Consider the following 60,948-nt stretch of genomic DNA (forward strand, 5'->3'; position numbering starts at 1 on the left):
CAACCTTACAGCCGCACCCATGCATTTGGATGTACAAAACCTCTGGAAACAAGATATCATTTCATCGTATTTCGAATAGGTACTAAAACGTGTGGTATTTGACAATGTGTTTCAGCATCTGGTTGTGCTTCCAAACAGTTATGAATCATAATTAATCATTTGTGTTTGGCAAAACTTGCAGATGGTACCTCCTGCCTCTCAGAGCACCTGCGCAAGCCCACTAATGTAGCATTCAGGAATGTCCCGGTTTATATATCTATGTCCCCCCTTTCATCTCCCCCTCTGACTACGCCAAAACGATTCTGTCATTTTGTCTAAATTACCAAATCATTTTTTGCCATTAAATTGAACCGGTGTACTTGTTCGAGGAAAACCTGCAATTAAACTTGTTGAGCTAGGTAAGGACATGAGCTTGTTGAAGAGACGTTGGAAAGGGAGACGCACGAAGTGAGGATGCCCTAGAGCCTAGACCGCTGACGCAGACCTCGCCCCAGATATTTTTTAATCAGGATGAAGTTGCAGTTTGGTGTGTTGTTGTCCAATATCTATTTTTGTTTTTTCGTGTTCAAATATAATTAAATTCATACAACTCCAGTTTGGAACTTAAATGCCTGGTAATAGGTACAGCGCATTAGAAGGACAAGTGAGACAGACAGCGTACAAGTACAAAGACTGTAAACTAGTGTGTGTTAAAAGTGTCCCAGACAGTCTGATCAAAAATGTTTCATGACTTAAAGAGTGTTAGCTGAAGGCATTGATGCAGAGGCAAATATTAGCAGTGGATTTTAAGGCTGCGGTGGAGTCAGCCTTCCTCATGTGACCGATCTGTCCCCCCATGAAGCCAACCTCAAGCTGGTGCGACGATTGGCCAGAAGAGTGCCCGCATCGCCAGACCGAGTGTGGAGATGGAGGAACACAGCGAGGTCGCATGGTGGAAGAGTCACAAAGTGCCTCGTAGGTGGGGAGTAGAATCTTGTAGTGGATCGGAGTGTATTTGACTGGTGGCCAATTCAGTGATATGTCTGGAGCATATTCAGGCGAGGAGCCGCTCTGCAGAGCCATAGACCTGAGGATATTGCCAGCGACATCCATGAAGAGGCTATTGCAGTAATACATCCTTGAGGTGATGAAAGCGAGGATGAGGGTTTCGATCATGAGCGAGGGAGGGCGGGTCTGAGACGGGCAACGAGGCAGAGGTGTCGGAGCATGGTCTTGGTTCAGATAAGATAAGATAAGATAAGATATACTTTATTCATCTCAGCAGAGAAATGTAGGTGTTCCAGCAGCCGGCATACATACACAACACAACACAACACAACACAACACAACACAACACAACACATGTATACATACATATCCCATCTAACCAAAACCGTGCACCCACAAAACCCCAAAAATTGAATATTAAATGAATATTCCTCTGTCCTTACTAAAAAGGGGAGTTATTATAAAGTGCAATTGCAGTAGGTAAAAAAATATTCTTAAATCTGTCCTTTCTGCAGCTTAGCTGTCGTAGCCTCCCACTAAAATCATTCTTGTTCACTCACTAGATTGTGCAAGGGATACGTGTTATCGTCCATAATACTCAACAATTTCTGTACCATCCTTCTCTCCATCACCACCTCCATGGACACTACAGCGGTCCCCAGCACATAGCCAGCCCTCCTAATCAGCTTGTTAAGCTCTTTAGAGTCACAAGCCCTGATGCCGCTGCCCCAACTGATGGCTGCAAAGAAAATGGCACTTGCCACAACAGACTGATAAAACATACATGACATTTTGTTCACCACAATTTCCTTGGTCGTTGTTACATTTAAAACAAGGTGGTTTTCCCCACTCCAACGAACAAAGTTATCCACCAGCTGCCAGTATTCTGTCTCATCTCCACCATTGGTATATTATGTCGTAGCATAGAACCACAAGCTCGCACACAACTCGGGATGAATTTGTCAACTGGACCCTATGGCTGTATTAAATACAATCAAGAATAGTATGACTGGCAAATATTTCAGGAAGAAATATATAATGTAGGCTATGTCCATATGATCATGTTTTTATAATGATCAGGCTTGAAGCAGATAAACGTTTTTCGTTTTTTTGCTGTTTCCCCAGGTGACTCATTTTAAAATGGGGTACACCTCCCCATGTGTTTGTGTCCACGTTTAATTTGGATGGGCTGCAGGTAGGGGGGGGGGGGGGATGTGGGCGGGGCGGGGGCGGGGGGGGGGGGGGTGGAGTAGCAAATGAAAGATGATTCAGCTTAAACCCTGCATCCCCCTGATTCAGGAATATCGTTTTTCATCAATCCCAAAAAAATTAAATAAAAATGAAAAGAGACTGACAACGGACTGAATGATCACAAACCCACACTTTGTCTCTCGCAGACTGAGGAACACGAGTCTGTCCGTTCCTGCTCGATATAGCTTCACACACACGGTGATGAGTCATGTGACACGCTGATGTTAATTGCTACGGAGCCCCTTGGTACCAGGTCAATCTTCGGGGGGGGTAGTGTGGGGTGAAGAGGGGTTGTTAATTAGAAAGCTGAGAGCTGATAGCATCTCTGCATCTAGTGCTCACCTCTCATCCAGCCCTGCATTTTCACCTCTTATTTTGTTAAGAAAATAAAAAAATACATTTACATTCTGTTCCGGTGTGTGTTTTCCACCCCTCGTTCTGTGAGCTGTCGTTAGCCAAACGCGCAAGAGGGGAGAAACAATCTTAAACAATGTTTTACCATTTACGTGTATGATGATGTGGAACTAGGAGCCGGGGAACGTGACTTAGGTGGGAGCAGTGAAATACGGACCTAATCTAGACTTCCTGCTGGGGAATAATTTAAGTCAAGGTTGTAAATGTCTCTGAGCATTCAGCCACCAGCATTTCGATGTTGTTGATGTTGATGATGGGTGTGTTTGTCGAGCTGTGGGATATTTGAACTGTTGGCAGGCAAAACGGTGAGGCTGTCTCACATATCACATGGAAAAATACATGTCAGGGTTTGTTTGTGAACGGCTAGTAACGTTGAAAAGACATTGATACACAGAATATGATTATTATGGATTTCACTATAGCTGCCCAAATAGCAGATGAGTTTCTTAACATGCACACGCCATTCCATCCTGATAGTCATCATGACTGTGTGACTGTGTGTGAAAGTACATTAGCCCTGAGTATGGGCCATGTCACAATGCGGATTCTGCTATCTAAAGGTGACACCCGAGATAAAAAGGTCTGGTGTAATGGTGTGTTCGAGTCTTTGAGATGCCTCGTACACCACCCGCACGAGTTGCAAAATTGGAAATCACCCAGGTTTCTTGCAGCATATTCATCGAGACACACCCTCTTGGTAGTAGTATCTCAGGATTCTAAGAGTCAATCAAGTTCAGTGAGGCTGACCATACGACTTGACAATAAAAATTGCTGTGCCCGTAAAGAGATTTATTTTCTTTGTATTTGTACCATGTTGGATATTTTAATGTCGATTCCAAATGCTCTTACACACTTGATAACATTGCTGCTTTAATCTGGTCACCAATTTATGCATTGCACGGTCTTGCTGTGCGTGCAATACAATGTAAAGTTTTGTGGTTTGTTTTTCAAACTGGTTTGCTAAATAGGCTAATGTAGGTAACAATAAAAATGACTAGCCAATGACTGTTCTTCCCCAACTCGTCGTGTAGCGATGCCCTCGAAGATAAACGGGAACGCTGTAAGTGCTACAAGCCAGGAAATTATGTCACAAGAGCAACTCGTGCTGACGATGCATCTCGAACGCACTATAAGCAGCACGAAATAGGTGAGGACAGAGCTGACATTTGAGGACGTCCCCAGGAATAGCTAGATGCAGAAGATTTAGTGTACTTCCTAGGAGACTATAGGCCTGAAAATGGAAAAGAAAACATGTATAATGACCGTCAAGCTCTCTGCTTGACATCTCAGCCTTTTACCTTTCATATGGCAACCTCTGGGCATGGCCAACTTTGGGAACAACAAATGGAAGGGAAACTCTGCGGCAGTTTGGTCGTTACCGGGTTTATTTATTCATATTCTCATCCACACACCGTGAAGCGTGATTGCAGGGTGTATCGGTGGTCCTCATTAGAGGTTCCCTCATAAGTCCTACCAGAGGGAAGATTTTTAGAGAGAGAGAGAGAGAGAGAGAGAGAGAGAGAGAGAGAGAGAGAGAGAGAGAGAGAGAGAGAGAGAGAGAGAAGAGAGACAGAGAGACAGAGAGAGAGTAGTTTAATTTTGTTTGAGAGTATTCAAACAAAATTAAAAATGTGTTGATGATTTGACTTCATGGTAGAGTCTATTTCCTTGTACTATGGGGAGGGAAAACATAATAGACTTTATATTGTGTTTCTTATAGTAATTAGATATAATAAATACATATAATAAAAATAATTAGATATAATATGAAAATTTGTAATTCCTTCCTTTTTATATTTTTTACATCACTTATGTTGGATCCTCCGTCCTTTTTGTTAATCTTTTACCACTACCTTTTTCTGCATTAATTTAGCTAAAATAAAAACATTTTTGTGTCATTTCTGCCTGCAATCCACATTTCTGTTGTGCAGTCCCTCACAGACATACAAACAGACAGACAGACAGACAGACAGACAGACAGACAGACAGACAGACAGACAGACTGACAGATAGAAAGAGAAGTCAAAGGGATTTGAGAAGGAAGCTGTTTCAGACATTGAAGCAGAATAGCATTTGCGAGAAATCAATTCCAGGTCGCACTTCAAACTCAGACCTAAACATCTGCCAGAAGCTGTGCTACTACGAGGGAGAGGATTAAACCTGATTAGAATACAGCAGGTAAGCAGGCCCCACAAGCCGTGTCTAATCACGCTTGACGACGTGCAGCGCTAATTAACTGCTAAGACATGACCTGTCGTACAAAGTAGAGCAATCAGCCATACAGGGCAAGTCAGGAACATAACAAGTAAACACGATGATATTGAACCAGAAGGGCTTTGTCTATTTGATACGGCTGCACCTTATTGACAGCATGAAGAACCTCCACACCACGTTTAACATCCCTCACATAGCCTTTCAATGGTATTCCAAGGCCTCTATGCCATGATGGAATTACATATATTGGTTTATTATAAAATGTTCATATTTAAAACATTGATGAATGATTCATGTGTACAACAGCCTCCCTGCTCCTTCTGAGATTATCCACTCAGGGCTGTATTGTTAGACTGTACATTTTGTAACAGTGCCATTATTTTATAACATCAATTTAGCGCAGATTCGTCTCAATTTCTAGCCAGGGAGCGTCCTGTTTTTCTTCCACGTGTGCTTTGATATTGTCCATTTCATAAATGCAATGCCATTTGAGAACTGTTAAAAGGAGAAACTGACACTGAGTGGATGTGGTCATCAATTTCCGGATAATTTCCTGTCACTTAACATTTAACACGGCAAGGCTCCCGGCTTCGAATAGGATGGCGGGTATGGATTTAGATAAGTGAATGAGGTTGATTAAATGTCATTAAAAACATCGAGAGTCAACCACTGTAAAGCGGTTCAGTAAAATGGATCTTTCCAAGATCGAACGCGCTCCGCATCAATCGTACCACGCGCAGGGGGCAACCCTTTGCAACGCCAACAATCACGCGACCAGCCGGTGTGGGTCATAATAAGCAACAGGGCGGTTGCTGTTCTTTCTTTTGAATCGATTAACAATCTTTAATGGCATTAGCGCCCGTGTTTAACTTTCCTCGATTGGTATTGACTGAGTGGTTGGAGCGGCAGGGGCAATGACTCGGACCCACTTCTTATCTCTATCAGATGACTTTTAAGCACACGTGTGCCCACACACATCAGGGCCCGCGGTGGTGTTTGCCTGTGTGGGCCATTTGCCGTCTGTGTGTGTATAAGAAGAACGCAGGGTCGTTAAAACAGAGCGGGATGAAACAAGAGGGGGACAGACGGGGAGAGAGAGAGAGAGAGAGAGAGAGAGAGAGAGAGAAAGTAAAGAAACTGCCTGTGTTGAAACTAGCATCAATTCACTCGGTGTGGAAATGTCATCATTAGGAAGGAGAGAGGAGAGGTAAAACACTTTAAAGTGGAGAGATGAGAGACACACACACAGGGGGATAGAGAGCCACGGGAGAGGAGGATGCAGGGGAAAGGAACATTCACAGTGATACAGTTTAATTTATGTACATTAGTCCTGACTTCTCCCCCATCAGAGTACGAATCCATTTGTAACTGTCAACGTCATCTGTTTATCCCATTTACTTTTTCTAAATCTTTAAGCAATCTCAACCAAAATGGTGTTTCTTCGATAGGACTAGCTTTTCCCTATTGGTCCCCTCTGGTTTAAATATATACTGAGAGTGAAACTGTTCTTTAGCAATACTGTAGTGTTTGTATGAATGATCAGGGTTTTTAGAAAACAAACAAGAAAGATGGATGGAAAGGAGAGGTGTGTGTGTGTGTGTGTGTGTGTGTGTGTGTGTGTGTGTGTGTGTGTGTGTGTGTGGTGTGTGTGTGTGTGTGTGTGTGTGTGTGTGTGTGTGTGTGTGTGTGTGTTTGTTTGTTTGTGTGTTTACCCACATTAGCATAATGCCCGGTTGACTTCTGGCTGATAAACATTACAGGATGTGCCGGGCAGGGGAAAGAGTCAAGTTAACTAGGTAAAAACACAAACACTTGCAAGTATCCAGGGAGACGGGATTTTGAAGCAGTCTCTGAAAAACAACAAAGAAATTAAATGGGAAGTATTAATATTTATAGGCTACTTGATGGAAAATATACGGCAGAACTACAGAACCAAGTTGACGTGGTGAATAATGTTTGGTCTGGATTGATTGCATCTGTGTTGCGATATGTCTTGAGTGTAAATGAGAATAGATTTTTTTCTTCTTGTGTCTTTTGAAGGATTCCTCAAGAGACATCACAACGCAGCAAACTTTAAAGACGTTTTTTTTCTTTCTCTATTGAACTCAATATTACGTTATCTCTATTTTTTTCCTGCAAAAAAAACCTTCCAACATACAAGGTTCAAAGCACCCTTGCAGATGAAGGGGTAATAACCACGGACACAATGCACAAGTAGGGACGTTTGTTTGGAGTAGTCCAAGGACTCGTGGACGCTAATTTGCGCTCGCCCAACAGAGCACCCCGAATCACAGCAGGGGTCACGTGCTCCGTGCACGGCCATCTTGGACCTGTCTCTTTGGTTGCTCTACGGTCCGTCGGCCGTTATAGCGGTTTTCACGAGAGCAGTGACCCTTGACCTGTGGGTGTGTTTCTTCTGAACCCCCCTGACGCATGGAGACCACTGGGCGTACTGAACCCGTGAACTACTCAATGTATAAAAGCTTTATCATGCAATTGTATACCCTGAGGGGCTAACGAGGGGTTAATTAAACCGTATGTAGCAAATCTGAGGTCACACATAATGAGAGGCATTACTCCAGAATGAAATATTAAATGTATATTCTGTTTTACGGCATGTTTTATACCTTCCTAAGGATGACGGTTGGTTCCATTTTTTCAGTGGTGCTAGGGAGAAATGGGCGCTAGCTAAAGGGAAGGCCTGTTCTGGGGGTCTCACTGAGGAGGTGTGGAGGTGTGGAGCTCCCCCCCCCCCCACACACACACAGCGTGGTCTCACCTCTCCGGGTGTTAGCGAGGGTCCATCCACCGCTCCTCACATGCGGCACGGAAAACTGTCACGACTCGGTCCTGACCCCACGGAGGAGCTGATGAGGTGAGTGGTGGGCCCTCCACCTCGCGCAGAATCACCTCTCTCTCCCACACACGCACACGCACACACACACACACACACACACACACACACACACGCACACACACACACACACACAAACACACACACATAGCGTCTCTGTGATGATACACTATCACCATTTCATGCAGAGAGAGGAAAAGAGGGCTTGGAAAAACAGGATAATGTTGTTACAAATGGCCGACATGGACAACAACATGGCCTGTATTGTCACAGAGACAGAGACAGAGAGAGAGAGAGAGAGAGAGAGAGAGACAGACAGACAGACAGACAGACAGACAGACAGACAGACAGACAGACAGACAGACAGACAGACAGACAGACAGACAGAGAGATACAGAGAGAGAGAGAGAGACAGAGAGAGAGAGAGAGACAGAGATACAGAAACAGGCTGATGTGCTCAGATGCAGAAAACCAAGGCCATGACAGAGATTTGAGACACCCCGATGAGATCCTAACTACCATTGGTGTGTGTGTGTAGCAGAGGCGGCTAGGACTCATTCAGTGGTGAGAAGAAATACATTAGCTGCGCTCTCTCTCCCGACCTCTCTCTCCCGACCTCTCTCTCCCGACCAAGCAATGGGCCTCTGTGGTGGGCGGCAGGGGGGAGGTAAATAGGGGTACATTACATTCTGTGAGCCAGCCTTTACAGAGTGGTCTCTCTCTCTCTCTCTCTCTCTCTCTCTCTCTCTCTCTCTCTCTCTCTCTCTCTCTCTCTCTCTCTCTCTCTCTCTCTCTCTCTCTCTCTCTCTCTCTCTCTCTCTCTCTCTCTCTCTCTGCCCACCCAAGTCTCAATAGCAATACTTTATTCAACTCTGATCCTGATGCTGCTCCCTGCTGCCGTTGGATTGGGGGTGGAGGGGCAGCCTAGGGCAGCAGTCTAGAGGAGGAGGAGGAAGGGGTCCAATGCCGTCACATGTACGTCACACTAGCCTCCGCGTCAAACCAATACGTCAAGCCCGCTGCCCGCCCCTTCCTCTCAGCCTGCATCTGCTTGAGGTAGACCTCATGAAGGAAGACGGGGGGGGGGGGGGGGGGGGGGGGCTCAGCTGCTTTCCCATGCACTCTGAGAGCTGGGATTATTCTGCCCTCCTTTCAGAGAGAGAGAGAGAGAGAGAGAGACAGAGGCGATGGGGAAAGAGGAAAAGGGCGGGTGAAAGCGACAGAAGGAGAGAGTAGGAGAGTCTATGTACAAGAACCATGAAATAAACCAATATCCAGGCAGATGGCTTACACACACACACACACACACACACACACACACACACACACACACACACACACTAGATGAAGCCATCAGTGGAGGCTGTTCGTCTAATGCGATGCTGAGAGCTCCTCCATCTTCAAAGCTCCCTCGCTCGCCCCCCCCGCCCCCATCTCAGCAGAGACCGGAGAGGAGGGTCCGTAGAGAGAGACCGGAGAGGAGGGTCCGTAGAGAGAGACCGGAGAGGAGGGTCCGTAGAGAGAGACCGGAGAGGAGGGTCCGTAGAGAGACCGAACCTTCTGTTAGAGGAGGGTCCGGCTAGAGAGAGACCGGAGAGAAGAGGGCCCGTAGAGAGAGACCCGGAGAGGATGGGTCCGGGAGGAGACCGGAGAGGAGGGTCGTAGAGAGAGACCCGGAGAGGAGGGGTCCGTAGAGAGACACCGGAGAGAGGGTCCGTAGAGGAGAGACCGGAGGGTAGGTCCCCCCGTAGAGAGAGACCGGAGACGGAGGTTCCGTAGAGAGACCGGAGAGGACGGGTCCCTAGAGAGAAGACCGGAGAGCGAGGGTCCTTGGATAACCGGAGAGCAGGGTCCGATAAGAGAGACGGGAGAGGAGGGTCCGTAGAGAGAGACCACACGTAGAGGAGGTTCCGTGGAGAGAGACCGGGGAGGAGGTCAGTATAGGTAGAGACCGAGAGGAGGGTCCGTGGAGAGACCGGAGAGGTCCGTAAGAGAGACCGTAGAGGAGGGTCCTTAGAGAGAAACCGGACGAGGAGGGTCCTAGAGAAGAGAGTGGAAGAGGAGGTCCATAGAGAGAAGGACCGAGAGGAGGTCCCGGGGAGACCGGAGAAGGGTCCGTAGAGAAGCCGTATAGGAGGGTCCGTAGAGAGAGACCGGAGCACAAGCATCAGACGAAGCAGCATCATCATCAAGTACCCTGGTACTGTGGCGTGGTGTGTGTGTTGGTTGTGGTGTGTGTGTGTGTGTGTGTGTGTGTGTGTTGTGTGTGGTGTGTGTGTGTGTGTGTGTGTGTGTGTGTGTGTGTGCTCTAAGAGGGGCCAATTACCGGTAGCTCAATCAGCCCGAGTAGGTGTAACAAAGCATACACACGTGCACACGCGCACACACACACACACAACGGAGGACCAAGCCAAGACATCTGCTATGGCATCCACATATCCAGACAGGCCCCCGGCGTACTACTCGCTGCTCCTCTGTCATTTTCAGGATCATCCCATCACCTCTCCCTTATTCTCATCGAGCACTGTCCACAGAACGTCAATGAACCCAATTCAATTATGTGGCACAATGTACATCACATCACATGTTTTAAAGTGTATTTTGAAATGGTTTTAAAGGCTTGTCAATTTAACAAAGTGTGTTAATTAATGGTTCCGGGAACTCGAACTTGGGAGTGGGTCGGCCAGACTTTCACTTTACGTTGTTCTCAGGCCTATTATGAGATGTGTAGATGGCGACACCCAGCGGTATAGTTGTGAAACTACAAGTCAGATTGTTTCGGATTCGGTGTCATTTTTTATTAGTATGATAGTCTGAGATGATACATCATGGTCAAGTTGCAATGCAAACTGCACCTATATTAATTAATTGGCTTTCCTCGTTCAGGGCGTAGTAACTAACAACGATAAATCAACGATGTGTAAGTGTTATATTCGCTCGCAGTATCATAGGGTGCCTACAGCCGCTGGTAAAGTTCAGTTTATTAAATGAAGCGAACATACAGGGAATCCGGTTAGATTCGTGAAAAGTTCATTAATTCAGGTGATAAAATCTATTCCCATAGAAAATAATTATGAATCAATTGCATTGACCTCGTGGATCCAGAACACGAGGGCGCAAAGGCGAATCGTAAATGTATTTATTTTTGTATTTATCTAACCCTAACCCTCAAATCGTATGTGTGTGTGTGTGTGTGTGTGTGTGTGTGTGTGTGTGTGTGTGTGTGTGTGTGTGTGGAGGGGCCTTTGAGGAGTTGAGGGGCCCCTGAATTTGGAATTTGCCAGGGTTCGACAGCATCGAGCCACTTCATTGAAAACACAAGCCTCAGCCTCTTTAAATGCATCGGACAAGGCAGGATTTGTTTTGACGTCCTGGATGAATATCACCAGTTCTCGGAGGGTCTTACGATACGCACATGGACCATCACTTTTTCATTGCAGCATTGGCAGCCATTTTGTTTCTTCCAGTTTCAGTTTTTATCTTTTCTCCAGACCAAATTACAGAAAGAGAAAATAAAACCTGGTGTGGTTGGATTGATCTCCAAGAATCAAATCCACTGACTTTACCTTATTAAGGCTCTCGTGGCTTCCTTGTGCCCATTTGTTGGAACAACAACATACATAAATTAGTGATCGCTCCTTTCCTGAAGGCTTGTTGCACCACCAAGGTCCCTGGAAGACCATCAGAGCTATTCCAGGCTCCAAGCGTTTATCAGTAGGCTTAAGACTGAGAGTATTGGGTCGGGAGGGAACCCTGGAAGATATACCCGGTACACAGGCGCTTACACATTCCTAATTGTATGGAATTCTATTAGGCCTAAGGAATGTTACTTATGCAACTTTTATTACAGGCAGGGCAGGCGTGTGTGGGTGAGCGTGTGTGTGTGCACGTGCATGCATGGACTAAGCCTTTAATCATGGCTGATACCTCAAAAGCCAACACACACACACACACACACACACACACACACACACACACACACACACACACACACACACACACTTCAAGACTTAGGACTTAAGTCTTTTACCACGGCCATTACCTCAAAGATAAAAACGTACATTTCAAAAAACAAAGAAAGAAAGACAGAATCCCAAAGTCAAAGAAATACAAGTTTATTTTAAGTGTAAACAAAGAAAAACTGCATAGGAAATGTTTAAAGTCCATAGAGGACAGCCAACGCCACGAGTGACCGATATATTATAGTCTCCTTCACCTTATTTAGACTGAAGACCTGACATCTGCCCTTCCACCCAGTCACAATGTGTGTGTGTGTGTGTGTGTGTGTGTGTGTGTGTGTGTGTGTGTGTGTGTGTGTGTGGTGTGTGTGTGTGTGTGTGTGTGTGTGTGTGTGTGTGTGTGTGTGTGTGTGTGTGTGTGTGTGTGTGTGTCCAACATGTGTTGCGGACTAAGGAATCTCCGCCTGCCCAACCAACCACCAAATCACAGACACAGACACATTGTGTAACTGGACATGGAAGTGCCAGCAGCAACATCTAAACTCAGCAGGCCACTCGGAGCCTCGCTGCCTCTTTGACTGCGTAGAGGATACATTCAGTGGAATTCTGCGCAACAACACAGATGCAGCGCGTAAAACACAAACACTCCAACACAACTTACTGCCCAACACACAACCGGAGGCAGAGCACGGCAGAACGTTTTGGTTTACTTTTTTGTATTTTTACCACCGAGAACCTTCTGGAGAATCCTGAATTTGGCTAAAAATGTTAAAGCTGCCAATGGAAGGTTCTGGATGTTTCCACGTTAACCAGCACGGCCTAGCCGTGTTTGTGTGTGTTTTCCTCATGGGGTTTGCGTTGTTTCTCTGCCGTGGGTTCAAGCTCTGCCTGCCGGGGTCTAAAGCAGTGCATTGTGGAGAGTGAGACTCCGCCAGCCCTTTCTTTAAAAAAACAAAACGGTACATTCTAAAAGGGCTGAGGAGCATCTTGTTGCATGGAGTATTTTGTACTATTTTGTTTAGGAAATGAAAAAGTAAAAACAAAAGACAAAACAGTAATGAGGGGAAAATTATTAAATTATTCAAATCATTTTTTTTTGTCGTTAATATACATGGGGACATTGAGAAGAGAATCAGACTAGTACTGCGATCAGGGTAGGGGGAGAAAAGAAAAACTACATCATCTTCATCATCACTACAGGACACGTTTCAATGAGATACCTGCGGAGCGTGCCCGCCAAAAATCTACCTGAGATACTTATTTTTTTTCCTTTCTAAAATTTTCCAACTTTTTAGTTTGTTTTTATTTTTTTCTTCCATAGGATACAATCAATAAAATAGGTCTATGACCTTGCACCTGTCAGATGGTGCAGCTCTGCTATTTTCCTCTTAAAGCCACGAGGGGCCAGAAATAAAAAAAACAAAGGAGAAAAACCACAGGGGCCCGATAAGAAAAATAGGGGGGGGGGGAAGGGTAAACTGTAGCAAGGGTGTGGGCGGGTGGGGGAGAGGGTCGGTACAAAGATCATAGGCTCAGCAGCCAGCACTACACTTCCCAGGTCTTTTGAGACATAAGGAGGAAAATGCTAGGCTGACTTGATACGTTTGTGCGGGACCAATCCCGTGTCACATGACACAGTCCGAGAGGTTTCCATAACTAGGTCAAAACACAAAATGGACGCCTAGTGAATTTGTACTCATTTGAATCCTCTATGCCGAGTGATTGCAATTAACAGGCCGGGCTCGTACAGGTTATATATACCTGATATCTATATATGGGAAAGAGGTTATACGTTGATGTGCCTGTCCATGGTATGGCTATCAGAGGGCCAACCAGGGAATAAAGACTGCTGGTTAAGATGGGCGAGGCAGCATCTTTAGTCTGTATTGTACGCACGGTAAAACCCTGCCTCGTTCCCATCTCTAAAATCAAGGCATGGTTGGCGGGAATAAAGGAAACTGCTCTGCAACGCTTTGAGAGAACAGGAAATACAATCGCAAAGGTCAAAAGGTCAGTTCCATCCAATGCAATCCTAGCCAGACACACACATCTTTGGGTATACATTTTAACCGAAAAAAACAACCAATCCCAGGACTTGTATTAGCGGCACCCCCATCTGAGTTTAACACCTAATCAAGAAAAGAGTTCAGTATAATACAAGGACTTTTTAAAGCATGCAACATATGAGGAACTAACGCCTGCCCCGGTATTCTTTTATCTCTTTCAGAGTCAAGACCTAAGGATCTCAAAGATAGCATTCTGCAAACTTAACTTAGAAGAGAAACAAGAAAAACAAATGACGCAGACATGACTGAACTTTTTCATAAAGTAATACTGCAACACAAGAAAGGAAAAATAAACGGATACTATCAATGGTATTTATTGTGTGTGCCCAAAGCAGCCGTGTCCAGCCCAACACTAGCGAGTGTCTAATGTGCTTGCTGTTGTATCGCGCCGACCAGTCCTTCGCTCTGAGAGAACTCAAACGGAGCTCGGGACCAACCTTCGCTTTACTTTTATATCACAGATTTAGGCCAGCGTCCAACTGCCGTGGAATTATAGGGTAAATTGTGCTGCAGTACGAGAGGATATTCAAAATATTCTTTTTTTTTTCGACAAGGCTCTTTAAAAGAGGCCACTGTTGCTTCCCCTCACCACGACGCACCAGACAGTAACAGTACACGTGGGAAAGCGGTGGTCAATATGAGGTAAGGTGAGGATGACAGAATTGGGACGCAGCCGCGTCTTAAGTGCATCCAATCCAAGTTAATAATAAAAAACATAAGGAGGTTTTCTGGGATACACTGCGTCTGCTAACACGTGTGTTATGCTTTTTTTGCATGGTCCGGGTCGTCCATTACAGCGTGGCTCAAGTGCCCCTCCTGTTTGGCACGGAATCACTCTCTCTCAGGGGATCCATTTGGCACTGCTTGCTCCTCCTGACATTTGGTTTCTGAGTGTTGGGTTTTGGTCGGGGGTAGAAAGGCGTACGTTTGCAGGCCGTTTCACCGTGGATTAAACATACGTTATGCTAAATAAAGGGGTACGGGTTAACCCTTTTGGAGGACGCAAGTTTTGAGTGGTGACGACCACGCCGTGATGGGTTTTCGGTTAAGAAATACAGAAGAACTTTTAGAGATCTTTGGTCCGAGGAGTAACGGGGAGACGTAAGTCGCCATAACACCCCCGACGGAATCAAAGACTGAGGTATGTCGTTTCTTGTGTTATTCTTGCACGTTGTTAGTCATAAATATCGGATGAGGTATATGTTCCAACCAGAGTCGAAGTAACAATAAAACAAGGTCATAATGAATGAGGTATATGAGGTGCGTGTACAGCTTGAGGTATTTCAATGTGACCGAATGTACAGTGGATATACATGAACATTGGGGCAGGAATTCAAGAGTTGAGGTATCTGTGTAGAACAAAAAAAAAAAAAAACAGGGTCCCCAGGACATGTCCCCTTGTGGCCCTCTCTGGACACAACAGACCTGTCCAGCTCTAGAGCGTCTGGAGGGGGACAGAGGGTTGATTTGCTCTTCCTTTTAAATCATGGAAGAAAAGAGGGTAGGCTGAGATTGGCATTGGGCGTGTTGCCAGATTGGTATTGGTAGTTGTTATGCAGGGATGAAAATGCTCCTTTTGGGAGGTGCTATTTTTGAGCCTATAGGGCTGTTTTATATTAACGATCAAAAGAGGGGGGGGGGGGGGGGGGGGGGGGGGGGGGGGGGGGGGGGGGGGGGGGGGGGGGGGGGGGGGGGGGGGGGGGGGGGGGGGGGGGGGGGGGGGGGGGGGGGGGGGGGGGGGGGGGGGGGGGGGGGGGGGGGGGGGGGGGGGGGGGGGGGGGGGGTGGGGGGGGGGGGGGGGGGGGGGGGGGGGGGGGGGGGGGGGGGGGGGGGGGGGGGGGGGGGGGGGGGGGGGGGGGGGGGGGGGGGGGGGGGGGGGGGGGGGGGGGGGGGGGGGGGGGGGGGGGGGGGGGGGGGGGGGGGGGGGGGGGGGGGGGGGGGGGGGGGGGGGGGGGGTGGGGGGGGGGGGGGGGAAATCAAGGGTGGGGGATTCTTTGGTGTCAAGAGACAGGGCTCTCTTTTCAGGCGTCTCCTGTCGACCCAGGAGAGAGAACAACAAGAGGTGGGTTGGGACTCCTGTTCCTCAGGCAATCTGTGTCTTAGACGATGGGATGCTGGTGGAACGACTATGTGCATCCGTCCGAACCCCAGACCCAGATCCCAGGGGTTCAGTCCCCGGGGTCGACCACGCCGTACTGTTGGGCCCCCCTAACGGGCCGCAGGTATCCTGCTTAAAAAAGACCACGACGATTTCCAACCTTTTTTGTTTGGAAGATGCCAAAACTTTTTTTGGGGGGACTTCTACCTTTGGTCGGATTTCGAATTGCTGTTCTGCAGACCTCCATCTTTAGGTGGTCTATCTTTCGGTGGACTGCAGTTAGACAATAATTGGGAGGGCTGTGGTCCCGCCACTCTCCAACGATTTGATTAAAAACAATTTGAGCGGCGACCAATCCCGCGATCTAAATTCATAGGAATTGTTTCGAATGGCCGTTCTTTCTTCTCAATATCAGGAATTGTCCTCATGGTGGCCAATGAGACCTTCTTTCCGATATCGTGTTGATAGCGCTCACCTCTACGGCTGAGGGGGCTGCTTATTCATGATTAGACCATTCACTTGAGCTCACACTGCGCTCTGGAAGCATCTTCTTTTAGAAATCCTTTGGTGGGTCCTCGGTTACCGAGAGAGGACAAAGCTCTCTTTGCATAAGGACCTCTGTGTCTCCCTGGGGGCATTAGGTTCACTGATGGCCGATTGGTATTTGTTTTACATTAAACAATTGTGATATAAAACTATTGGCTTATGTCAAGGGGAGGGTTTTAAAAATGTTTTCATACTTATATATATATAAGTATATTCATTATTTATTTTACAATATAATCCTTAATGGGCCTTATCTGAATCCGGTATGATCGATGAGCCAACAAGGCCAGCAGGAGAGTCTGACGGATAAATGATAATCAAACAACAATGACCTGAGCTCCATTTTGATTCCCACAGAGATTGGCATTTTGCTCCAAACGCATTTACCTGGGGCGGCTATGACACAACACATCTTCCACAGAGTCAAAATAAGTCGCTCCTGGAAGATTTTGGAGAAGATCGCCTCCCAAAAAACCAAACAAAACAAACGAGGACTTGTGAAATGACACCAGTGAACCCCAAGGTTCTTGGGCCGCTCAATTTTCTCACTGTGCGGCCTGTACAGTGGTCCGAGAACGGTCTCGGGGGGGGAACTTTCAATAGGTCCTACTCGACCCACTCTGTTCCTAACTGCACAGCAATAAATCCATGAATCCTGTGCAAATACCAACCGAAGAGTCAATTCTTTGTGTCTCTCTTAAATAAAAAGTATTGAGGTAGACATTTTTTTTGTGTTTTTTTTTTTTCTTCTTCTTTTCTTTCTTTCTTCTTAGTAAACCTTCACGGACTACACCTCTGCTCAGTGACTGTGGGTACATTCATAACGAGCAACATGAGGTAGGTGTGGAGCAGAGGGTAAAAAAAAAAAAAACGAAACAAAAAAAGGTTTTAAGAAAAGAATCATAACAATTTGAGGTTCCCTGAGATGGCTACTTGAGCGGAGCTTAAAAAGTGAACAGAGCCGAACGCCGAGATGAGCATAGAAGGAGGAAATAAAAACCTTTCTTTGCCAAACGGTCATTGATTTTCGCGGAGGTCCCCCGTTTTCATCACACATACCACAGATTATTTTCGATTTTTTGACAATATTGGCAAACTACAGCGGGGACACAAAAACATTTTGATTTCCCTTCAACTCTCTCTGCTTCTGCTGCTTCTTCCCTGCTCTGATCTCTCTCTTTAAGCTCTCCTCCGGATTGCGTTGGTTGATATGTCTTCCTCCTCCGTGTCCTGCACCCACTGCTCTGCTCACAGAACCAACAGACAGCGAGACCGTGATCAGACAGAGAGGGGGACAGACGGACAGAGAGAGAGCGATAGAGAAAGAGAGAGAGAGAGAGAGAGAGAGAGAGACAAATCTGTCCTAGAACTTGAGGATGCGGTTGTTCCCAAAGTCCACCACCACGATGACGCCGTCGGGCGTCACGGCGATGCCAGACGGCCGGTCCATCTGCCCGAAGCTGTTCCCCTGCGTGCCGAACTTGCACAGGAAGTTCCCGTTGGGCTCGAACACCTGCACGCGGTGGTTGCGCGAGTCCGCCACGATGATGCGGTTCTCCTGGTCCACCGCCACGCCCTGCGGCCGCAGGAACTGCCCGTTGCCCGTGCCCTCCGACCCCAGGAAGCGGGCCGACTGGCAGTCGGGCCGGATGACCAGCAGCCGGTGGTTGTTGAAGTCGGTCACCACCAGGTGGTCCTCGTGGTTGAAGGCCACGCCGCGCGGAGAGTCAAAGTGCTTCCAGAGCGCGCCCTCGAAGCCGTACTTGTTGAGGAAGGAGCCGTCGGCGGCGAACAGCTGCACGCGGTGGTTGCGTGTGTCCGACACCAGGATCTTGCCCTCCGAGTTGACGGCCACGTCCCAGGGGTAGTTGAACTGCCCGTTTTTGGTACCCTTCTCGCCGAACTTCAGCACGAACTGGCCCTCGAAAGTAAACACCTGCACACACAGACACACACACACACACACACACATACACAGTCAGTGGTCCAGAATGCCAGTGTAGCAGTAGCTATGCGGCCATACTGCTGGTCGGCCATACATTTCTGCAGAGTGGTCCTAGCTGTTGAAGCCTTGATGTCAGAGCCTCTTAGGGGAAGGAGAAGACAATACCATTCACCAAAAGTCTTGTAGTAGAATGGGCTTTGGTCCATTCTTATCTATAGAGTGCATATTTACATACAGCACACACACACACACACACACACACACACACACACACACACACACACACACACACACACACACACACACACACACACACACACACACACACACACACACACTAAGGATTCTGTTTGTTGAAGGTGGAGGATGAACCAAAATGAAAAGCAGTGTCAACACACACTAGACTGTCCGTTTAACCAGTTGCTAACGAGGGAAGCGTTGGCTTAAATCAACACAAATACAGGTCATGGTGGCGTTGTTGAATGTGTACTTTGGTGAGGTGTTTTGTTCAAGTCATCTTTATTGATGACGCAAACAAACCAAACAGTATTTGGACCAAATATGTACCTATCATTTTACATTTTTATCTTAATATTTGATTCAAGGTTAAAATACGGTCTCACGCCCTGTGTCTAACCCTGGAAGGGACCTCAAATAGGCAAGAAGCCCACACCCTTTAACATATGACCCCAGAAAAAGTCTTTGCACTTCCCGACTAATCCATTCATGGTCCTTCCGGACCAAACCTCCTCTAAGAGCTCCAGTTAGGTCTGACCGAGGCCGGCACTGTCCGCCCACCTGCACGCGGTGGTTGTCCTTGTCAGCCACGATGATGCGTCGCTGGCTGTCACACGCGACCCCGGCCGGCCGGTCGAACTGCCCGGGCCGGGAGCCCAGGGTGCCGAACTTGTGGTGGAAGGCCCCGCAGGGCTTGAATATCTGGAGAAAGGGACAGGAAGCAACGATGTTGTGGAACACGCAAAATTGCTGCAGAGAAACAGTGGCACAGAAGTGCAAGTTACGACTTACGACTTACTACTTAAACGTGGAACTTTAAAACTATTGGATTGGTGCTTAATGAAATACACATATAAAAAATATTTTACAGATAATACCTTTTACAAATATATTTTACAAATAAATTAAAAACAAGATATCTGCAAGATGTATACAAATGACCAATAGCGAAGAAATCAGAAAAAAAATCGAGGAGAGCTAGGCATTAGCGACTAGCGACCCGAGCGCCAACGTTCCCACCCCCCCGTCGCCGAAGGGCCCCCCGGGGCCGTACCTGCACGCGGTTGTTGCTGCGGTCCGCCACCACCACGTAGCCCTCCTTGTCCACGCTGATGCCCCACGGCCGGCACAGCTCCCCGTCGCTCTCCCCCTCGCAGCCGAACGCCGCCACCTGGGAGCCCAGCGCGCCGTAGCTCCGGCCCGACTTCACCGCCACCTTGAAGGGGCTGCCCAGGATGTGCTGGTTGCACACCAGCACCGACACCAGGTGCTCCCCCTCGCTCTTGGGCAGGTAGCTGACCGTGTACGAGCCGCTCTGGTGGTCCGTGATCTCCACCGCCGAAAGGTTGCCCTCGGCGACCGACACCACCACGGCCGAGACCGCGTCGCCGCCCGACAGCCGAGGCTCACCGTCGTGGTCGTAGCCCACCACGGTGAAGGAGGCCGGCTTGCCGCGCAGGGCCGTCTTCAGGCCCTCGCCGTGGGCCTTGGTGACGGGGGCGAAGGCCGCGCTGCTGATCAGCCCCAGGGACTGGATGGCCAGGTACAGGGCCTGGGGGCGGGGAGGGGAGCGTTAAGCACACAGGCCGCTGCGGCTCGGCGGCGTCGCTAGGATAGCCTAGCTGCTGATCGCCGCCTTGTACATGCTGAACTCCATGTTGTACACACAGGAAGACACGGAAGACTTGTTGCCTCTTAGATTCATACAGCCTGAAGAAAATTATAGGATAAAGGTCGTATGCATTTCTTAGGCTTAGGGGATATCATGGCTACCATGCATCGTCACTATGGCCCCATGAACTATGAACCGTACTTCTGCCTAGTACGGCGACATTTAATTAACTAGGTGAAGACTCAGTGAGATTTTAACCTGCTTTCAAGAAGGACCTCGCTAATAGGCAGCAAAGTACAACATACGACAAAGTTAACAACAAATAACAGACAGGAACCATGTACACCCCCATAACCTCTTACAGTCCTCTGAATAAGTGGGTTCATTAAACACTCGATCTCCATATCCTTCAGGGCTTGCGCAGCTCCAGCCGTGTGGGCCCTCTGGCTCAATACCAGAGGACCCAGCACATGGGACCGACCACCATCCCCCAGCTCATCGCAGTGACTACAGGGGCTGCATCACGGTCCACCCCCCCGCTCCACGGCCCAGTCGTAACGCGGACCACAGGGGGGCCTCACCTGGTCGGGCGGGGTGAACATGAAGCGGTCGTCCTCCTGGGGCTGCAGCATGCCGCGCAGGGCCTTGAGCTCGTGGATCTGGGTGAGCATGCGGTCGCGGGCCAGCAGCACGTCCAGGTGGCGGCCGTCCTCCAGCACCTGGCTGACGGCGGCGATGGTGCCGTCCAGCTTGGTCAGGCTCAGGTGCAGCCTCTCCACCTGCAGGTAGAGCGACTTGGCCTTCACCTGCCGGATCTTCTCCACCTGCGGCAGGGAACGCAGGGGGAGCGGAGACGTGGGTGAGGAAGGGAGTCGATGACATAGAAGGTATGGTAGTTATGGCACTAGAGGAGAGTGCATGCAACTAATGGGGGAAACAAATGGAAGTAAATAATGGATCATAACGAGGGAATGCACGTATTTAAGCTTCGTGGTTATTTGAATGAACAAAAAACGGCTGTTGTGTACCCTCCAGCTACTGTATAACCCTTCTAAACAGACAGAATTTTACAATTACAATTAGGGCATTTAGCAGACGCTTTTATCCAAAGAGACGGTTAATATCGGTTAATACACACATTGACACACCGACGGCAGATTCAACCATGCAAGGCGACAGCCAGCTCGTCAGGAGCAGTTAGGGTTAATATACTACTACTTATATATACTATAAGTGTCTTGCTCAGGGACAAATCAACACTCAGCTAGGAGGAGCTGGGGACCGAACCTTTCGGTTACAAGGCAACTGCTCTACCTCCTGGGCTAAGCCGACCCACAGTGTGTGACACGCGTACACTGCTTCCAAAATGGCGACCGCCTTGTGATGTGACCTGGCAATGCACAAGCCCTACACAGGAGCAATGCCAGTGAATGCACGGCCAGCCATTTCCCATGTGGCTATTTGTATTCTCCTGTTAGTACAGTTTTGTTCCAATCATGTTAAGAAGCAATGCGGGTGCCAACTGCTATAAGAGCATCAACAAACTAACAGTGAGGAGTGCAATGTTACCAAAGAGTTAATGTTACCAAAAGATTGATTGGCTACATTGTGATTCATACAATGTGATAACCAGTAACAACTATTGCTAGTAATCATTCTCCATAGGCCAAGAAATTAATGACTTAGTAATGTAGTAATAATAGTAAGCACAGAGATAAATGGTAACTGGGGGGATCAAGATCAAGACACCTTTCGGTAAGATATCCCCTAAACTAAATACTACTTCCACCCTATCATTATGCGCAGCAGTTGGTGAGGAGATTCACTGTGTGTGTGTGTGTGTGTGTGTGTGTGTGTGTGTGTGTGTGTGTGTGTGTGTGTGGGTGTGTGTGTGTGTGTGTGTGTGTGTGTGTGTGTGTGTGTGCTGTCTAGCAAGGGTGTATAATAGCTTGGGGGGGGGGGGGGGGGGCCTCTGAATCTATATGACCACTTTTGATGCCGTGGGGGGGGTGGTTTAGGCCCCCCGAGGGAAACAAAGGCTGCGGCAGAAAAAAAGAGGGTGCCCCTTTGTGCAACTTAAGAGCGGGAGCCACACTGTAACCGCTTTTATGATGGCCCAAGACAAAGGGGGCAGAAACAGCCTTTCCCCGTCTCTGGGGGACAAAGACAAGCTTGGGTTCACCGGTTGGAACACAAACACGCATGAAGAGCGTTCCCGGGCAGATGCACGGCACAAAGGAACCAAAACTAGATGAAGCCTAACCATGTGTTTATGTAGCTATGTATGCATGCATGTATGTTTGTATGTGTGTATACAGTGTGCGTGTGTCTGTGTGTGTGTACCATGTGTATGTGTGTCTGTGTGTGTATACAGTGTTCATGCGTGTGTGGGTGTGTGTGTGTGTGTTAGTATACAGTGTGTGAGTTCATACAGTGTGCGTGCATGTGTTTCATAGCGCCAGCCTGTAATGACTCCGAAAGGCAGAGTAAAGACTTTAGAATGAAGTGTGTGAACCCTGGCCCTATACAGTGCATTAAAACCAGGAGGTTTTCACTTACCCATGTTCTGTGTGACACTTTGACCTCACATCTCTTATTGCAGGGGCACCCCCCCACACACACACACACACACCACACACACACACACACATCTGAGGGAGAAAGACGTAGGGCCATTTTTTCCTTTACAACGTTACTGGACCCCTCTGGCGGAAGGGTGGAAGGGAAGGATTTCCATTTAATGGAAGACTGGCAAGTATTAGGTTCAATTAACAGCCTCCCCTCAATCTGCCATCCGCTGGCAGTACAAAGCCCCCGTCCAGAACACACAGACACACGCCATACAGCCAACACACCAACGCCATACATTACAGTAATGGAGTGCACGTCAAGAGGGGGTTGGGGGAGAGAGAGGAAAGATTAAGGAAAACAGAAAGAAAGAGGAAGTGAAAGAATGAGAGAGAGAGAGAGAGAGAGAGAGAGAGAGAGAGAGAGAGAGAGAGAGAGAATTATTGAAGTGGTTTTAAGGGTTTCAAAAACATTACTTTCCCAAGAAACCTTAAACCTTGGGGTTCAAGGAAGGGGAAGGGGGGGGGGGGGGGGCGTCTGATAGCCTACACACTCCATTACATCTTTACTGCGTTGCCGCCTGGCAGTTGTCGCCCATTGGCCCCGCGTGGATTACACCCGGTTCGGTACACTTCACGGTTTAACTGCGGCCCCTAAACCATGGCTGTGCTTTGGTATAGTATTCCTGCGCCCCCCTCATTTAAGGCAACAACGCCTTCAGCGGAAACACTACTTCTCATAAATGTGACATGGAAGAAGGAAAAAAGAAATCTTAAGAGGATTTTAATAATTGCTTTCTTCCCATTAAGCAGATGCTTGAGTCCAAAGCGAGGTGCAGTGAGGTACTTAAGTTACAGCACATAATGAGCAGGAAGGGGGTTAGGTTTCCGTACAGGTAATCTTTGTACTTTAGACATTAGGGGGTTCGAACACACAACCTTTCGGCAAAACCACAAGGATATCCTGCCATTTGTTGAAGGACGTTGTTGTGGGTTTGTGTTGTGTGGTGTGTGAGGTGCGTGGTGTGTGTGCTAGTGTATGTGTGAAATATATTGGTGCTAGTACAAAATTAACGATGTTTGGACTTTATCTGCTTGTCAATGCGTTGAATGTATTTTACATCAGTCTAAGCCAGCGAAGGACAAGAAAAAACAACAATGTACGTCGGATTCAATTCAAATGCAAAGGCAGGAAAAACAATGCAAAGGCAGAACCTAATGACGCGTGTAAATGTACGTAAATGTATCCTTTGTAAAACGGGGGGGAAATCACAAACCACGATGCATCAACTAATACCAGAACTATTCTTCTGCTGTGGGACCTCAGTTGTGTTTTATGTATGCGTTACTTCATTTAACGCAACCCTCTCCCTTTAAAAATGAACATCACATCTCAAGGGACTTAAAAGATAAATAACAGTGGAGGGCTCACCTTCCAGAGCAGCTCGCTCTCCCTCTCCTCCAGCGCCTTGCGGTGACGGAGGACGATGGCCTTCACTTCCGTGTGCACCACCTTAGCCTTGATCTCCACCTGCTCCGCCATGGCCTGGGCCTTCTCCATGCTCAGCTGTGGGAGGGACCGGGTGGGGGTGGGGTTGGAGGGGGGGGGGGGGACATTGGGTCAGTGTTCCAGAGGTGCCCTGAAGGTGGAGGGATAAAGAGCGAGTGTGGCAGGGAATACAGCTCTGTAGTCGCTCAGACCACGTTATAATTCATTTGTTTACTAGAATTAATTAATAAATGTTCAAAAGTAAACGAAACAAGCATAATTTTTTATGTATACACGCACAATATGAAAGGAGATATAACGACGGCCGATATCCCTGTCAATGGCGTTGTTTTGCTGTCTTTGCGCTAGATTCAGTTGTTTCGTTCTAAATGAATCATTGTAATCATTCCAGGAAGGAGTTGGCGGGGTTAGCATCTGCTTTCCCTTAACTGCCTCCTTTGAGCTAGCAGTAGCCAAGCTCTAACTCAAATCTACAGAGGAGGCGAACAGAAAGGAAATGCTAACCCAGCAAACTCCCCTTCTGGAAGATTCAGTGATTCATTTGGACTCGTGTGAATCATGGCAAGACAGGTAAACCGCAATTTACAGGCGGATCCTTTTATAAAGTATGCATATTAAAAAAATATGTTTGTTTGGTTTCAATGCCTCCGTGTTAACTTTTTTTGCCAAACTTTTTGCCAAATGTATGAATAAATACTAATAAATGGATTAATTTTGAAGCGTTTTGAGTGACTACAGAACTGAATACAATCTGGGTAAGAAAGGCAAAAAACAAGTAAAGATAACTCGGCATAAGATTTTTCACCAACATGTGAATGTGAATCCTAATCCCCCAATTAAACAGGGTTTACATATCTTATTTTATTTATTTATTATAAAAAGGAGACAAATTTATGACATAAGTGCGCTATGCGTGCGAGTTAGCAGCAATGACTTCCCATCCTGTCAATGCAGGGAACAGACAGGACGCAGGATATGAGAGAGCGAGGGTCAGTGGACACGACGCGGGGCAAAGCTCCCCACGGCCAATGAAAGGCCGCCGTCAGGGCCCCGCCCATAAGCAGCAACCTATCACTTTCTCACGTGGTGGGAGCGAGCGGTGGAGGAGGTGTGTGTGAGGGGAGGGGCTGGAGGAGTGTGTGTGTGTGTGTGTGTGTGTGTGTGTGTGTGTGTGTGTGTGTGTGTGTGTGTGTGTGGAGGAGGAGGAGCTGCAGAGGTCAGGAATAGCGAGTGGTTACATGCTGGGACAGCACGGCTCTGCTTCCTAATGAGGCGGGGCTTGCGCTGGCCCATCGGCTGCCACTCAAACATACTGGCTGGAGGCGGCAGGAAGACCTGCCGACGGCCCTTTAGGGGGAAAACGACTTCCCTTCCGTCGGCCAAGGGATATTTGGCTGATCCATAGGCTAGACATCGGGCTGATGAACTGATTATAACATGTGATGTAGTGTGAATGCGTCAGGCTGTGAATAGGCGTGCAAAAGGTTTTTCCTTCAGGTTGAGAATTTTTTCAGTTTTGTGTTGTTGGATATTATTTATGGTTTCTCTCACGGTCTTATGCTGAATGGATAAGCTAAGAGTACCACGGCTCGCTAGGTTAACTGTCCCCCTCCAAAGGATTAGAAATGAGAGCGTCGTCTTAATTAAAAAGATCCATCAAAAAAGATCAGGAAAGAACTGGCCTCCTGTCAGCCAACCCAAAGCTTCCGCCTCACGCAGAGCCACAAAGCACGCCGCTCCTGAGGTCTAGGTTGCAACCCCCGCAGTGGGGGGAAGGCCCGTTTTTGTTGCGCTCTTTGTCCTCCCCTTCTGCCCTATTGCTCTCTCTTTTGCCTTTTCTCGGGGTAGGGGGGGGGTGTTGGCGATGGCCACACGGGGGGGGGGAGCTGGACCTCACAGGGACAAGCAGGGAGTTGGATAAGGCTTCCTTTGTGACACAAGCCACAGAGGGCAAAGGTCAACTAAAACCTCTGAGGTCATAATCTACGACCCGGGCCCTAAGACGCGCCCCACCCCTTGGCAGAAACAATGCCTAGCGCGGGGGTGGGGGGGCCTTTTCTCCCTGGCCTGGCTATTCGAGACAGGCAGTTAAAGGGTCAGCTAATTCAGGCCCTCAGAAGAAGGTAGCGCATTCAGAGAGGAAGGGGAGGGAGGGAGGGCTGTAAAAAGGGTGGCATTAGGAGAGATCTTTTTCTAAGCCCTTTCTCATAATGTTTTTTTTTTTTATATGTACAATCAATCTCTCTTGGTCATGCGAGTGTCTTTTTCTTCCCTCTCCCTTGTTTCAGCTCTCTCCCTCTCTCCCTCTCTCTCTCCCTCCCTCCCTCCCTCCCTCTCTCTCTCTCCACCTCTCTCTCTACCTCTCTCTCTCTCTCTCTCCCCTAGCCTGGACATTCTCATGTAGCGCCACGGCTCGGACAAAGAACAGAAAACTGACCAATGGGGTGCCCTGACCAGCCAGCAGGTCAGTGGGTCAGAGGTCGGGGGAGATAATGGATGTGGAGAGGGCGGAAATTTCCGACCGCAGGGGAACGGTGCGTGCGTGTGTGTTTACATATACCCTAGCGTCGGTGTTTACTCCTAGGTTACCTGGAACGTAGTAGAACACCAAATGCACACAAACCCAAAAATTGGTTTGAAAATGTGTGTGAATGAGAACTAGTTTAAAGATTGCAGTGTTTCCCTTTCATGCTCCCAGCAATGGTGCAGCGGCGATGCTGGTTTTCTAAAATATTCAAAGAAAAATGCAAAATGATGTCGGAGCCCAAAATAATATTGTTTATAATTTATTATTTATAATAAATATATCTAAGGTGCCCCTTATTGCACCAAAATAATGTTCTGCTATAGAACAATATATAACGGCAACAATAATGGCACCAACTACTTGTTCGTGCACAATAGTGCGCTTGCATACTATTTCTTGTCGAGTTATATGTTGTACACCATTTGAATGCACTCAGAGCCCTGCTGGAAGCAGTGATCCCACTAAAACCTCTCAGTGTCCACGCACACATCACCGCCGTGCACCCACATGTAAACAAAGTAACACACACCCAAACAGGCACACACCTCAGCGCTGCTGCTCAAGAAATAGAATCACAGAGGAAACACTGCTAAATGACGCCAACATGCCTTCGATTGTGTCACAAGTGTTCAAGTGTGCGAGAAAGAGGGACCGAAAGGTCAAGCAGGCTCGTCACGTGATGACCATGAGTGCGCTGGGCCAGCGCGGCGGGTTTCATCGCTGCGGGTCACAGCATTGCTCCGCCTCCTTTGTCGTGTTGCATAACCTGATTGGTCACCCGGAACGACATTCCAGGAATGGTTTGTCTGAGTGCCGCTGACAAAAAGGGCGGCCCACCTCATCAGAAACAGACGTACTGGGGGTTTTCTGAGGCCACCTCGGTAATCGCAGCCAGGGCAGAGAGAGAGAGAGAGAGAGAGAGAGAGCGAAAAAGAGAGAGAGTGTCACACTCGGGAGGGACTCTCTTACACTATGACCTTAACTAGGAGCCTTGCAATATGCATGCACACATGACTCTCTCAAACCAAGCCCTGCAGGTGAAACCTGAACAGCCGGTCTGTGCCAGATTCAATATGCAACTAAATGTTTTCTTCGTTGGTGCGTTTTTGGGTTTTTTATTGTTTGAGGGTGGCTGCTGCTGCTGCTGTTCTGCCAGGTTTTGTGTAGGCTGGTAAAATAGTTAAATGTCACTGGAACTGACCTGATTAACTATAAAGGTCAACTAGAGTGACTAAATAGAGAAAATAAATTAAAATAAATAGAAGAGCCAATCCTGGCACAAGCTGATCTCGAAGCGATGGCGTTTGAGTAGCTCTGGCCTTATACGTGGGGCAGGAGTAGGGAGGAGGTCAATACAAGGCAGGGAGATGACCAGGAATCATGTGGCTCTGTTTGTGCGCTCTCTCTCACTCTCTCTCTCTCCCTCTCTCTCGTATCTCCTGCTGCTCCTTTACATGCCTATCAGTGTGGAAGGCCACAGCTGGAGTTCAGGGGAGGGGGTGGGAGGAGGAGGAGGAGTGCAATGCAATCTGCAATCTGCAATCAGGCCATGAAGAGAGAGGCTAGTGTTTGTGTGGAGTGTTTCCCGCTAATGTGTTCTCCTTGTTTCAAAGGGAGTGCCAGGAGGGAGGGAGTGGGGGGGGGATGCAGACTGTTGGCGGGGGATGTTTCCTTCTCTGGAATCCCTTTAAATACCTCACTGCCCCCTCCCCACATACCCCACTCCCAGCTTCCCCTCCTCCACCCCTTTGACCTACAGTCCCAGTCCCACCCCCTCGGACCCTCGGACCTCACCCCATGCGACCCCTCCCCAGCATCAGGCCTGACCAGCTGGACCACCTCTTAACCCCTGGCTTTCTCCCGGCTCTGGTCCCTCTCAAACATCAACAACTTGATTGGTAGCCCGCTAGCCCACCCCTAGCCCGCAGCTACCCCAGCATCTATAGCGCTTCTCAAAGGTACAGCTGCCCGTTTTAACATACGCCGCCAGCGGCGTTCGTCCAATGAGATCGAGACGTTTGAGGGGTCTAATAGTGGCTCCATACAAGAATGACCTGTAGATCATCCTATACGTCAAGGCCTCTTAATTGATAAATACCAATATTTGCGTGTGCATGTGCACGCACGAGTGTGTCCGTGTGATTGAAAACAAACCCGCCCATTTTTTATCCGAGTCGCTGCAGTGTGTTGGACTAGGGAACATATAAAATCGAATTTCCCCAGCTCAAATCAACACCTAACGTCATTATAGCGGCATCGTTTTAAACGGGGACCTCTGGGTCACATGCTGTTGGTCCAGGGCTGTGGTGGTGGTGGTGGTCCGGCACCTCCTAAGACCACAATGAAACGCTGCCCCATCTGGCACGGGGCATCTTTTAACAGCTCCGATCGGAGCGCTGACATCTGCTCATAAAGCCAGCCCTCTAAAGTCCTTCCCCAGCCGCTCTGCACTCTGCGCCGGGCCTCCCTTTGTGTGGGCGGGTCAATACATCTGCACAGTGTCAATGTATTGATCCCGGAGCGGGAGAATACATCAGACGGATTGAGATGCAAATTGGCACGCAATTACCAAAAGTGACCTGGAGCTTGTCGAATGCGTCGAGGGTTTCAGCGGCATGTGTCGTTTGTTTCTGTGAATGAAGATTTGAGGGTTACCACCCGATTGTTGTGCTTTTGTTGTGCTTTTGTTGCGTTTTGCTTTCGTGCGTAGTGAATTTGTCGATGCAGAAATGTGATTTCTGTTGCTTTATAAATCAGCCCTGGAAATTGCAAAGCAACAACATTTACACTGACGGCTAATTTCCTCTAAATTTTAAAAACACACTAACACACACACACACACACACACACACACACACGCATACAAATGACCATGTGGCCTTGCGTCACAAATCTCCATGACTAATATTGATGTCCCAATTGAGGGACGGGGGTGCCCTCCATGTCCTCCGCACTGTCGCTAATTAAATTCGGAACTGGATCAATACACACCCTTATCAGTTTCATCACAGCCGATAGATGTATCAGAGCACACGTCGAAATGTCAAACCACATCCGATCGGAGATATTGTGTTTACATTTCCGAGCCACCCAGCTTGAGAGTGTGAGGTCAGTCCGCACAATTAAATGGATATTAATCAAAATCCCTTTTCAATTAATGGTGAAAGATCCCAAGTAATGTATTGAAATTAAAATCATATTCTTCCCATCGCTACCGCTAAGGACATGGCACAGAGCCAAGTGACATGGCGGCCCGGTGGTCCAATGAAATCGATGACATGTTAATCGCAATGAATAATCACAACACTGATTCAAAGGGGGGGGGGGGGGGGGTCTCACCTGCACGGCGTGTCGGCCCTGCTGGGCGTCGGCCAGCAGCTGGGTGGTGACGGCCCGGGAGTCCTGCACGGCGTCCTGCAGGTACACCAAGCTGTGGCCCATGTGGCGCCCCGCACTGCACTCCCTGCAGACGGGCACCGAGCAGCTCTCACAGAAGAACAGGAACACCTGCACACAGAGAGAGAAAGAGAGAGAAAGAGAAAGAGAAAGAGAGAGAGAGAGAGAGAGAGAGAGAGAGAGAGAGAGAGAGAGAGAGAGAGAGATTCTTTTTAACCCATGTAATTACAGAAGAGTGATCGGCCTGGATTTTTTTTTTTCCTCCTCTTTGATTTGATGCGGTCAGGGAGGCAGGGATTCAGTGAACTTCACGCATGTCTTGTGCGTGTTTGACGCGACCCGAATCGGTGCAAAGCCATCCCTCTGATAGGGCGAGAGGACTCCCAGCTGGGTGTCACGGCCGTCGATTGGATGAACATCATCGGGTCCCCCACCAACGGTCAACATGTGATGAGCCGAATCAATGCACGCATTGTAATGATTAATGGCACATATACATATACACAAACAACAAGCGGCCCATACATATACATGGTTGACAGGGGGGGGGGGGGGGGGGGGGAGTCTGAAGTGTCCCGGCACCCCCAGAGAGAGGCTGCATCCTCCAAGAAAGGAGCAAGGAATTAGAGATCACTTGCTGGATCAATCGCTCCAGATGGGCGTTTGATTAATGCATTAATCAAACGCATTACTTTTGGGTCAGGCAAACAAACTCTATCTTTAAGAGAACATTGATTAAAAATAAATCAAGTAACTCAAAAGTATCTGTGGATAAAGTTAACGTATATCCACAAACATAGCCCTTCCATAAAACCCATGAAAGAATGCTGATTGGCTCTAATGAGGAGCTAATTAAATATGCGCTGACCATCATATACCCCAGAGAGACACGGGATCAATGGCTTCCATAGCAGGAGATCCGAATGGAGGGGGCGGGGCTTACAATCAATCCATCAATAATGGCTGATTCCCCAGTGGGAGTAGGAGAACAATCTAAATAGGACACACCAACACACACACAAAAAGAAACTCCTCCTTTCTGACAGCCACTCCTCCCCCCCCACCATCTCTTGGATCCCTTTTCTCCATATTTCTCTTGCCTTCCCTCTTTCTATTGAATCTCGCCTATTAATGTCATCCCAACTCACAGCTCCTCAGCTCCCCCCCCTTCTCCGGAGACCCCCCTCCCCAAAAGCTTACAAATGCTCCCCAAATACCGAGGGGAAGGGACAAAACAAAAGGCTGGAATGCAGCGGGGGGGGGGGCTTGGTTGGGGGGGGATGATGGATGGATAGGTGTGAAGCATAGTGTCATGGCAGAGAACGTGTGTGTGTGTGTGTGTGTGTGTGTGTGTGTGTGTGTGTGTGTGTGTGTGTGTGTGGTTGTGTGTGTGTTGTGTGTGTGTGTGTGTGTGTGTGTGTGTGTGTGTGTGTGTGTGATTTTATGATGACATTTGCATTAAATTGATCGATCCCCCACTATTGAGTCCCAACACATTAAATAATGTCTGTAGTGCCTACAAAACCCCACCAAGCTAAATCCAGCTGTGGTTATACGTAGGCCGTACAGATATACAGAACACCTCCACTGGGAGGGAGCAGAACTGCCTATAAACTCTTGACCCGACACTGCGTGCGTAGTACACACACACACACACACACACACACACACACACACACACACACACACACACACACACACACACACACACACACACACACACACACACACACACACACACACACACACACACACACACACACAGGGTCAAGGATTGCATAACACGCTGGCCTCAGCCGATCCATATTATTGATTAACCAAACGGATACAGGTTGCTGCACTAAAGAGAGCCAGTCTCCTCTCTCCCATTCTACTCTGGCCTCGGTATTCTCCATCTCCGCCTCTCACCTCCGCTTCAGTAGCTTTGCTTCGCTGCACTTGAGTAAACATGCTCAGGGAATAATAGACCCCAGACAATGTTCTCAACATCTAAGAAAGAAAGAATGAACAAACTACACAATAAAAGGATGGGGAAAGAGAGAAAGCCTAGACTATATATAAGAGAGAGAGAGCGAGGGGAGCGAGGGGGAGCCTCAGAATTACGTGAGTCTACTTCAGAGGCCCTGGACCCAATTCGCAGTCCTTTTTTTTTTTTCAAAAAAAACTGACAGACACATATTAAACATGCGTGTCGTCGGCATGGAGGTGCAGAGCCGGCCTGGCGGCAGCCGGATCAGCTCAGGAGCCCGCTGGGGAAGTGAGTCATTGTAAATCCTTCGTGTGGATGGATGGATGGATGGATGGATGGATGGATGTTCACCCCTTGTCTCAGTCAAATCCAAATAGCTGCATGGACAAGGCAGACCGGTGTGTTCACAACACCAACACAGGTATAAAACCAAATAATACATAGGTTAATTTGTTCAAATATACAAATACATAACTATAAGGTTCTGACGTTGGACCTAAAACAGTGAAACACATGCAACATTGACTACGCAATACTGTAAGGTCCAGTGGGCTGGGCTTAGCAACGCAACCGTAGCTTAGCCTAGCGCTAGCAGGCAGTAGTAGGCTTGGCGGCCGAGCCCCCTCCACGGCCCCTCCCCCGCTCTTTCCTATAGGTGCTGGGAACTGGGGTAGAGGGCACGGGCCTGACCAGCCAGTCACATCCAGCGTTGGAGCATTCGCTGGCGGCGTGCACACTACACACCCACTTTTGCGGGTGGGGCTGGGAGGAGGTAGGGCTGGGGGGCACGTGGTGGGCCCGTGGTGGGCCCGTAACATCACACTGCAGTGCCAGGAAGCAGCGGCTGTGAAAGGAGCACTTCTCTGCCTTGAAAACAAGCCAAGGGAGGTGGGGGGGGGGGGTTGACCGGGGGGGGGTAGACCCTCCCCTTTCGCCCCGTCGTTGTCAGTCGCTCTCGTTTGTGAACACAACGAACCGTGACATATTGTTGGGACAAGGTTGTGGTTGGACTGAAGCGAGCTCGCCTTGAGTCAAGAGGCAGAGCAGCAGCATGCATGGCTCACCGGAGTCCTCCCAGAGCACCTCGCTGAAGGTCTCGGGCAGACACACACATGCTTTCTCTATAAGAGTCGGGGGGGGGGGGGGGGGGGGGGAAGAGATGAGAGAGGAGAGGAGAAGGAGAGAGAGAGAGAGGAGATGAGGAGGAGGAGAGAGAGAGGAGAGGAGAGAGAGAGAGAGAGGAGAGAGATGAGAGAGAGATGAGAGACGAAGAGAGAGAGAGAGAGGAGAGGAGGAGAGAGAGAGAGAGTATGACTAAGAGGAAGAGTAGCAGAGAGATAGAGAGAGAGAGAGAGAGATGGCTGCACGCAAACACAGGCTGGCGCGCACACACATTCCAAGGAGCCGACGTCAGTGAATTGGACAGCCGCTGCCGAACACTTCCAAAGTCTTCAAAAACTAAAAGACTTTATTCAATTACGGTGAATAAAAATATCTATCTATTCTAAAAAAAAGGAATAATAAAAAGGATGAGCCTTCTTTCTTTTTCATATATTTTAAAAGGACAAGAGAGAGTGGTTACAAATAAAGTAAAGATAAAAGATAATAAAGGACCTTGGGACCGTGGTACAAATGCCTTTCCTGGAATCGCAGAAATCCAGAAATTTCGTAACTTAAAGTTATCGTTTGGGGTTGAGGGCAGCTAAAGGAAAGCTTTGCTTCGCCAACAGCAAATCCTTTCCCAAACTCAGACCACAGATCACATCCTTCCAACGTGTTGGCAAGGAGAATATGATCACAGGATCAGGGATCAACAACCAAACCATTACCCAACTCACAGAGCACCGATGTAGCTGATTTAACGATTGGCCACATAATTGCACATGAACAAACTTTCACTCAAAGCACATCAAAAAAAAATTAACCAAGGGAGGACGAAAAAAACAAAAACTTTATAGTAGGTACACACCCACACACACACACACACACACACACACACACACACCTGCTCCATAGCGTGCATGCCATTTCACCTCTCAACTCTCCTTTCCTTCCTTTCCCTTCTCTCACATCATAAACTTGTGTTGACACCACACACACACACACACACACACACACACACACATATATACATACATACATACCGGTACACACACACACACACACACACACAAGACACGCCTGCTGGTGTTTTGAAACCCTGCCAGATACTACATACTGTATAGGGGGGCGGTGGTCACAGCCAGGCCCTCTGATTGGCTGACCCGCTCACACCGAGAACGAAAACAAACCACAGTCAGCTGGCCTCCTCCTTAGCTAGTGAGCGTGAGCGTGTGTGAGCGTGAGCGTGTGTGTGTGTGGCAACTGAGGCGGAGAGAGAGCGGGGGAAAGAGAGAGCGAGAATGGGGAGCAGACAGAAGAGTAACATGAGAAAGAGAGGGAATAATATGTCATGGGAGAGAGCGACAGGAGAGAGCGACAGGAGAGAGCGAGAGGGAGAGGGAGAGAGAGAGAGAGGAAAGACAGAGAGAGAGAGAGGCAGGGGACTGAAACAAAGAGGAGAGAGAAGCCAGGAGCTCTACAAGGGAAAATGGAGCAGGCAGATGTATGTCTTATGTACACAGTTGCATTGCCCAAGGCAATCTGAGTGTACCACACCGTGTGACACACACACACACACACACACACACACACACACACACACACACACACACACACACACACACACACACCACACACACACACACACACCACACACACACACACACACACACACACACACACACACACACACACACACACACACACGTTAACCAACACCCTAGGAAAATACTTACTCGAAATCCAAAACAGTACTTTTACACGACGGTCGGAACGCACAAGCGTGACGACCCAGAGACGAATTCCACAGCCTAATTAATCAACAGTAATTACATCTGATAAAGGGCCTACTAAACAAACTGTATCATGTGCACAATAGAGTTTTCACAATGGACAATGTCGTGTGTTGTCTAATGCAAACATGACAAAGGACTTCCTCTCAGTCCTTAGCATACAGAGCCCAGAGGCTTCAGATAGGGCATCAAAGCTAGGACACACACACACACACACACACACACACACACACACACACCACACACACACACACACACACACACACACACACACACACACACACACACACACACACACACACACACACAGGAAATAAAGGAGCTGTTCTCTAATTATTGGGCACATGTTGTGCATTAAAACTGTGGAAGTCCAACTTCACATAATCTCTGCAGCCTGCTCGTGACAAACACCCACACGCACGCACGCACGCACAAACACACACACACTAAGTGCCCACAGATGGACGACGGACGTGTTCGTCCCAGGAAACAGAAACGCTGGCACCGCGCGTCTGTGTGTAGGAGATAGCGTCTACGGTTACAGCTTCTGAGAAACGAGAGAATGCTCCCGAGGAGAGCGCTGGCTGTCCCGGCCTCAGCCTCACTCTGCTCCTCACCTCGCCGTCGTTTAACTAGCCCCAGCTCCCAGCCCCGTCCCCGAGCCCACGCCTCTCACCTCTGACCCCTCCCCATAAAACCGACTCCCCTGGGGAGGTGTGTGTGTGTGCCTGTGCGCGTGTGTGGGGCAATCTCCATGGCGATAGCAGCTTGCCCTGAAAAGGAAGGGGGGTGTTGGGGGGGGGCTGGGGGGGAGGTGCGCTCCGCTTTGCCAGATTATCATATCATTAGAATCAGCCCCCTCCCTGTGGCAGGACAGAGCTGTGGAAGTGTTTGTATGCATGAGGGGGTGACATCACGACGTGTGGGGGCCACCGTTTGATGTAATCCAATTTTCCGTTTCCAGCGCATAAGCAGTGAGGGGGCCGCCCGGGGCCGGCCAGCGCACTCCGAACACAGGGACAGCTGGCACGGAGAGGCTTTGAGCGCCAATAGGCCAGCATATTTACTTATGTGTGTAAATAGACCACCACCAACTAATCTGAATGTTAATGCTACACCCCGGCCGTCTGCCCAGCCACCGCGACGGCGGCGGCTCGACCGTTCGACCGTTTCGACCGACCGACCGACCGGCCGGCCGGCCGAGGGAGACCAAACTGAAAAAAGCTTTTCGGGGTAATGTCGCGGGCGGCTTCCAAACAAGGGTCTTTAGGATGTTTTGTTAGGGATTAATTGCGTTTACAGGCGTGCTTCCGCTTTGTCAGTGCGGAGCGGTGGAACAGAATAGCACTGGCTCTGTGTGAATGAACACCCTGGATTAGACCCCTGGCGAATCAAAACAAAAGGCGCCAGCCATTGAAGCCGTTGGGTCTACATCACAACACAAGACAACCGTAATGACTCATTAGTCTGTGGAACTGAATGGGGAATGTTTAAAGAACTGCAAACACTGTGGGTATTCATAAGTATTCTTACCAGTTAACAATGATTACATTTTTACAAATGTACTGCTAGTAATAAGAATTATCCCCTAGTAAGTGGCCTAGTTTGATTCAAACACATATATTGTGTGCATATTGGAGCCTTTGAATCAAAGCCAAGCAACACACTAGTCCAGTGATACAAAGCAATTGGACTGCATTTCCATTATGAACTAAACTAAAAGCCCAACACACAATTGTATTTTTCCACAGCGAGAAGAACACAACAATGGCAGATCATAGGAAGACCTTGGAATGGTTACGCAACAATGCAGAGGAAAAGGTTCCTTGACTCGTGGAAAATGCAGCTCTTTTATGACGGCAAAGTCCCTTTAAATGGCCAACAGGGATGTATGGGTCCAATAGTATAGCGCACACGTAGGGGGTTGGGAGAGTGGTACTCGAGAGGTAGAGCTACACAGGGAATGTTGTTTTAAACCTAACCTGTTCTGAGGAAGAGTAGGTACATACAGTATGTGTACATTAAAGTTTTTTGTTTTTTTGCGACACTGAAAGTAGGGGGTTAGGTTCGATTTCTTCCGAATAACCTAGTGATATCTCAGTGATAAATTTAAAAATGTATACGTCAAGGGTGCAAGACATTAGAACGCTCCACGTCTCTTTTTTTGGATATCCAAATATTTGATTGGAAAACCTCACAAATAAGTCAAAGCTTAAGTGGATGTAATCGGGCCAGTCCTTTAACAACCTATGGGGCCAGAATGTTGCATTTAATTAAATGGGCAATCTTATAGAAGTGAGGTGGTCAGCTAAAGCCAGACTAAGCCCTGAAAGCGTTGCTACAGGTCTGGGTGGCTCAGATAATGCGACTCTCTTGGTTTCAGAGGACATAACTTGATAGTTAAGCTGCCACAACTGAAATGCTCTTCATCATATCCTTCTTCAAATCGATTAAGAGATGGTAACAGCGATTCATCTATGATTGTGGCATTCTATGCCACAAATGTGTAAACATATAGACGAGGATTTTATGAGAGTAATACACATTCATCGTTTGTCTTGGAAACCTCGATCTTAAAAAATGCTTACTACTACTACTCTTAAAAAATGCATACTACTCAAAGTAGTATGTAAAGTCGTACACGAGCACAGAAAAGTATACATACACATCCCAAAAACACAGACACCTGACTTGCCCTATTCTAACCAACGAGAATTTGAATTTGGTGTTCATCAAACTAGTTCTGAATGAGCCTTTGTGAAAACGCTTTTTATTAGTTTTCAGGCTCCGCCGAGTAGGTGTCATAAATGGTGCCCCATTCAGATAGAGTTTCCAATGGGTCTCCTAGCAACCACACCTAAAAAAAAAGTCCCATAAAGTCATGGGACATGGGAAGCACAGGGCCGCAAAGTAGACCGAGACAAATCACAAATGTCGCCTGGTATAGGGGAGGGGAAAACACCCCCATTGCTTAGTTTAAAAAAACATTAATAACGAGTTGAACAGCCACGCTGGAGTGATGTCGCTCTGATGGAGTCTCTGTCGAGACGCACTGTGTAACAGCACACACACCTTCCCCACTCCCCGCGACACACCTCATTCACAGACCTGGGTTGAATTATCGTCAATTAATCTAACATTTTACCGATCACTCAATTAATCATTTCATGACTAACACATCAGGATTAATGTTAAATGGCAGTTACAAGTTCCCAGAACTCAGTGAAGTCTCTTTGTAGAACGATTGGCCCCGAGTAAAAAACGATCAGCTTTGATGAAGCAGAGAAGAATAAAAGCAGACAAAAGCAACAAAATGTCTCAAAAAAATTGGTTCAGAGTTAAAAATTTAAATAATTCAAATTATAAATCTGTTAAGTTCTTGCCCATTGACTTACCAGTACTTTAATATCTGACTGTTCAATGATGTTACGAAACTACTAAGATGAAAGAATCAGGCCTCATCCGGTTGTTGTGATTTTTGATTGTCAACACAATAGAGGAAGGGCCAAACGTGTTAACGAATGGTTCGCAGACCCATACTCCAAGCGGATATTCCTGCACGATATCACAAGAATCAAGCAAAACAACCACCCAGGTATTCTACCAATTACTGCCTTGTGTGAAGAAGACCGCATAATAGGGCCAATCACAAAGCTTTCCCCAAATCGTGGGACGGGTGTTAGAAGGAAGGAAGAGACACATTTATTCGAGAACAACTTGGGACTTATTTAAGGGTTTTGGAACGTGGGGCCAAAGTGAGTCACCGTTTCAGAGCGGATCGATTCGAGCTTGTGTATCCCTTTCTTTAGACAACAACTGCCTCCTGCCCCTGACTCACAGGTAGCAGAGACGCAGGGGCTTATCCTGTGTCATTCCCCTCCCCGGGGGTCAGGTCTGCATGACTTGAGTGAATGAGTGAGTGGGCTGAGGCATTACTGAGAAACAGAGCCCTTACTGGAAAAGTGAACCCACCTATTTACTGGCAATGGGCTGCAGAGGGAAGAGAGGGGGAAGGGTGGCTAAATCACCTCCACACAAAATCGAGACCCTAGTATGACCCATTTTTCTATTTTTTTTTCTTCACACACACACACACACACACACACACACACACACACACACACACACACACACACACACACACACACACACACACACACACACACACACACACACACACACACACACACACACACACACACACACTTTGGAATAGCTTTGGGAGGTGGGAACCTCTAAAGAGATCTGCCACATGCTAGACTTGGACCAATCTTTTGGACCATATGTGGATCATTTCAATGTTAATGATGAGGTGTTGAATCCCTCAGCCTCTAGTGGCACTTCCTGGAGAGTCGGATTAAGAACCAGGCCCTACCCGCCAGCCTTCCTGTTTTGAAAGGCCTTTTTAAGTCATTCTGGAAGGGCTGTATGGCTTTTGCTGGCTGGAAATGTCGAAACCCTGGTTCCGCCAACCACACGTGATAGGTCAGAAACTAGAAGACTAGAAGTCATTAGTTCTTTATGTAACCCTCAAACCCTCAAATCAGGCGCAAGTTGAGCGTTGTTTCTAGCGTGTCAGCCTTTTTCGGAATGCTGAATGAAATGACACAAACGTTTCATTCACAATTTGGCTAGAACACTGAAAAGGAAAATAAAAAAACAAGCTTGTTTTACTTGGTTAACAAGTGAAGGGGCTTCCTTATTCATAGGACATAAAAAACAAAAACAACGTTAAGTATCAGCATGGAGGATAATTACTTCCTATCCTCTTTTTGTGATGGGGTTGAGGTTAATTTCATTAAAAAGGGCCACTACATTATTGATCAGCGATGATCTCAGGGATTAAAGGGTAAAAACAAAGCTGACCGTTGCTTCCTTCGCTCTCTCTAACAGTGAGCTAATGCAGGCGGCGTACCATAAAGAGAATATCAACTGTCATCAGATCAATAGATAGTGCAATATCTTCTCCTTCGCTGACTAAGCCATTATTGTGTTACAAGAAACGGAATAAAAAGAAGCCAGCATTCGCTGCGAGAGGTTTACTGTTTTATTCAACAAGGCTCAACCTTCTCCTTTTACGACTGTACCACCCTGATGGTTAGGGGAGTAGTACATTGCAGCCTAAAGCCAGAAAAAAAGCTCCAGTTCTTGGTGTGTTTTGCTGCTCTGGTGGGTGGCTCTGTGACCTGCAATTTCTCCCCGGCTGCCTGTTGTTACGAGAGTTTTATAATATCTCCATGAGAAGGACGTCCAACAATTAGAGAAACATGTGTGCATGTCCGGCAGGGGTCTCTTTATTGCCCCAGTGTATGGTGTGGTACAGATTAGCCAGAAACGTACACGTGTGTGTGTGTGTGTGTGTGTGTGTGTGTGTGTGTGTGTGTGTGTGTGTGTGTGTGTGTGTGTGTGTGTGTGTGTGTGTGTGTGTGTGTGTGTGTGTGTGTGTGTGTGTGTGTAAATCCAGCTCAACACACATGCCTGGTGGTCTTCGGGGAACAAGGTGAAGAGCCACTAATCTCCCTTTGAACTTTAGTCCATATGGCCTGGTGTTTCTCTTGTTACACACACACAGACACACACATAATGCCATTACGCTACAAAGACCAGTAGGGCACGCACGTTATGCCATTACAGTGACGAATGTGATTCCCAGGCCGCTTGCAGTAGTTTGTGTGGCCGGTGATTGAGAGAGGGGTGGGCTCGGACCAACCTCCGACTGCCCAACCTGTTCAAGAAAGTACCGGCCGTTTCTAAATATCGATCCATTGGTTTTATCTCAGTCTAGACACGGACCATTCGTTTATAGTCATTGTCATTTGGCTATGAGACATAATCCATGGAAATAACACTAATTTCCCCTCCATCCCATTTAACCTTCCTCTACGCGTCCCAAAGCAGGTATAAAACAGCAGTCTTTAACACCACACGACATATTCTCCATAGCTCTTAGGATCTGATTTGTGTGCGCGCGTTGTGTGTGTGTGTGTGTGTGTGTGTGTGTGTGTGTGTGGTGTGTGTGTGTGTGTGGGGGGGGGGGGAATTCTCTCCCATCCACCCATGAAGTTCCACTATCCTATCACCACAGTGTCCTCACATTCCCAGTAAGGAAGACCAGGCAACATCTCCAGTTCCTGGGGGCGAAGGGGGACCTTCCCGGCCGGCGATTCCCGGAGCAGTGATGCGTGTTCCTGGTGTTGCGTGCGGTGGGATATCACCTCCTTTGTCGTGGTGCTGCAGAAGCTAATGCGGTCCTGGAAAGGGCGAGAGCAGGGCGAAGTTGTTCTTGGCAGGGATTGGGGCCAGGGACACCGTGCCCCCGGGCTGCCCGCCGTGTTGTTGCCGTTGGTGAGGGCGTTGGCGCGGCCGCCCAGGTGGAAGCTCTCGCTCAGGTGCTCGATGAAGTGGTCCTTGGTGAGGCGCACCCGCTGGTGGGCCCGCACGCAGTTGTCGCACAGGTACTCCTGGCAGTCCAGGCAGTGGGAGCTGGCGGGGTTCTCCTCGTCGCAGGAGCTGCACTGGGGCTCCACGAGGAGCTGGTGAGAAGCGCGGACCCGTGCTGGTGGTGGAAGCCCGCGGCAGCCGCGCCCCCCCCCCGCCCAGCAGGCACCACGGTGGATGGCGTTCTCTGTTTTGGTGCTGGTCCCTCGGCGCTCACCACCACGTCCAACAGGTTGCTGAAGAGGAAGTTGGTGGAGGGGAGGGAGTCCAACCCGGCCTCCGAGATGGACACCTTCTGGTCGCAGGTGGGGCACCGGAGCTTGAGGGGGTCTCCCGGGCTACGCTGGCCCTCGAGGCACTGCCTGCAGAAGGCATGGAGGCAGGGCAGAACGTGGAGCCTCCTGGAGGTCTGACTGGAGGAGGTCGATGTGTGGGAGGAGGAGGAGGAGGTCGAGGAGTTGGACGAGATCGGCGCCGAGGAGCCGCAGAGCTCTTTGCAGAGCGGACACGTCTGCAGGTCAGTGTCGGGGAACGAAGCCATCTGCATCGCCACTATGAACAGCTTCGATTCAAAACGTGAATTAGTCCAGGAATCTAATTTGGGGGTGTGTTATGATGTTTGTGTTTGAGGTAGATTTATGAGGTATACATGAAGTCGGATCACCCTTGCTTATCGACTTGTAAAAATTCTTACAGTAAATAACACTGAACAGATGCAAAAAAAAAATGAGGTAGCAACTTTGAAATCGATAAGGTTGAGATCAACTTATCAGGAGACACATTGATCTACAACTAACAAGACAATTCATCCCCATAATAAGGCAGCTTAAAGAAAGGCATCGTTGTAATTTCTGAATAATCATAAACACGCACTTTAGCGCCTAGACGGGTAAAACGTTCGCTGTCGTCTTGGAGGCTGGTTTCATGAAATAAATCTGTAATTGTAGTGACAGAGATATAGCGTCTAAGTATGAGGTGCGTCTCTCCTCCCCCACTGAGTCAACATGACTGCGGAGCCCCGTTGATAAAACGGGCGCACCAAGTAGCCTGCGAGGAAAATGTCCAACGTATACCCGTCCGCTTCTCAGAGTCCGTGTTGTCGTCTCCCCTCTAGTCCACCATCGGGGCCCGTTCCTCGGCGTCAGGCGCAGCCAGCGACCGGTGGTAGTAGCAGCAGCACTAGCCTCGGACCAGAAGACTCTAAATTATTCATGAAAGCGTTGGCACACAAGCGACACGGTCCATCGCGTGGACGCAAACCCGAGAGATCCAGGAGCCCCTGGACGTTTGAACGGAACGATCGCTGGACTCCGTAGCACGCAACACCTTTCCAACGATGTTGCACGCAATTTGCAAGTTTACCCCAGCTCCGGCTGGGAGGGAGCCCACTTCCTATTAACCTCTCCCTGGCTATGCATGCGCGGAGGAATGCAAAGGGCTTTTCCACGCGCCTCTCTGGAGGCTCCCGAGTGGGCTACGAGCCACTCAGTCCTGCGATCGTGCAAGACACTGTCCCTCTTAATTCTGGAAACCGGGTCTACAAAACGACCAGTTCAGTATGGCGGTGCCCTCTCTTCCTTCTCCCCCCAGTTTTCAGCGATATAAACAAAACATGGAGAGTGCGCTCTACGCGCTGGTACCCCGTCTCGTGGGCGCGTATTGATAAGGTTGCTCCTCAACGCTGTACAACGGATAGTAAAATGGACACACAATTTCCGCCCTGAGCAGGGGGAGGGTGGGAGGTAGGAGGAGGGGCTGGTTCAGCGCTGCAAGGCTCGCCCCGGATTGGGGAGGGGAAGGGAGGCTCGGCTCTCTCAGGCGCCGCGTGTGTGCGTGTGCGTGCGTGCGTGTGCGAGTGTGTGTGCTTGTGCGTGTGCGTGAGAGAGAGAGCGAGAGAGAGCGAGAGAGAGAGAGAAGCTGAGCGAAGAGGAGAGAGAGAGAAGAGAGAGAGAAGCGCGCGTTCATGAGTTTGTTATTTTCAACAAGGTAAACGGTGATACACACTCAACTTAACATTGTGAAATCGTTAGGATACTGTACACCGTTTTCTTAATCTCATCGAAGTCACTGCTATGTTGTAAGTGGCGATATGGTATACGTGGCGATTGTAGGCCTATGGCCCTTATCAATGCAAGGTTGTATATAACGTAAAAACAAAAGTAGAAACTAAATTGGTTTTCGATTTGCTAGCAAGATGCGCTTGACTGTGCAACAATTCATTGCAAAGTGCCCCGTGCAATCCACACTGCAGCACGGGACCAGTACTACCACACCCTTTTTTTTTTTGTCTGGCGTTCGCCAGCGCAGGCCCGCAAAGTGTCTCCTTGGCAAATACACGAATCCACCACGAATACTGCTATTCACTGTTCGTCTCACTATTCGAGCGAGCTCAAAACCCATTTAAATCAGACTAACCTTCACATTTTTTCTTTAAAAAATGTAAAAAGAGAAGGATCAAATCAGCTTTTGTAGTAGAATGATAGAAAAACTATTTCATAACAACATATCACCTTGCAACTTAGCACGAATATAGGCTAGTACACATATGAAAAACATATTTTCTGGAGGGGACATGAATAAAAACCGGCATCAATGCCGGTTTTTATTAAGTTGGTTTTCATTGTCCCGGACTGCGCCTGGACACGAAAAACTTTGGCCAGGCACTCTATAACAGCATAAACCAGAACCCGTACCTATCTGGCCTGCACATAGTCCCTTTGACACCATTTTTTTTAGATCGATGTCCTGGCACACCACAAATCGTTGGCTTCCCGTACAGACTGAATCCTTTATTGGGGGATATATGGCATGATTCAGAAATTATTACAAATTACAAATACTTTGTGTTTGATCAATAACATGTCACAGTATCAGTGGTTCAAATAAATTAAATTCAATTTCATGTAATTGTATAGCCCTTAATCACAGGTAGGCCTACAGTCTCAAGGGGCTTATCATGCCATGTAGGACACCCCCCTACCCTATGCTGCGTTTCCACTGCAGGGTGCATCAGTAGGCTACGTTCGGTTCGCCTCAGGTCCGTTAGGGAGTGGGAGGTAGGTCTTAATAGCCCAGTTTCAGTTTCCGAGGTCGTATGTCGGCCGGCATTGTCGATCGCGCGTGCAGCTACTTAACTACTATCGTAATGATATACATACTGTCTTGCCTACCCCACGAATGCAGAGGAACGGCTTCCCACCTCCTTGTTCCGCCCTAAGGCTTTGAGACGTGGTTTCCGCTTGACCTGTTCATTGCTAAAGAATAATACCTCGAGCCTTATACTGTTTGTTTGTTTTTATTCCCCACGTCGCACGCGGAAGTGACGGTTCTGTCGCTTTTTCCAAATCACCGGACTGGGGTGTGTCGCTCGATCTGTATGTGTATGTGTATTACTGAAACCGACTGGTTTGTGCAAATACGTGTACGGCTCAGTCCGGGTCACGCCCACTTTTGGCGTTGGAAAACGTCAATCCGTACCGCACCTTTGCGAACCGAACCGTACCGCATCCTCTGCAGTGGAAAGCATTTTGGGCCACTAGAGGGCAAAATAAATCACTGGCTGCGAACAGCTAAACTAGGCCTACTTCGGCTTCGTCCTGCAACGGTTTTCTCCTAAAACTATAGCCTAACCAAGCCCTTTAGTTAACCTCCATTTATACTGCATATGAAACATGTAGGCTATCACACGTAGTTTTAGGAATTGCGAGGAGCATAATTTAAAGGTTTGACATGTCTGAACGATGAGAATCTTGTGATAACAGCACAGCAGACACGATCGCTTTTTCACGTGGTTAAGTAAATAAAGGAATATTTTATGGAGTAGCATGAAGTGTTGCCATTACTCCTGCCTTGCCTCGTGACACTGATGACGGTGTCACGGCCATGTTCAGCCCATATTAGTCCACGATGACGTTGATTTGGGTCTGCCAAAGCCATTTACAAAGATTTTCCCCTGAATAGCTCTGGGCTCTGTGTGTTAACTTCCCCCTCTACGAGGTCCATTGAACAATTTACCTTTTCAGCAGCTCCATAACCACGCAGAAGACTGACTTTTTAACGGGGGCTGGCAGACAGATGATGGGACTGTAAACAACGCGGGCTAATGAACGTGTCATGGATGTTGTCATGAGGCTTCTTAATTAGGTAGTTATTATCGCCCCTTTTATGTATGGAGGTGGTAGTAATGATTGCAGGAAAGTTATGATGCAGGCTAAAAAGGTTAAATATGGTGTCGACAGCATTTCAGGTAATTGCCATTGTTTGTAATCCAACCTGTCAGCTAAATTACGACGTCTATTTATAAATCGGAGACCCTTATAGAGCGGGAAGTCAGCTTCGATGAGTTTCTCACTAAAGGCACAATGTGAAAACATGCTCGTTGTTGTCCACCATCTAGCGGAGTCTTGAAGCTGTTGCCGATATGCATACATTGGATGCGGAGTCTAACCGAATAATGATGAGCATCGTTGCTCTAAAAAGTTCTGTTGTATGTTCCCTCAAATCTATACCATGCAACATTAACAGATTGTTTAAAACAATGAGGTACTGACGAAAACAATTAATTGAATACGTTTATTAAAAAACCGTCCTACAAAAGAAGCCAGGATTAGTGAACTGTCACAGCAGTGTATTCAACAGAATTCTAAAGGTAACCTTAAAACAAATATGCATAAACATGAACCAACTCTGTTTATTACATTACACATAACTATGCAACCTTTAACAGCAAATGAAAAACTAAGGAAAGGAATCCATATTGGTTATGGAAAATAATTGTAAAAGACAAAATAAATCCAAATAAAGGAAACCATTTCATGCTGCACGACCAAGTATCAAATACGCAGCACAGTCCTCGGCCTAACACACAATCCTTCATTCATCTTCTTTAATACCATGACTCCGTGTCTGGTATTCCTGGGGCCCTCGTAGGGGGGATGCAGGCGCCTTCTCCCGGCTCGGAATGAGAGTACGTCGAGGAGGGGTTTGATCGGCGAGCGTGGCCGCGGGCGGGGCAGTGGAAGGGGAGGTGCCAGCTGGGGTGACCGCTAGGAGAGGCGGCTCCACATCCCGCTGGCCCACGAGCGGTTTTGCTTGAGCCAGGTGCGCGCCGAGGGCGTGTCCAGCGTGAACTCATGCTCCTGGGAGGAGTTGTTGGCGGTGTAGCGAAGCGTCAGACTGGGCTGGAGGACGGCCGCCGCCGAGAGGAGCCGGTTGCTGGCCGACAGATAAACCCTCTCACAGGTGACGCTCCTGGTCGGAGGGAGAGGGGGTGTTACCGTCCTCCGACTGATACACTTTAATCATCTCTATCCAATATAGTGTGCAGAATACCTCTATAGGTTTTTTTTGCAGATTTTAATTTTTTAGTTATTCTAAATGGGGCTTGTTTTAATATATCGTATTTTTTTAATGTTGCACAATCTTTGCAGGTATTGCCACTTTTCATACCTTGTTATATGACCAATAAAAAACACACACACACACACACACACACACACACACACACACACACACACACACACACACACTACCGTTGGACGGTGATGCAGAGGACCTCCGGTTGGAGCTCCAAGGAGAGGTTGGTGGACATGAGCATCTCGAGGCAGAGAGCCATCTCCATCTCTCCCAGGGTCGGGGGGACGCACAGGGACTGAAGGCCCCGAGACGCGGCCACTTCGGGGTAGTAGCCGGCGTTCAGCGCACCTGCCCCCCAGACCGTTGCAGGGTGAGGCCAAGGTCATGCATGTCTCCCCATTAAAGAGACAGCGCCTCATGCTTTTGCTAGGTTGATCAAATGTGTTCATGTCGTCTCAATGCATGCCGTTTTTATTGCTATAACTGAAGCAGTGAAGCCATCAGCTCTAAACTGCAATTTACTTCAATAAGAAACCTTTTAATTATATGTATTTGTTGCCCAAAGAAAACTTTTTTTAAATAATGCCTTTGATAATGATAGCCTGGAAACTAGACAAGTCTGCGAGCGCATGATTTATTTGCTGTGGCATATGCGTCCGGATTCCCTCCCTCCCAGATTTCCTGTACACCTGGCCCGGGTAGGGCCATCACTACCGTTCCATCACAACCGTTCCATCTATTAGACGGCGGGTTTAATGTGACGACTGAGGAACTCTATGGGTAAACAAACAAGAGGGGCTGCCTCTGATGTGTCAGAAGTTCATCATGAAGATGAAGATTAAGTGTTCAGGCTACCATTATTGAGGGCAGGTCCCCAACCTGACCTCCATTACGCCAGCGGCACATTCAAAATACACAATGTGACACGATCAAAAGGTTTTTGATCGTGACACGATCAAAAATGTAGAAATCTTACACCGATGGAAAAACGACCCATTGTTGGTACGTGCTTGCAGAGACTTACGGACAAATATTTCCCGCGCGCGGTGCCAGGGGCTTTGCTTGCCCAGTTTGTGAGGAGGGTCTGCAGCAGGCCCGCCTGCACCTCCAGCTGCTTGCACAGCATCAGCTCCGCCACGTCTGACGCCATGGGCAGCATCCGTTTCGCCATGCACTCCTGCAGGTGAGCGTTGAACACGGCTCCGTACTGGGAGATGTCCACAGACTCTGCAGGGAGGGGAGGACATTGGAGGTGTTCTTTGCATGGTTTGAGGCATGGTTTCAGGTGGGGAGGCTTGGGAAAATACAAATACACAAGAACTAGCTGCTTTTTGAATACGCTGACAGAACAGTTAGACTCGATACATTTTTACAGATTTATTAATGCAGTGATAATGTTCTTCAATTTTACTTGAATTCATGTTTATAATAGAATATTTTTTGTTTTGAAACGTCAATAACGTCCTGGGCACCATCATCATATCTTGGGGGTTTCTCCCTCACCGTTGGGCTCTTTGAGGCCCGGGAGGTTTGAGAGGATCTCCAGAGCGTCCCTTTGGGCCGTGCTCTCTGCCAGCCGCAGCAGCAGATGGGTGCGTTCCTCCAGGTCCTCGGGCCTACAGGGCCACGAGCAGGAGGCCAGGAACCACTCATTGTCTGCAACAAACAACAGACCCAACCAGTGGTGGACGGCAGGCCCCTGACAGGCAACACCTCTCGTGCTTGTGGTTTGTCCAATGGACAAAGTTTGACTTAAGTTTGACTTGTTAAGTCAAACTTAACAAGGCACCGTCATACCCACCACAAACAAATCCTTCCCAAGGGTAGTTTAGACAAAGTTTTTATCAGAAATGACACCCAGGCAAATTAGTTTATCTGGACATCCTTTCTATAACAATCTCTCCTCCATACTTGGGCACATCTTTACCTCTGAGTGTGTTGAGCGCACCCTCTATGCTGCCGCTCCGCAGGAAGAGCTTGGAAGCCACGGTGATCAGGGAGCAGCGAGAAACAGCGCGCTTGTTGCAAAAGAAGACTTTCAGAGTCGAGAAGGCAACCTGAATGCTGGACAGAATCTCCACCACTCGCCGACCCTGCTCAGATAGATGGGGACGCAAATACATGTATTTACAGGGAGCTCTAGTTTAACTGGGATTTATAAATGCCTTTTTCCAAAAGGTCTATTGAAAAGCACTTGGCAGTCATGGAAGAAGAAGCGGAGACGAAGAGCCAGTTGGAGGTATCATTTGAATTAAACAGACTTGTCTTTTCTAACAGGTTCCTATAGTATTTTCAGAGCAGGGGATTTAAAAAACACCCCATGCACATGCAAGGGCATATAATTGGCATTATGTGCTTATGCATATGCTTATTGTACACAGACACACTACCTTCTCCCACTGGTTGGTTTTGTAGTATCTAAGCATGAGGGAGACCCCTATTCGACCAAGGGTGGTCTTCATGAGGTCATCGACGCCCTCCTGTGAGACTGAAACAGACAGGAGAAACAAACATACAAAATGTCACATTAAAAACATTGAAGTGGCTTGCATTAATATTAAGACTATGAGGGGCCACTCACACTAGTGTTCGAGCTTATTTGCATTCTAAAGTCTCGAATGTTTGGTTAGTGTGACCACGCCATCCGATTCCAGCACGGAACAGCCCCTTGGCCACAGCACACTTGGGAGAGGTGTGCCGTGGCCAAAGTACAGATGTTAATGAGATGACAAGCGCACACGAGCGGATACGCAACGTGAGCTGGAGGACATAGTCCTTGCGCGACCCTTCTTTCTTTATAGGTCCATGCCCTTCTTCCCCACAACAATCATTTTACACAATGGCAGCAAGCGGTTCACGAGTGGGTTTACGTTGGTGCGATAGTGAAGTCGAGTGTTTACTTGAAATTTGGGCCGACGACAGCATTCAGTCGCAGCTGGACACCACGCTTGGTGATGACGTATTTATCGTATTACGAAGTGATGCCGTATGTATGAAGGAGCAATCGTGCCCTGGCCACGGCCTTTGGGAGCAGTGTGACCACGGGCCAGCGGGGGGAGTGGGGGAATCGTGATGAATCTTCCTGCAGCACGGAACAGGCAAACTTGCCTAGTGTGAGTGCGCCCTCAGTGTGCCCCGTGTTGCTAGAGCACACCTTGTAGGACTCATGAACACCGATGCAAGAGCGTTTAGGTGTCGCAACCAGTCGTTTAACCAGTGCCAACACGTACAGTTTAAAGCTTGTTGTCTGCATATTAGTTGCAAGTAGGGATTGTGGGGCCCAGTCACAGTGGAAAAGGGACAGTCATCTACCAAAACTCTTTCAGTCCCACACCAGCACGGCAGCTGGGAGGAGAGGGTATCTTGGACCATTTTAAACATTAATCTTCGTGATCGTCAGAGTGAACGGAATATTCCGAGGGACAAATCTGCAGGAAACCCATCGTTACCCATGTCCGTGAAGGCGGCGAAGGGAATGGCCAGTTTGCCGCTGGCCTCGGACAGGAGGGCTACGGTGATGCGCCCGCTGAGCTGCTCCAGGTCCAAGGGGCGCAGTCCGGACTGGCACACCCTCCTGAACACCGAGCCCAGCCGTGGCCAGTTCTCCAGCTTGATGCAGAGCTGAAGAGACAGGACGGCGGAGACACAGGGGACACAATCACACCATGACCCCGGCACGCCTGGGGGACCTCACAGACAGCGGGCGCCTATTTAAAGGCTGCGTTGCAGGGTTTATTTTCCAACGAATTTGTGCAATTTGCTTGTTGGTAATAAAGATTTAAACCGTTATTTATTGTATTTAATGTTGTTAGGTATCACAAAAGGGAATGTAATACGAAAAGGTAGGTACTGTTTTAGCGGTTTGCTATTGATTCTCATTTTCCCCAGAATGCATTGCATGACGTCACGTTGGGGAGACACGGAGCAAAGCCGCATTGAGACCCTTGAGAGTAGAGACTAGTATGAGTGTTCAGCAGGTTATACAGATACATAGATAAATACATAGATATTATATACAGTTAGTAAATGCTACACGGGAACCTCCTAAGATGGCGCAATTTGATTGGTTCGCTATCTCGGGATATTGGGCAATATCCCATGATTGACATCCCAAACTCGATATTGTTTTCATCGCAAAATGTCCGCTAATAACAATAAACCTTCGGTCTCGGGGGCTATTCCCCACTATTCACTTCGCCTTCGGCGAATAATTGTTAATTATAAGCCTAGATAGATAGATAGCCAAACGACACAATCATCGGGAACTCATTTTGGTGATTCGGCTCACACAGGATAGCCTGCAAGACCACACAGAACAAGGGAGACAACAAGTCTGACTGGACATACACAAAATGATCCAATATTTTTTTGCAATTCTGCCCCCCCCCCCCAAAAAAAAAAACTCTCCGGTTCTACACGATTCACGTGAATGACCAAATTGACCAAGAAAACGGCGACAAGTTAGCAGTTTTGGATTATCAAAAAATGTTAAGTGTGTGTGTTGACATGTAGGCTAAATACTGATTGTCTTGCATCCAGGAAATATTGTAATTCTATAGGCCTACTACCAAATGTACATCGGTATTGCGCAACAATCGAGAGATTGGGACCCCCGAATATTAACGGGTATTTCGCACATTGGGTAAAATAAATCTTAGAAATAAATACTAGGCAAAGATGTTGTTACTGGAGCTAGTAGGCTACCATCAAAACGTGGGGTAACTAACCGGAAATCGGATTACAACGTCGGGGGTAAGATTTAATTAGGGATTATCTCGGAGGGATTTCATAGGTGGGACTGGCAAGTTAGCCCATAGCTAGCATTATGCCTTCTATTTCTAGATATTCGGACTAAGTTTACCGGTACTAATCTGAACGACATAATCGCCGTCACTAGATACAAAGAAAAACGTTGACTTTCACTCGGTGCTATTCACCGACATTAAAAATAAATAAAAGTGTGCATTGTATGCACTGCTGTTCATTAGCTAGCTCCAGCGCTCGTTGCTGCGTTGCTCAATGGTAGCAACTCTCCATTCATTCTCCTCTGACCATGCATTTAATTGGCTTTGACCGCCATCAGTTCTCGGCAATTCCTCATTCGCCCTCTCACGTTAACAGATTCGAGATTATACTGCTGTGGGCCATCATACATGTTATTTATGGTTCTTGCCACCTCTTAAGACGCCATAGTTCTAGCACTAGGCTGAGGCTACCTTCCACCACGTCTCCCCAACGCGACGTCATCGCCGAATGGCGTTAGAAAACACCCGTTACTGCCAAAAACTGGAATTTAACTACTACTGGAATTTAACACTATTTTGGAGACATTTTATAAAAGATAAACATATTTTGAGTGCTTTATGTACCCATTAATCAAAACTTCCGGTTAACCTGCACGTAGGCCTTTAAATTCCAACCATGGTGCAATGGCGTGTGGCCTCAAAACAAACCTCCACTTCCACAAGGGTGTTGGCCAGGTTCAGACTTTCAGGGAAGCCATTGCTTGGGGTGGTGGTGGTGAGTGGGGGGGAGAACCTTTGAAGTACAGAACTATAATTTTTACAATGTCACTTGGCCGTGATTATTGAATGGTGATTTGAGAGCGGCGGGACAGTGTGTGGATGTTGCACTCACATGTCTGCCGTCACCAATAGAGTGTTGCCGTGGATATCGGGACTCATCTGGGCATTGTCCATGCTCGCCGGCAGGGCAGACATTGAAATCTGGGAGATCGCAAATGTTACCACGTTGACGGTGGCAGGGGGTGGGGGAGGGAAAACCTTCAGTACAAAGAACGAAAGAATGCAGCTCGTTCAAGCAGACAGAAAGTGAGCTGCGTGGCACGGTACCTGGGATGTGATCCTTGTGAGTTCAGGTAGGATTGCATTGAGGTCCTGTTCTCGCACAACATTGAAGAGCTCCAGCAGGAACTCTGGTACCGGCTGGTCTCCGGAGAAAAGGAAAAGGGTCATGCAGTAGGAAAGGGAGGGACAAGGAACAGTGTCGTGAGAATTGAGGCGCGAGTATTGGTGCCATTTAGCTACATTAACCGTCGGTTAACATAGCTACACTCTCTAGCGTCCAAAGGGAATCGATATCAAAATTTGCATGGAAGTCTGTATGAAATTGCCCTCAGATTCACTGATTTCCTCTTAAAAGAAACAGACATCTCTTTGGGAGACAGGACATACAAGTTCTACTCGTCGTCTTTCTATTAACTAAAATATTGCCGTTTTTACAGGGTCCAGAAGAAAATGGTCAACCTAATTGTTCATCTCAACTGTTTCAAACTATTTCCGTCGCACTCGTCGCCATGTCGAGTGCATAAAGCTAAAGTGAACCCATGTATAACTGTATTCATACAATGACCAGAGAAAAGTAATTGCTTGAAAATATACAACAGCACACTGAGCGGCTGGACATCTCACTGGGATCTGGTGTGCGACGACGCGGTTGAGGACTGAGAGGATGCTTGTGAAGAGGCCAGCCTTGAGCAGCGACCACAGAAGACACGTCATCACGTGGTGGGAGAAAAACACCCCAGGAGAGTTCTTCTGGTAGTACTCTACAAACACAGTACCTGGGGGGGTGAGAGACCCGAGGGGGGGGAGGGATTGTTTTTAGCTGTTGGATTAACAGCAATGGAAACCAACATTACTGAATGACTCAATCATAGGAATGCAATGGTTATTTTAATTGTTGGTGAATTCCTCTGTAATTAATGCTAATAGATTGGTCGATTCATCCTAGATTTATTATTTAGTCCCTGTAGTACATCATTTTAAATGCTGATCACAAGTAACGAGAGCCAAGAGTTTTCACACTGCGTGCTTTGTCTGAAAAACCACAGAGAATGCCATTATTTAATAATTAGGAGAAATCTTTGCTTTTCTCAATTTCATACACGGTTAAACATTCTCCCACAGACCTCCTATAATTAGTAATATAACCAATTAACCAAATGTAATCATAAAATGTTGCTTAACGTTGGATGGGGAGGTGGTGTGATGAAAAAATAAAATAATTAATTCCAAAACACCACAGAGTATGGACAATTAATGATATCGACACAGTGCTTTAGACCGAATGAAAACTTACTTGCTTTTTGCAAGCACAGTTGATTCTTGGTAAATCGTAGGACAGTCTCCATACAAAACTAGGAAGAAAGCACACAAGCCATTTATAAACTGGTATGAAGTGACAATCATAGCCCTCTAGGGGGCTCTGATATCCAAACATCCAATCATTTCCCTTGATCCATTTGTATACATTTTTAACTGAAAGTTTTAATGAAAAAATAAAAAACTCGAAGAGACTAACCAGCAGCAATAGACAATAGAGACGGTGCTTTCATTTTATAATTCAAGACCAATTTAAGATTTGTAAGGACCCAGAGGCTTTATACAATGATAGCCATCAACAGATTTCAAGTAACATTTGAACATTATGAAGATCAATTTACCTTTTCATCCCCTTTAACAGGCGAGTGTGGGAATCGGCAGAATTTGTAGTGACACGACTGCTTCTCACTGAAGTAAAACTTACAGTACTAGAGGTACAGAGCAGAGGTCAACGGTTACATTATTGAATTATTATACCTGGTCTCTGGGACTTCGGAATTTTGGAAAAATTTGCATTTAGGAAATGGTATTGCAATTATGGGTTTTATAACAACATATAATTGCTAAAAAAAATTAAAAACAAGTGTTTTGAAATTGTCCAACTTGTGTGTTCTGGAGCCCCCTGCAGTTTATACTGCGATCTAAAGGGTGACAAATCATTGAGGATTTGTCAAAAAGCTTTAAACCTAAAAGAAACCCACCCAAAACAGGCCATTAGTATGTTCTTACAAATTTGATAAAAGACCCCTGGTTATTGGGAATATAGCAGCCATATAAAGCATGAAATATAGAACATATTCATAAAAAATGGATTTAAATCAAGCTTGAACTGTGATCTGGGTTCCCAGGAGACAGACTAGTAGGGGTGCAACAGATCACAAAGCTCACGGTTCGGATCGGGTCACGGTTTTTGAGTCACGGGTCGGATCATTTTCGGATCAACAACAACAATAAAGATAAGACAAATGTGACTTAAAATAAAATCTTCAACTGTGTAAAAACAAAATAAAGTGAAAAATTAGGTAATAATCCTGCTTCCTTTAAGCATGGTCAATATTTAAAAAATGTGCAATCTGAGGCATTATTCCTTCTTCTTTTTAACATGGATAGGATAGTAAATAATCCCTAACCCTGGATTTACAATTCAGGATGTCTGCATTGCCTGGGGAGAGTTTAGAGTCTACACTCTCCCAAGTCAATGCAGACATCCTTATCTTCTTTTTTTAGTTTGGTAGCGAAATACAGTTTCTGTGGTGTTTTATTTGGCATTTTGTAAATCCATTGATTTCGGTTGGGAGACCCATTGCTCATTGCAAGGGGGGTTGGTTGTAGTCTTTTCGCTCGGTTCTAGGCCTACTGTTGATACGGCAAACCGAGCGAAAAGACTACAACCAAACCTAAACACGTCCGGTTCCGGTTTACGTTTCAATGGGATTTACGGAACGCCAAATAAAACACAACAGAAACTGTATTTCGCTACGATACTTGATGATGTTGTTAATACCGGAATTGTCCTCTAAACATGCGCTGATCACGTCAACGCACGTGCCGATCAGCCGATCCGCGGATCACTTGCGTCCCGAACCGTGATGGTTGATCCGTACGGATCACGGGAAACCCGTGAACCGTTGCACCACTAGACTAGTAGGCTATACAATAGCAAAATCCTTTCAAATTTCTCTTTTTATGATCTCAAGCCAAAAAACTAAACATTAGTCCCACAGGCATTCAAAAGTATTTCCTGCTTGAATAAACAAATGCAGTTATAGCAGGTTATGTTAAAAGAGACCAATACATGCTTGTGTCATGTAGGGCTGGCCCGAATTATTCGAATATTCGAATACTCGTTCGGAAAATGAGTATTCGAAGCTTAAATCAGTATTCGGAGCTTCGTTTTTTTTCTTTTTCATGTTCGTGACGTACCAGAGCAAGGGAGGCAAACTATAAGCATCAGCGACACCAAGTAGAGAAGCGAGAGAGGTTGAGGAAGAATAGATATCTTGTTTCCCTTTACTTTATAACACAACATTAGCGGGATCTCTGGAGGAAAAGTAATACTTAAAACCTTAGCTTAGTTTGTTTACGTTCGCTGTACAGCGCCGCGCCAATCAACTATGACTGGCTTGCTGCAGAGCGTGAGCGTCTTGGGAATACCCGGTCAATATAATGGCTATAATATGGACACATAAGACAATCAATATTCGGTATTTGTTATGGATTTATTGTACAAATTCCCTGAAAAGATGCACGTTCCAGGATTAATTGAAAGCTCCCGTAAGGGCTGAGATGGCAGAGAACAGCTGATTTGGTACGGAGCAACAGCTGTTCGCTTTCACGGGGAAAAACTAAGGAACTTCAACCTACTTAGGCCTACTAATTAACGTTCAAAAGCTATTAAATCTTCAACAAAATATGCAGATACTGTCAAAATCGGTTCCAGGGAGTATATAGGGATTATTAATGTTGTTTTTGAAGGCGTTTTTTTCTGGAACGAGTATTCGAATATTCGCTCGGAAAAACCAACGAGTATTCGAAGCCTGAAAAATAGCATTCGGGCCAGCCCTAGTGTCATGGTCATGCTAGAATACTTACAGTTGTAGACTGATGCCGCTTTAAAACCCGCAGGTCCTCTCGGATTTTCAACCTATGCCCTTGAAGGGAAATCCAAAATGTCCTTATAATTAATTCAACTACACTGAAAATTGAGATATATTTAGTAATTGAACCTGTACCCTGGACGTAAATATTGGAAAACATTTTAGGAATACGGCTCGTTATTCACATTATGAGGATTTTCCACATCATTACCCTAAAGGCTCAAAATTGTGATTTGACTCAGCCCAACCCCCTAGCCCTAAAGCTCGTCTTACCTTCAGTTTACCTTAAACTTTGCGTTGCGAAAAATGAACTCATTTAAGAAAACAAGATAACCTCAATTTGCTACGAACATTACCCCAAATCAATGACCTGGAGGTACCAACCTGCTGGCTGCGCCACTCCATTGTCACAGTCCTTGGATCCAAACAAATTAAACAGGGGTTTGTTTGCCTGAATAGTCAGGGGCCTACGAAAAAATAAAATAAAACAAGGTGACCACCAAAAACATAGCCTATCCACCGTCCACATATGTTGGTGTATTTACCAATCAGAGGGGTCCCCGGTTTGGTTGTTGTTGGTGTCAAATTTGTTCTGTTTTGGAGAGAGAATTCAAGTAAGCAACTTTAAACTTTTGAACAAATGTTTTTAGAGTTCAGCTATTAAGTTAACAGCATCAGCCTAATTTTTCACATGAAATGCATTTTCTAGCATCATATTATTATGCAATTGTTAATATGGCTGTGGTAAGAGAAACCCAACGGAGAAGGATTCATTAAAACTTCTCTCAAATAACCCGGCCACTTTAAAGGTGATTATACCACCAGGTGAGAGCGTGATTAGCTGTTACAAACCGTTTTGAAAATCTGCCTCTTCTGACATCATAGGTGGGCGTGTCCACCTAGATGTATGACGGATAGATGAGCAACGTTTGCTACAGTCCACTGGGTTGGCTGGTAGACTGATCTATCGTGCACACAGCTAGGTGGACATGCCCACTTGTGATGTCAGAAGAGGCAGACTTTTAAAACGGCTTGTAACGGCTAATTACACTCACACCTGGTGGTATAATATGTCACCTTTAACTATATACACACACACACACAACATAGACAACATCGAGTCAAATGTCCATTGAACACACCTGTCCAACAACTGGGTTGGTGGTGGGTCCAACAACTGGGTTGGTGGTGGGTCCAACAACTGGGTTGGTGGTGGGTCCAACAACTGGGTTGGTGGTGGGTCCAACAACTGGGTTGGTTGTGGGTCCAACAACTGGGTTGGTTGTGGGTCCAAGAACTGGGTTGGTTGTGGGTCCAACAACTGGGTTGGTTGTGGGTCCTACAACTGGGTTGGTTGTGGGTCCAAGAACTGGGTTGGTTGTGGGCCAGCTGTTGCTTGCCGTCGGGGAAGGAGTGGAACGTTCGGCACGCCACGGTCTGCTATCGCTCTCTTCTGTAGTATACACGCATAACACAGCATGTTCAACATCCAATTCTTTAAGTTCAAACTGTTTAAACTTAAACCTCTGTGAGGGAAAATTCAAGGCATACCTTCAATTGGATCAGCAAATAAAGATCTCACGTAGAACTGGACTGGTGCTGAAGTAACTCTGTAAAACAAAAATACATTTTAGAGAGCATCTTTGAAAAATGCGAACAATATTTGTTGCCTGTGGCATCACACCCTAATTGGAAAACACAACTACCTTTTTTTGGCCTCAAACAAAGCTCTGCCAGCTCGAGACATGAATCCCCCGGGTGGGATTTTAGGTGACCCTTGAAGTGCAGGGCCCAGTTTTAACATGCTCTGCTTAGGCAGGTTATCAAACAGATCTGGGTCATCCTGGACCACTTCAACGAGTAGTATATCGTTCTCATAGGCCGTGATCTCATCGAGAACGTCTGTCCTAAAATCCAAAGAGGACGCAACAGAAACTTTGGTTTCTTGGCTCCTCTGGTTTGGCAGGAGTCTTGTGTAGGACGGCTTGGTCGGTGAGGAGAGAGGAGAGAGCAGTGGCCGAGGGAGAGAAGGATCCATGTAAATCTTTGACCACGGTTCCACTGGAACACTGTGCAACAAGAACTCTCTAGTGTCTTGTTTTTCTGAAGTCATAATATTGAAGTTACATGGAGAAAAAGTTTCATAATTCTGTGAAAGCGTGGAGGAATGAGTAGAACTTGATGAATCCATGTCCTTTTCTTCATCGTGCCATGGTGAATCGTCAGCAGCACGGACCTCATGTCCGTGCGAGGAAACTAAGGAGTTTGGCGACGGGGCATCCTTGTTTGGGTTAGCAAATGCAAGTGGCAAGAAACAAGGCATCGCTGGGAGAAGGCCTCCGTCCTCAGGTTCAGAAATCAATAGCGTGGAGGTTGTTGCGCTTTCACCAACACTGGGACTTGAGAGAGGAGTGGAAATCTTTGGACCCCCGTTAGAGAAGGGCCAGGGCATGTATGTGCGTGCACACGACCAATACATTTCCTTCAAATGGACTCTTGCTCTTTGGCATGAAAATCCCGCGTCTTCTGGTTCGCTGTCCGAGGGGTCAGTCGTTTCCTCTTGAATTGCCATATTCTCCCCTAGACCATGCCTCGGACTGCCAGCTGGGGAGTTGGGCGGTTTCTCTATCACTTCTCCGTGGCCTCTAGTGTCCATATCTATCAACTCACTGTTAATCATGCTGCCATGGCCATTGATATCTGCAAAAAAGCAAAACATCGGTCAAACTGGGTAAACATTTATATTTTAGCAGACAAAATCGATTGTGTTGCCTTGGCTAAGCATGGAACATTCACATAATACTTAAATACAATTCATTCATCATTTTCATTGAAATGCCTGGATGCTTATTTGCTTGAATCATATTATTTAAGAGAACCTACCATTTCCACCTTTAAAATTGACCAGCTCTAGATATACGTTAGCAACTTTCATAATAGCGTTAGCTAACGTCAGTAAACTTGCTCAGCTAGACACAACACAGCTTACAGCTAAACTTGTCTGTTTCTGAAACATTGAAGAATTGCGTTAGTGTTGTAGATACTGCACATAATGAACCTTACTTGGGATTCCAGTGAGATGTATTTGTTTTCTTTTAAGGACTCGGGCGGGATCTGCCGTTGCGACCTGTGGCTGACACCAGGCGGCCCTCAGCGATCTGAACCTCCCCGATCGATCCGGCTTTACTTTGCGACCAATACTGTCTATAACTAGGTCGTCCACATCGCCACCGATACGAAACGTTTTGGTGAGATCTAATTTCAATCGGTACGTTTTCGGTGACCCTTCGGAGGAAGACAGAGCCCGGGCGCCTCTCTCAGTGTGTACGTGTGCACTCGCGCCTCGTCGGGGCCTTGGGCAAGCAGCACGCGGCGCCGAGCCTTTACGGCGACGGTTTACTTTGTGCTCCGACTCCTTTTTCACTTTTATTGTGGTCTGTGCTTTAGACAAATGCCCAGCTGGATTCCAACAAGTGCTACAAAGGAAATGTAATCTACCAGAAACTTGTTTGAGTTCAGAAGATCTGGACCTACTTCTGGTGTTGGGACCGCTTTGAGCATACTTGCCTCTCGTGTGAGGTCTTTCTACTTCTACCCCATCGGTCCTCCCATTGCGTGCTACATGGTTCCTCTGCGGCCTCTTTACTCCTCGGTGTGGCGTGCGTGTAATGGCATCCTCGGCAACCTCGGTCTTTACACCCTTGAGACCGTTTTTCGGAAGCATTTGTGTTATTGGTGGGGGCCTTCATTCAACTTGTCGTTAGGTGTCCAGAGGCCCGCCGGCCGCCATTCCCTAATCGCAGAGTACGCAGAGTGCGTACGGCACCAAGTACCTGGCGGGGGCACCAAAATTAAGGTTGTTAAAAAAAATCATGATAATAATTAAATAATTGAACTACAAAAATATATAAATAAGCAATGAAGAGGCCCACCGTAGTTTTTTTTTTAATTTTTAATCATCACTTAATTTAGGCAAATTACATGTTTTTACCTGATATATAAAAATAGTCTCCCCCCCTTCCCTGACCCTAATGGTACAGCCTTCGAAGCTCTCGTGTTTTCGCATCGGAGACAGAGCATGCTTAATTGCCGGTGATATCAAGCTGCTTTTGAATGGCGGTGTCACACTAAATTTGTACCGGGGGCGTCATCATTACGTAATCCATTACAAACCTGCCCTGCAACAGATGATCGCGTCGTCCGTTGCCGGGAAGGTTTCAAGAAACATTCGCGCTCATGTTGCCAAAGACGAAATAACATAATACAGTTAACGGATCGCTAGATAATGTAATGTTTTGTTGGGTTCCTTAATAAACACACGATGTATCTTGGAACAGACATCAACATGCAGCGCGCCAATCCAACTGCGCATGCTCCGTGTGACGGTC

The 60,948-nt window shown here is 47.3% G+C and overlaps 2 protein-coding genes across 4 annotated transcripts; both read right to left on the bottom strand.

The window, feature by feature from the left end:
- Positions 1-15,715: 15,715 nt before the first annotated feature.
- On the bottom strand, positions 15,716-42,985 carry trim71 (tripartite motif containing 71, E3 ubiquitin protein ligase). The gene is given in 8 exon segments (XM_056583109.1): positions 15,716-18,325; positions 19,133-19,273; positions 19,626-20,123; positions 20,765-21,007; positions 24,183-24,317; positions 30,127-30,294; positions 41,262-41,587; positions 41,590-42,985. Coding segments are annotated over 8 exon segments (2,526 nt in total). The 5' UTR covers positions 42,032-42,985; the 3' UTR covers positions 15,716-17,752.
- Positions 42,986-46,044: 3,059 nt separating this feature from the next.
- Positions 46,045-60,390, bottom strand: topaz1 (testis and ovary specific TOPAZ 1). Of its 3 annotated transcripts, none has more exons than XM_056583388.1 (20): positions 59,624-60,390; positions 58,267-59,260; positions 58,112-58,170; positions 57,703-58,013; positions 57,106-57,152; positions 56,945-57,027; positions 56,556-56,614; positions 54,305-54,391; positions 53,941-53,998; positions 53,271-53,422; positions 52,692-52,784; positions 52,477-52,565; positions 52,293-52,377; positions 50,289-50,460; positions 49,230-49,327; positions 48,767-48,932; positions 48,343-48,495; positions 47,864-48,066; positions 47,016-47,187; positions 46,045-46,734 (listed from the first exon to the last, which is right to left on the bottom strand). In XM_056583388.1, the coding sequence occupies exons 1-19, from the start codon at positions 60,282-60,284 to the stop codon at positions 47,179-47,181; spliced, it is 3,579 nt and encodes a 1,192-aa protein (XP_056439363.1). In that variant the 5' UTR covers positions 60,285-60,390; the 3' UTR covers positions 46,045-46,734; positions 47,016-47,178. The 3 variants fall into 3 exon arrangements, with proteins under 3 accessions (XP_056439363.1, XP_056439364.1, XP_056439362.1); XM_056583389.1 differs by having other exon boundaries at positions 46,235-46,734; positions 52,293-52,392; positions 60,128-60,390; XM_056583387.1 differs by having other exon boundaries at positions 46,235-46,734; positions 52,293-52,392.
- Between the last annotated feature and the right edge of the window lie 558 nt (positions 60,391-60,948).

The sequence above is a fragment of the Gadus chalcogrammus genome, chromosome 22, assembly GCF_026213295.1.
Source record: "Gadus chalcogrammus isolate NIFS_2021 chromosome 22, NIFS_Gcha_1.0, whole genome shotgun sequence".
Taxonomy (NCBI): Eukaryota; Metazoa; Chordata; class Actinopteri; order Gadiformes; family Gadidae; genus Gadus; species Gadus chalcogrammus.

Bases quoted from the DNA above. Each gene is read 5' to 3' on its own strand.
- topaz1 (XM_056583387.1), bottom strand. From the start codon at position 60,284: ATGCTTCCGAAAAACGGTCTCAAGGGTGTAAAGACCGAGGTTGCCGAG. The intron at 57,153-57,702 runs GTGTGTTCAATG...TCTCCAAAACAG, and splicing joins CCAACCCAGTTGTTGGACAG to AACAAATTTGACACCAACAA. The intron at 48,933-49,229 runs GTAGTGTGTCTG...CTATCTGAGCAG, and splicing joins AAACCAACCAGTGGGAGAAG to GGTCGGCGAGTGGTGGAGAT.